This window comes from Sarcophilus harrisii, chromosome 1, assembly GCF_902635505.1.
Source record: "Sarcophilus harrisii chromosome 1, mSarHar1.11, whole genome shotgun sequence".
Taxonomy (NCBI): Eukaryota; Metazoa; Chordata; class Mammalia; order Dasyuromorphia; family Dasyuridae; genus Sarcophilus; species Sarcophilus harrisii.
This window is the reverse complement of record NC_045426.1, coordinates 93,714,338-93,786,426: the sequence shown is the minus strand read 5'-3', so window position 1 is coordinate 93,786,426 and position 72,089 is coordinate 93,714,338. Positions and strand designations below refer to the sequence as shown.

Here is a 72,089-nt window from a genome sequence, read left to right as displayed (position 1 = left end):
CAAGAATCGGACTTTGAAATAATGTACAATTAACCTGTGAAGGAAATAAAAAATGCAGGCAGACAAAAATAGACGGATTGGAAATGCTATGTAGTGGTTCACACTCATTTCCCAGAGTTCTTTCGCTGGATGTAGCTGGTTCTATTCATTATTGAACAAATGGAACTGATTTGGTTCATCTCATTGTTGAAGAGAGAATGACAGCTATTCTCAGCAGTACAGTGATACAAGACAAACCCAAGGACTCATGATCAAACATGTTATCTGCTTCCATAGAAAGAATTGATGTTGTCTGAATACAGATTAAAGAATACTATTTTCTCTTTTTCTTCCTTCTCCCTCCCTTCCTCCCTTCCTCCTTTCTTCCCTCCCTTTTTCTTCCTCTCTCCCTCCCTACAATCCTTCCTTTTTTTCCCTCTCTTTTTTTTAAAAAATTCAAGTCTTGTACAAAATGACTTCTATGGAAATGTTTTACATGATTTCACGCTGTATAATCTATATAGATTGCTTACTGTCTCAGGGAAGGGAATAAAAAAATGGAATGGGGGAAAAATAAAATATTTTTTTAAGAGTAGAAGCAGATGTATTTATTGTTTTTTTTTTCTTTTTTAAGGCCAAAATTTTTCCTTCTCATTTTGCTTTCATTTTAAAAAATTGTTTTGTGGTGGTAGTTCTTTTTACATTACTGTAGTCACTGTTTCCTTGGTTTTAATTATTTCACTTTGTATCATTTCATATAAGAGTTTCCATGGCTCCCTGCTTTCATCATATATTTCATTTTTTACAACACAGTAATGTTTTCATTACATGAATGTACCAAAATTTAGCTACTCCCCAACTGAGAAGTAGCTACATTGTTTATGGTTCTGTACTATCACAGAAAAGGTGCTGCCATAAATATTTTATTGAGCATGACTTGCCCTCTCGTATAATCAATGGCCTCTTTATACCTGACAGTTGAATCTCTGGTTTTAAGGGTGTGGATATTTTAGCCAATTTACTTGTGTAACTAATTACAAAATGCTTTCCAGAATGGTTCTATTAATGCACAAAAGAGCTTACATTCTAAGAGGGGAGCTAATGTGTATGTGTAAGGCAGCCTACTTCCAGAAAAGCATGATGACATATAGTGGAAGTATCCTGTTCCCATTTTAGGAGAATGCTCAGATGTTTTAATGCCAGAGAGCTTCTCAGGCATTGTGAACCTAAGAAGACTGTAGGAAAGGGCTAGAATTTTAAAGGTAAAGAGAGTTTAGATTTGATCCCACAGGTAATAGGGATTCAATATTTACTGAATAGGGAGTGACATGGTGACTCTTTGGACAATAGATTAGAATGAAAAAAAGGTAGAGAAGTAGAGAGATCAATTAGGAAATTATAGTAATGGGCCATCATCAGGGAGGTGATATAGAACCTGGTCCAGGGTGGCAAGGAATTTGGCTGAAAAAGGAAGAGAGATCTAAGAGGAGAGAGTTATGTTTCATCGATCTTCTGAAATCAAGAATGGTCATTAAATATATGTGTTTTTGAGATGTTTCCTTTTAGGTTAGGTTCCTGTGATGACTATGTATAATAAATGGTCTCTTGGATCTGTTCTGTATGAATTATTGTAAGTCTTTCCAAGTTTCTTTGAATTTTTTATTTTTCACTTTCTGTGATACAATAATATTCCATTACTTTCATAAGTAACAATTGATTGAATCATCTGTCCATGTCATGGCCATATTCATGTCAACCTAGGTATGTATCCATGGCCTCAGGACTTTAGGCCTTTAGGTTCAGGACTTTAACCTCAGTTTCCTCTGTAGAATGAACAAGTTAAATGAGATCATCTCTAAGGTTCCTCAGAACTGAAGGATAGCCAGGTGGCTCAGTGGATAGGCTACTCTCTGAGTTCAAATCTAGTCTTAGACAATTATCACCTGTGTGGGTAAGTCTCTTAACTATGTTTGCCTCGGTTTCCTCATCTGTAAAATGGACTGGAGAAGAAAATGGCAAATCACTGCAGTATCTCTGCCAAGAAAACCCCAAATGGGCTCTCAAAGTGTTAGACACAACTCAAAAACAACAAAAAGATCCCTTTCAGCTCTAAACAAATGATATATATATATATATATATATATATATATATATATGAAAATCTTAAAGTTCTAAATAAGCTACACCGATCTTGGGAATAACCTTACTGATTTCATTATTATTATTATTAATATAATGATAATAATGATGTCAATAGTAATATTCATAATAATAAACAGATCTAGAAGAAAAGAGTGAGCTAATGCCCATCCTTCCTGGCAAATAGAAAAGCAATCAGAAAGAGAAACAGCAGAACCCAGAAACATGCCCCATGAGCTTGGTTAGTGTGGTGTTCTGGAAAAACATCTGTTTCTTATCTGTGATCACTCATTGTGCATGCCTACTGTTAGTGCCTCAATGACCTAAAGTCTAATTTCTTTTGGGCTCCCAGCCACAGAGATGAATCACTCCTCACATCTTGTCCATGTCTCCATCTGGGTGAGAACAGAATCTTTTCTAATATGACTCAAAGTCAGTTATGGCACAGGGCACTTGTATACTCAAAGGCAAATAGGAAATCATTCACTGGGAATAAACATGGCTCAGAGAGAGGGGGCCAAACTCCCCTGTAAGCCCTGCATTCTGCTCAGACTTTTATTTTTTCATCCCCTCATTCCTCTTTTTTATTCCCTCATACACTCCTCAACATAACTATTTAAAACTCTATCTTCCTCAGGAGCCCAGTCTTCTGTATTTCATTCTGACCTATTTAAATCTCGGCAAATGACCTCTATAAACTACATAACTGTGAAAATCTGGGCCACCACTTGTAAGCTCCCTCTTTTTACCTCTTTTCTTCCTCAACATCTTCATGTCAGCTTTCATCCTTTTGTTCTTTTTTCCAGTCTCAGAGGAGGAAGTACCCTTCCAACTTTCTGAGGAGGTCTTTTTCCCTTTGCATTTATATCTTTTTCCCTGGTGACCCTGTCCTATTCCTTGGTTATTCCCTGCCGAACTTTGGATGATTCAATATAGACTACTGGGTTCAAATGTGGCCTCAGATACTTAGTAGCTGTATGATTCTAGACAAGTCACTTAATCCTTGTTTTGCTAAGTGATGGAGTACCTGGCCTGGAGTGAGGAAGGTTCATTTTCCTAAATTTAAATCCAGCTTCAGACACTCACTAGCTTTGTGACCCCTTCATAAGTCACTTAACTCTTTTTTTTTTTTTTTTTTTTTAGTAGCCTTTTATTTACAGGATATATGCATGGGTAACTTTACAGCATTAACAATTGCCAAACCTCTTGTTCCAATTTTTCACCTCTTACCCCCCATCCCCTCCCCCAGATGGCATGATGACCAGTAGATGTTAAGTACATTAAAATATAAATTAGATACACAATAAGTATACATGACCAAAACGTTATTTTGCTGTATAAAAAGAATCAGACTTTGAAATATTATACAATTAGCTTGTGAAGGAAATCAAAAATGCAGGTGGGCATAAATATAGGGTTTGGGAATTCAATGTAATGGTTTTTAGTCATCTCCCAGAGTTCTTTCTCTGGGCGTAGCTGGTTCAGTTCATTACTGCTCCACTGGAAATGATTTGGTTGATCTCGTTGCTGAGGATGGCCTGGTCCATCAGAACTGGTCATCATATAGTATTGTTGTTGAAGTATATAATGATCTCCTGGTCCTGCTCATTTCACTCAGCATCAGTTCGTGTAAGTCTCTCCAGGCCTTTCTGAAATCATCCTGTTGGTCATTTCTTACAGAACAGTAATATTCCATAATTTTCATATACCACAATTTATTCAGCCATTCTCCAACTGATGGGCATCCATTCAGTTTCCAGTTTCTAGCCACTACAAAAAGGGCTGCCACAAACATTCGGGCACATGCAGGTCCCTTTCCCTTCTTTATAATCTCTTTGGGATATAAGCCCAGTAGTAACACTGCTGGATCAAAGGGTATGCACAGTTTGATAACTTTTTGAGCATAGTTCCAAACTACTCTCCAAAATGGTTGGATTCGTTCACAACTCCACCAACAATGCATCAATGTCCCAGTTTTCCCACATCCCCTCCAACAATCATCATTATTTTTTCCTGACATCTTAGCCAATCTGACAGGTGTGTAGTGGTATCTTAGAGTTGTCTTAATTTGCATTTCTCTGATTAATAATGACTTGGAGTATCTTTTCATATGACTAGAAATAGTTTCAATTTCTTCATCTGAGAATTGTCTGTTCATATCCTTTGGCCATTTTTCAATTGGAGAATGGCTTGATTTTTTATAAATTAGAGTTAATTCTCTATATATTTTGGAAATGAGGCTTTTATCAGAACCTTTGACTGTAAAAATATTTTCCCAGTTTATTGCTTCCCTTCTAATCTTGTCTGCATTAGTTTTATTTGTACAAAAACTTTTGAGTTTGGTATAATCGAAATTTTCTATTTTGTGATCAGTAATGATCTCTAGTTCTGCTTTGGTCATAAAGTCCTTCCCCTTCCACAAGTCTGAGAGGTAAACTATCCTGTGTTCCTCTAATTTATTAATAATTTTATTCTTTATGCCTAGGTCATGAACCCATTTATCTTGGTGTACGGTGTCACTTAACTCTTTTTATCTCAATTTTCCCATATGTAAATTGAGCTGGAGAAGAAAATGACAAACCACTCCAGTATTTTTTGCCAAGAAAATCCTTAAAAAAAGGTCACAAAGAGTCAAACATGACTGAAAATACGACTCAATATCAACAAAATGATCTGGAGAAGGAAATAGCAAACCAGTCCTGCCAAGAAAACCCCAAATACAGTCACAAAAAAATAGGACACAACTGAAAATGAGTGGACAATAAAGCGGTCCTCTGCATCTTTCTTTCTGCTTCTCTCCTTGCTTTTAGTGCTAAATTTCTAGAATGAATGCTCAAGACCTCCTGCTATTTCATTCTGCCTGCTCACCTTAATGACTTGTAATCTGGCCTCTCCCCTCCCCCGAGCTATTGAGTTGGATTGTGAGAGATTGCTAGTAGTCTCCTAAATGTCAAATCGAATCCATTGGCTTTTGCATCCATTGTTCTCATCTTCCTTGACCATTTACAACATATGACTAATATTCCTTTCTTCTGGACAGTCCCCTCTTCCTCATTTTCAGAAGCACCCCATTCTCTTGCTCCTCTTCTTTGGGCTGTCTTAGACAAGACAGGGATATGGTACATAGTTGTTTGATAGTAGCAAGTGGAGTCAAACATGGAGCAGTGGTCTTTTGCAAGTATACTGGTATAATCCTGTCCAGAAAGTGCAGACCAGGAATAGGTCAAACATCCAAGGTCAGACTGGCTGGAGCAATGTTGCTGAAACACTAAAAAAGGGTATTCTGCCAGCCAACTGTGAAAACTGAGATGTTTTATTCCTATTCTGTCCCCAGAGGGAGCCTTCTCTCCTTACAGACAGTCAGAGGTGGTAGAGGAAAAAAAGCCTCTGCTTCAGATGATTTGGGTACAAAGTCCTAGAACTGACACTTTTTTTTTTAAGCTTTGTGACCCTTGTCAAATAATTCAACTTCTTTGAATCTCCTTTTACTTATATGAAAATGGAGATAATTCATTCAGCAGGTATTTTCTCTGGATTACACAAATGTAAGTTAACATTATTAATCATAGTATTTCTGGTAACACAAGACCAGAATAAATTCTGATCGTCTAAATCAGGAGTGGGAAGCATCCAACCTGCAGGCCTTATAAGGCCCGTAAAATCATTTTGTCTGACCCTGCCAAGGCAATTGAAGGTGATGATGAACTGAAAGCTAAGTACAACAACCTCCCACTGCTTGAGTTCTGTAAATTGATAATGTATGGCAAGTGAATGATGTTATAAATCTCTAAATGGAACTTAGCAGAAAAAGATTCCCTAATCCGACTCTAGATTCTAGAAGAACACAGGATCATAGACCTAGAACTAAAAGGTACCTCAAAAGTCATTTGTGCTGTTAATGCCATCCCTCTCCAAGATTATCTTCTAGCTCCTCTATTTATCTTATATGTATTTATTTGCATATGTTGTCTCCTGCCTTAAAATGTAAGCTCCTTGAGGACAGAGAGTTGTCAGAGGTTGCTAGTAGCCTCCTAAGTGTAATATTTTTATTTGAATGTTTTATTTTTTAAATAATTTTCCACCTAGTATTTTATCTTTTCCAATTATATGTAAAGATAGTTTTTAACATTCATTTTTATAAGATTTTGAGTACCAAATTTCCCCCCATTCTTCCTTCTCCTCTAAGACAGCGAACATTCTGACATAGGCTATACATGTACAATTATATTAAACATATTTCCACACTAGTCATGTTGTAAAAGAAGAATCAGAACAAAAGGGAAAAACCATAAGAAAAAAAAAAGTGATGGTGGTTTGCATTCAGAATCCATAGTTTTTGTTTTGTTTTGTTTTGTTTTCTGGATGTGGATAGCATTTTTCATTATGAATCTTTTGGAATTCTCTTAAATCATTGTGTTGCTAAGAAGGGCTAAGTCTATCAAAGTTGATCAGCACATAGTGTTGTTACTGTGTACAACATTCTCCTAGTTCTGCTCACTTCACTCAGCATCAGTTCATATAAGTATTTCCAGGTTTTTCTGAAAAGTTAGGGGCTGTTTTTGCTTCCTTTTTTTTTTTTTCTGTGCATCCTCAGTTCTCTGGCACATAGGAAGCACTTGATAAAAACCTGTACATTGACCAAGTTAATCTGGCCAAGCTTCCTGGTGGCTTCAGATCAGCCTCAGTCTCACTGCTTAAAGATGGGCTATTTCTATAGAGAATAATATGTGGATGGGGTAGCATTAGGAGCTCTAGTTGTAACCCTGCAGAAACTGGAGTGCTGCAAATTGACCAAACTGTATGAAATTCAGACTTCTATAGCAATTGAACTCTGCAAGGTAACCCTGTACCATTATTTTTTTCACCTCATCTCGGAAGCTGTCTCTGTTTTTCTTCTAGACACTGCTTTCTTTCTCTGAACCTCCAGATCAACTTTTTAATCTAGTTACTAACTTATAGCATATTTCTGACACTTCCTTATGTAAGAAGTCCTCAGTAATGGCTTTCCTCTTACTTACTCCACATACACACATTCTCCAGCCAAGGAGGTTTCAACTGGACCCATGGAATATACTCAACTCTAACCCTTTGCTGGAGAAGGTGGAATAAGGGAGAGGGGGATCTTGTCCTTAAGAAAAAGAGATGTGACCTTGGATAAGTCTAGGCTTTAGTTTCCAGTCTATAAAATGAGAAGTCTAGACTTCTAAGGTTCCTCTTAGTTCTCAATCTGTGATCCTATGATATTGAATATCCTGAGGTTAGAGGCTTCAAAGGTCAATCTATTTTACCTGGCATTTGGTCTGGAAATCTTTTATGACTAAGAAACTAAATTATCTTTCTTAGACATGATAATTTGTAAAATCTCTTAAGTCCTCAGCCATTTCTTGTTGTCATTTAGTTGCTTTCAATTTTTTGTGATTTCATTTTGGGGTTTTCTTGACAAAGATAATGTAGTCATTAGTCATTTCCTTCTCCAGCCCAATTTATAGATGAGGAACTAAGACCATAAGTTGAGTGACTCCTCAGGGTCAAACTGCTAGTAAGTATCTGAAATCAGACTTAAACTCAGGAAGATGAGTCTTCCTGACTTTAGGCCTGGCACTCTATCCACTGGGCCATCTTACTGCTCTCCCTCAGTCAGCAGCCCATTCCAAATTCTGTAAGGAAGTTCTGTGATTATTTGCATTGTGGACCTTAAATTCCTTATGTTTGAGATTAAACTCATTTCCTCTGGCTTGAGGGGACTGATTGGTGAAATCTTTGCTCCTTGAGGACAGGACCTATTTTCATCTTAATCTCAAAGTTAGAAGGGAGAATTGACCTCACATCATTCAATCCATTTCATTTTATAGGTGAAGAAACTGAGGCAGAGGGATGAATTGCTTTGTCCAAAGTCAGAAAAGTTGGATTACAAATTTAGGTCTTCTGCTCTAAATCTAATGCTCATTCTAATAATGTCTATAAAACAATATATGTATTGTTTGTTAGGTGAATATCCAGTTACTCATAATCTGCCCTTAATAAATGCTTGCTGAAATAATATAACTACATGAGACTAACTTTACAGAGCTATTTTGCCTACATTAACTCATGTGATTCTTATACTAGCCCTAAGATGGTAGTGACTTATTCTCAATTGACAGATAAGGAAACTGAGTCATGAAGCTAATAAAATTGGTGTTGATAATCAGAACCTAGGGTCTCTTCCCATTAAAGGGCCTTTTCCATTAGACCAGTTATCTTTCTAACATGGTGTACAATCAATTGACCTAAAATAAGAAGGAGAGAGTAAAATTGCAAAAAGAAACGTCAGGATGGGGTCATAAATGACATTAGTAAATAACAACCTTGATTAGATAGTGAGGGAAATGCTGGACTTTGAGATTATTGAGCAAAAGGCAAAGAGAGAATACACTGACAAGGCAGTAAACAAGCAGACAGGAGGAGAATTTAAAAAGTGGATGGTTGGCTCAGAGAAATAACAGCTCTCTTCAGACTGCCCTTTAATCCTTTTCTGTCATATCCACGCTCTATTTATCCTTGAGTCTTGGGATGGACATGCATAATCACAGACCATAGCACTCCTGCATTTGAGGTCTTATATGCACATACATAGGTTGTAGTCCTTAGGATTCTGGGTCTGAAATGCTTTAACAGACAGATGCACTAAAATATTCAGCAATGTTATGCACACACCAAAGGCAAAGGGTTCATATGTATATCTGGCATGCATAAACTCCTGAGCTACACTTCTTTGGGAATATTGTCATCCACTCCTGGCCACAATGCATCTTGCCATTTCTCTTTGACTGACCTTGGAGTTGCTTTTTTCAGAAGGTGGAATTCCATAATTCATTTATATAGCATGCCTGGAAACATATTAAATGTATTAAAATGATGGGCCAGCATTTTTTCTATTATTTTTACTCATTCTGGACAATAACAATGACCTTGTGTTTATGTATTCCCTATCTTACAAAAGATTTTAAATTATTTAAAAGTGTGTTTTTCTTTTTGAAAAGTGTATGGACTAGGTGAGGGCTGATTTTCCTTTACAGGAAAGAGGGTATAACATGATTCAAACCTGGAAATATTGTAATTTTATGGTCTTCATAAATAATTTTGTTCAAATATCCTTTTTATTAGAATATTTTTCTTGGCTTCTCAACTGGGATTCATTTTGTAAGTACTGTCTTCCCATTTCTACCCACTCCTCAGTTTGCATACTGAAAGCCCCCCCAAAAGATAATGTGTTTAAGGTCAAGACTATCGGAGTTAGGAGTGACCTGGTCAGTTCAATCCATACCAATACAAGAATCTTTATATCATCTCTGAAGAATGTTCATGCAAACTCTTCTTTTTTATTTTTTATTAAAGCTTTTTATTTTCTAAACATATGCATAGATAATTTTCAATATTCATACCTGCAAAACTTTGTGTTCCAAATTTTTTCCCTCCCTTCCCCTCATTCCTTCCCCTAGATGGCAAGTAATCCAATATATGTTAAACATGTGTAATTCTTCTATACATATTTTTACAATTATCATGCTACATAAGAAAAATCAGATCAAAAAAGGAAAAAAATGAAAAAGAAAACAAAATGCAAGCAAAAAACAATAAAAAGATTGAAAATACTATGTTGTAATTCACACTCAGTCTCCACATCTCTGGATGTAGAAGGCTCTCTTCATCACAAGATCATTGTAACTGGCATCAATCATCTCATTGTTGAAAAGAGCCACATCCATCAGAATCAATCATTGTATAATCTTGCTGTTAGTGTGTACAATGATCTCCTGATTCTGCTCATTTCATGTCTCTCCAGGCCTCTCTGAAATCATTCTACTTGTTGTTTCTCATAGAACAATAATATTCCATAATATTCATATACCATAACTTATTCAGCCATTCTTCAATTGATGGGCATCCATTCAGTTTCCAGTTTCTCGTTACTACAAAAAGGGCTGTCACAAACATTTTTGCACATGTAGGTTCCTTTCCCTCCTTCAAGATCTCTTTAGGACACAAGCTCAGTAGAGACACTGCTGGATCTAAGGGTATGTACATTTTGATAGTCCTTTGGATATAGTTCCAAATTGCTCTCCATAGTTGGATCAGTTCATAGTTCCACCAATAATGTATTAGTGTCCTAGTTTTTCCACATCCCCTCCAACATTCATCATTATCTTTTCCTGTCATCTTAACCAATCTGAGAGGTGTGTAGTGGTACTTCAGAGTTGTCTTAATTGATGCAACCTCTTCTTAAAGCAATCACTCATCCTGTGAAAAGGGAACCAATTGTTTGCCAAGAATTCGATTCCCTTTTTGGACATAACATAGAACTAGCAAAAGCACTTAAGAGAGGCAGAAAATGGGGGAAAACAAACATACAAAATCATAGAAATACTCTTAGCAACCATTCTCCATCTTCCCCAAGATAGGATAGGAAGGAAGTTTGCTCAATATCTTCTCCAATTTCCTATTAGGAAAGTGAAGAAGAGGGCAAACTCTTTGCAGCTTTGGACATCTGCTGCTCATATATCTCATTTGTCATTTCAATTCTATTTACAGCTTTCTGCAACTGGCAATTTCCTCTACGTTATTGGCTTACTAATTGAAAAACTATGTGGCAACCTGATAATTTAACATATCCATGATGCCCTGACCAAGTGACACCTCCATTATATGACCTGACTTATTTTCTCTGCCCACCTTTGCTATTCATTTAAAGTCAGATTAATGACTTGAGAATTTAAACTCTTGGCTTCCTGCCAGCAAGTCTGAGAAATGTGGGCTAAAAATAATATGATCAATTGAATTTGGAACTCATTGAATGGCAAGACTCAAAGGATCATTAATATTTTGATAGTAATTGGAAGAGAAGTTTCCAATAGAGTAGCCCAGGGATAAATACTTGATGTTAAAGTTAACATTTTTATTAATGGTTTCAGCAAAGACATTATTCTTATTGAATTTTCAGATGACAAAAGACTGAGAGGGATAACTCACATAAGGTGGAGACAAGGTAAGGATCTAAAAATGTCTTGATGGGCTAGAATTTTGGGCTGAATCTAGTAAGATAAATTTTAATAGAGGCAAAAGTCTTACTTTGGAGCTTAAGAAAACAGCTTACCTAACAGGTTTTTAGTAGATGACATACGCAATATAAAATTCTATAACCTTGTATCCAAAAAACTAATTTAATATTGGACTGTAATGAGAGAGACATTGCTTCCAAGAATGAGGAGATGATAGTCCCACTGAACTCTGTCTTTGTCAGTCCATTCCAGGGACATTGTGTTTAGTCACAGTTAAAGAGAAATGGTAATAAGCTGGAGAATGTCCAGAGGCTGGCAAGTAAAAAGGAAAAGGGTCTTGACTCCATGTTATATGTTAGTTGAAGGAATTGGAGATGTTGAGGAGAAGAGGAGACTCAGAGGAAACAAGATAAATGTCTTCAAGGACTTGGAGGGTAATGCTGTGAAAGAATAATTAGTTCAGTTATGTTTGGTCCCAGAGGGCAGAACCAGGAGCAATGGTTAGAAGCAGCAAAGAGGCAAGTTTAGGTTGGATGTCAGGAAAAACTTCAGAATGATTAGCTCTCTCTAAAAATAGAATGGATTGACTCAGGAGGCAGTGGGCTCCCCTTCACTGAAGATCTATAAGAGAAGGTTGAATAGCCATTGTTTGGACATGATGTAGTAGGGATTTTTTTGAGGATACAGGATGGATCAGATGGCCAGTTCCAACTCTGATAGTCTGTGATCTTTGGGATCTAAGACCTTAAAAAAAAATTAATTCCTAATGGGGTTGGTGCATTTGGTGCATAGCACACTGGAATGCATAAGCTTTCTCTCCTTTTTCTCCTGTGCCATCCCTCAGTAGTATAATGTAGATCTTCAGAATTTCGTTTTTCAGAGTTTCTGATTCTTCTTAATCTGGCTTCTAAGGAATGGTTGTTAGATAGTATATAGAGATAGTATAAAAATGCAATGTAATCTTCTTGTGTATGTATTAGTAAATTAAAACTAAAAGGAAAACCGGAAAACATTAGATTTATATAAATTAAATGAAAAGTGAAATTAACAGAAATCAGAGAATAATATAAATTAAAAGATCACTATAAGGAAATCAATTGCTGAATAACTGAAAAATTAGTGAACTTCCCAACAAAAAGCAATAGAACTATCTTTCCACTGAAGACAAAAGGCAGCAGACTATTAGGTCAGAATATAGTACATATTGTCAGATGTGGTCATTTTATGGGAGAGTGGGATATTTTATGGGATTTGGGGGATTTATGAGATAATTATCTTTGTCATAAACATGGATGCAATGTGAAATCTACCATTGAAAATTTTATTTTAAGATATGTTAAAACTCAAATGCATCATCATCCTTATTATTTGATACAATAGAAATCTTTTAACAAAAGTTTTATAAAAAACATCATCACAGTTCTTAGGCTCTTTTAGGACATTTAATATTACAGAGTTACCAGAAATATCTAGAAAGAGTCTTCCATTAAAGTTGTGCTTTAGATCTTTATTATGAATGGAAGATAACCTCGGTGTGCCAGTGGAATGCAAACACTCTGCTTAAACTAAATTGGAAAGCTACTTGAGTGTAGGTAGGTCCATCATGTTGGCTGATATCTTGCTAAATAGGGAAAGGGTAATCAATAAGAAGTTGGCCATTAGATTTATATACATATGCATATGTATATATGTGATGAACATATGCATTGTATCTATATGCATGTACATATGCATACATACATATATTTTCAAATATATTTAATTTTCAAATTATAGTAAAAAGAAACAACAGAGGATTGAATGCATTGATCTCCAAGATATCTTTCAGTTCTAATAACTTATAAAATACGAATAGGCAAAGCAACAGCAGCAACAATAACGACACAGAACAAAATAGAAAAACTCCTTTGTCTAGCAAATGTGAATTGTTTTCACTTTTCAGTCTTTTCCTGCCAATCAACCCTCTTGTTTCCATCTATATCCCCTTCCCAATTTGACTTCTCTTCCCCCATTACAATCCTAAACATAGTTTCCCTCCAAGTTCACACTTTGTTCCCATCAAGACCTCTATCTCTGCTCTAGTCATTCTACTTTATATTCTGCCTTTTAAAGTCACATCTCTGTCAGAATGATCAAATGAAAGACTTTATGTGAAATGCTATAAAAACAAAAAACTTCTATAGAAATAGTTTTTAGAACTGAAAACTGAGAGCTTAGTGTTAACTCTGCTTCCCTACCTCTTCCATTTTACAGCTAAGAAAACTGAGGCTCAGAGAATAGAAGTGGCCATTCTATGGTCACATAACCCATTTTATGACAGAGCTCAAAAGAGAACGTACATCCCTTGACTTCCAATCCAGGTCCCTTTCTACTCCTTCCCTAAAATTTAATATGCTATTTTTCTCATGACCTGTATTGATACAACCACTGGATCTTTCTAACCATATCTATGTGACCCAAGGTAGAGAATATCGTGTGATGATTTTCACCACTCCAATGAAGAACTCATGGATGGAGGGATGTTATACTCAAATGTTCTGATAAATGTTTAACACAGCCAGCTTGTCCTGGGAAAAATTTTTAAATTTAATCTGCATTATTAACATCTCTAAAATTTTCTAAGTCTATATAATCAATAAAATAATAAATCATGTCCTGATTGTGTTATGAATTTCCAAAATATAAATGTTAGCAGTGAAAATTTAATAATTGCCTCTCCCAAGAGTCAGTATGAGCTGGTTCTTGGAGCACCTCTGGCTAAAGCTCCTTTCAAGTACTTGAAGAGCTGGCTACCATACGAAAATGAGATTAGTGTTGTTCTGTTTAGTACAGTGGAATGGAACTAGAAGCAATGGATAGAATTTACAAAGAGACAAACTTATGCTTGATAAAATGAAAATTTTCCTAACAATTTGAGCTATCTCAATATGGAATGAGATGCTCAATTAGTGGGGTCCCTTCCCTGAAGGCTTTCAAGCAAAGATGAGATGATCACTTGTCACCTCTTGAGACACAAAGTGTCTTGTAAAGGGGATTCATTTTCAAGTATGGGTTGGACTAAAGTATTTTCTGAGAAGTATTTTCTAACTTTGAGGTTTTATGATCAAATTCAGGCAAAACAAGCAAGCTTTCCTTAAATTCCAACTATGTGCCAGGCACTAGGCTAACTGCTTTGTCGTATGATTGATTCTGACAATTTCTACCCAGTTGATAATGGATTGGAAAACACCATTTTAATTGTCACAGCTGAATCCATCACTGAAAAATGGAATCAGCATTGAAAGTCATTGTAGTGACAACCTCTTTTTACATAATAGTTCCAGTCTCATTACTTGTCCATCGCTTGTGCTCAAAAAGACTCATGTATTGAGATATGGGGGCCGGACCCAATAGAGGTTATTTAAAAATATAGATCTTGTCTTCTTAGTTGATGTACACAATAATTAGAACCAGGAAGTTTGGCTTTCTAGGATACAGTGTGAGTTGAAGATAGGGATTTTAGCAAAAAGACTAGAGAAATAATAATTTGGAAATTTGGATATTAATATATAATAATTTGGAAATTAAAAGTTCTAGAGCAGAAGTTCTCAACTTGGACCCATGAATCAATTCTCTCCTCTCCCCATCTAAGGGAGAAGGATCTGTTAGTAGAGTTGTCCCTGATTTTAGATGAGGAAATAATCTATAATCTTTATTTTCATTAACTTCTAATTGAAATTTAGCATATCCATAAATCATGAATGTAGATAACAAAATGGTATTTTGAGGTGTCCTTGAGTCTTACCAAATTGCCAAAGTCAATTGATTTTGAAACAAAAAGGTTAAGTAAGAATCTCTGGATTAAGACTGAATTTTGAATTCATAATTGCTCATTTTTAAATTTTCTTTGTCTGTTAGGAAATTCTCTCTTTCTCCTTCCTTCTTTTTTTAAAAACAAACTTTTATTGATGTCTTCCTTTTCTTACATCATTATAGTTATCCCAAATATCCCTCTCTCTTCCAGAAAGCCATCCCATATAACAAATTGTGTTGTTTCTAGAAAGGAAAAAATGTCACATTGAATAATATGCAGAAAAAGTCTAAGAACATATACAGTATGTAACACCTATGGATCTCTCATTTCTATATGGGACTGGGTTGGGAAATGTCTTCTCATATCTCTTCAGTCGAATTTTTATAATGCTGTTATATTTACTTTTGTTTTTTTGGCATGTGGTTGTTTTTTCTGTGTACATTTTATTCATTTTGTATGTTGTGTTTTTTGCTCTGCTCATTTCACTCTGCCTCAGTTTATGTAGCTCTTTCCATACTTCTGGGCATTCATTGCACCCATTTTTTTCTTAGAACACAGTAATATTCCATTACATTCACATGCTCTCCCTTTCCATATAAGCATGCTGGGTGTACCCTATAAGGTCCAGTGAGTAGATGGCACCATTTTCCTGACCTTTGAGTTCTAGTTACATATCAAACCCTGGGCACCTCTTCAAGTGCTGATGCTACCAAATCCTTCTTGAACTGGAGGGGACAGGCTTGGAACTGGCCACGGTTGGAGCAGGAAGTCTCACATTCTTCTGACATGCCTGGCAAGGCTGCTGTTCACGTGAAACAGTAACTCCCCCGGGGAAAGAAGGAAGAAGATCAGTCTGTGCGGTAATAGAGGTTTTTCCTCATTAATCCAGTCCAAGGTTATAAACTGTTGGGGGATGACAGTTGCTGGGTTGGTCTTAAGGCATCTAATAAAGCTTAATAAGGAACAGCTACATTTGCCTGGTATCTTCTTGCAAAGCATTGTCTTGTGAGGTTATTGGGCTCTAGATAAAGTTTCCCAGCATCAGTCCCACCCCTAGCATTGAGCACAGTGCCTGGCACACAGGAGCATTTAATAATTGCTTCCCGACTCACTGACTCTCCAATTGTTGAGGGCTAGATTTGGGGTACCTAAATGGGATTAGGGTTAAGTTGAGGTCTAGTGGCAGGTTTGGGGTACAGGGAGTCAAATGGAGCTCCCCTGCAACCCCTGGATTCGGCACAAGGATATGGTGGTAAATGAGGTCTAGTAGCGACACATTTATTGGCCCAAGAGCTAGACTGATAAAAGAGGTTTATTATTGGGTTCGGAAGTAAGGAGATAAGTGAAGGTAGAGATAAGAAGGGCACCGGACAGAGGGTCCAGTGGACAGAGGGTCCTCACATGGCTAGCATGTTTGGGATCTCAGCAAAAGAGGGAGATTTAGCTCGAGGGGCTTTTGGGTGTAGCCCCAAAGTTGACTCAGATCCGGGTGAGGCTGGGACAGGCCCGGATCTTCTATTGGAATACAAAGGGACCAGGATTTGTGTGTGAGTTAAAGGGTAATTCCATTAACTAAGGGGTTTGGGAATCAAAGATAGGAATCTTTCCCACATCACAATCATCAGCATTCATCAACTTCTAATTCCTGCCCAGGACTTCTCCTTTAATCAAAGGAATTCATGTGATTGAAAGCTGAAAAGGGAACATAGAAACTATTTGGTCTCATTCTCTCATTTAACAGATGAGGAAACTGAGGCACAGAAAAGCAAAATGACTCGCCCACATGGGTAGTAAATGGCAGAGCTAAAAACAGGTTCTCTGAACCCCAATCCTATTGGGGTTTTCTTTCCACTATGTGATCTCTCAAACCAACTAAATAATTTCACAGTTCTTTTGTCCACCAGGCCATCCTAAACAGGCCACCTACTCAGCAAATATTTGTTGAATTTTGAGGATCATCTGCAGAAGAAAAGGAGGCTAAGATTTACCTAAGTGGCTGATAGGATACATAAAAGAAACTTTGGGAGACCTTCAAAAGTCAGCTCTTAGTTCTCCCCTCACTTTCAAGTGATTCCATACTTAAATTGTCCCATACAACTTAGAATCAATATGAGACCTCCAGAGAATAAGATTCTATTAACTCTTAAAGAAACAATTTCAGACTCTAACTACGAAAATTCTCTTCAAATTTTGCTATAAATTTCTTTTTTTTCTTTTGTTAATATGAATAGCTTCAAATAATTGGAGAAATATTATGGAATTAATATGAAGAATTACAGGAAAAATTGGAGAAAAGAAATTGGAGAATAATTTCCAAAGTTATAGCCTATCATGTCCATTTCCCCCCTTTCTCTTAGAGAGATAGCCTTCGGTTTCAAAGAAACAATTTTAAATGAAACTTCCTGGGGAATCTGTAAGTTCTTTTGTTTAGTGCCTGATTACAAATTCAGTGCTTTTTCTTAATTAAATTCAATTAAATATATTTCAGTGAAAATTTATGTGCTGACTACTATATACTTTGTATTCCCCATACACTGGTGATTCCAAAGACAAAAATAACTGACTTCACAGTTTACATTCTATTAGGGAGGGGACATTATGATAACACATATACATTTAATTGCATACTACACACACACACACATATATGTATATATATATACATATATATGCACATAAAGACACACATAGAGTAAATACAAAATCATCCAGGAAATGAGAACACCTTGCATAGAAGACAGAATTGTACCCCTCTTTTTCCTCTTGTCCCAGGAAAGATGAAAGATTCTAACAAAATATTTAAATTTTCTCCCTTCTAATTTTGGCTTCCTTCATAGGCAAAGCTAATAGAAAGAGGCACTATACAGGATCTGGGCAAGTAGCACCATTGAAGAGGCACAGAGGATTAGACTATAATTTTGAATTTCTGGTTTTAAGTTTTGGGGTTTGTTGGTGGTTCAGGAGACAAACTACAATGCAGAAGAAATAAGGAATAAGGTATACATAACTAGCGACGTTTTGGGGTAAGTAGCTAACTGTCTGCGGATCTCAGTTTCCTCTGCTGCAAAAGGAGGATTGTGAATTAGATGACCTCTGAGATGCAAATCAAACACCTGAGCATTCTGAGTGGCGTTCCTGTTAATGTGACTGGCAAGATTGGTGGTTGATGAGCCAATTGGAGATGTTGAGTAAGATACCTCCCTCCCCACTTTGTCTAGAGGGGAAGGGCAAAAGTTAAAAAAAAAAAAAAAAAAACACTACAAAAGTCACCTTGCCCCGAGGACTATAAAAAGTTTACCCACTCCCAGGTTCGTCCTCTTTGGCAGTTGCCTCCTCATTAGGAACTACTAGTCACCAAAAGACTCTCTCCACCAAACAGTAAGTACAAGTTCCTGTAGAGTACTGAATTCCAAATGGTGGGAAGAGGGGTGCATTAGAGATCATTAATACAGAGGAGTGGGACTGGATATTGCTTCTAGCAAAGATATTTTGAGTCATTTTGCTGACTATTACTGGGATGACCAGCCAGGCTAAAATGACTTTATCTTAACAGAACCAGAGAGTCACACACCCATTCACTTTATTCTCTCTGCCCTATATTAAGTCCTATAAAAATGTGTGCTTTGTGAGGGCTTACTAAAAGCAAAAGGTTAATTAATGTAAAAGATACACATAATAAGTCAGCAATGTGAGGAAGTTTCAGAATCTCAGACTGGAGAGATCCACCAGAAAGAAAGGTCGAAGTAGTTAAGAGGAGATCGGCGACCCTCTTCCCACATGCATTTGGAGGTGACCGCTTGACTGGGGAAATGAAGAGGGGATTCCCGAACTTGGAAAATCCTTGAAGGAGAAATCTTCAATTCTTCCTCAATAAGAGACTTTTTTTCTTAAATGAATTTAAGTTTCAACTGCTTGAGGGCGGAATGCTGCAGGTATGGTCCCTTTAAGATTCCTTTCTTTCAGATTCCCAACCCCTCCGAGTTGGTGTAATTACCTTTTGATTCACAAACCTCGTCCCTTTGAATTCCAACAGAAGATTCAGACCTGTTCCAGCCCCATCCAGATCTGAGCTAATTTGGGACTACACCCACAGGCCCCTCTAGCTAAATCTCCCTTTGTAAAAGTGTCACGCTGAGACCCCCTCCGAGGTCTCAAACATGCCAACCTTACACCTGGCATGTCAGGACTTTCTGTTAACTGGACCTTCTGTCCGGTGCCCTTCTTATCTCTACCTTCGCCTATTTCCTTAACTATACTTTAACCTTATTTCCAAACCCCATAATAAACCTCTTTTATCAATCTTTTAAAAAAAAAAGTCCCTTGTTTTTGTGCATTTTTGCCTCCTGATAAATCTAGTTTTCCCTTAGCTTCTCTACTATAACATCTTTGCCAATTATAGACATCTTTGTGGTAGCCCTGTGAGGAAGGGACTTGAGATGAATGAACAATTTTTTTCCATCCCACAAGTATCCATTCCATGGATGAGTAATTGAAATATAAAAAGAAGTGGGTTTTTTTTTTTTTGTTTTTGTTTTTTTGTTTTTAATGGGACATAGGTAGATAAGAAAAAAGGAACTTAGTTTATCTAGTCTAGAATGAGGTGTCCGGTATAGGTGAAAAAGCATTTGACTGTCACATAAAGAGCCCTGGATTCTAATCCCAGACCTGTTACTTGCTGAATAGCTTTGTGATCTTGGATGAATCACTTTGACTGCCTGGGTCTCAGTTTTCTCATTTATAAAAGAAGAGCAGTGAACAAGGTGATGCTAATTAGTCATCCGACTCTTCCGTGACTCCTTTCTTGGAGAGATACTGGAGTGGTTTTGCCATTTCCTTTTCAGGATCATTTTATACATGAGGAAACTGAAGCAAACAAGATGAAGTGATTTGTCCAGGGTCCCAGAACTAGTCAGTGTCTGAGGCAGATTTGACAAGTCTTTTTGACTCCAATGCTTAGTGCTCTATCCACTGCAATATTGGGTCATATTTCTGAAGCATTTTACAAACTGTCTTACCAGTAGGAATTCTGTGAAGTAAGTATTCTAATTTAGTATTTAAATCTTAAAAGAGTGCTGAAATTCTATTATTCAATTTTTTGCCAAAGCAATCTTCCAAGGTAGATTTCTTTTAATAGTATCAATAATGTGAAATAATACAATATAAAGTTAATTGCAAAAACTAGCCTGAGAACTACAAGTTTATGAGTTGTGGCTTCTTATAACTTGAAACTGGGATTTTCTTTAAATACTCCTCCTTTCCCCACCACATTTCCATTGAAGCTTCGAACAAATGAGTATATTTTTTTTTATCATAAAAAGCAACAGTCTGCACTGACCTCCCTTTTATTTGTCCTGAACATCTCTAAAGTGAATGGAATAACAGAAGTTGGAACAACTCCTGAAAAGCATAAGGCTTTCTCACTTTTAGTGTCTTAATTTTTACTTATAAGTCACACAGATCACTCATTTCAAAAGCTTTCAGGTGGTTTCTTTCACTCATACTTATAATGTATGGAATACATACATACATACATACATATGTAATAATGATAATAATAGCCTCAATTTATATGGCACTTTTAGATTTTACAAAGCCTTTTCCTCACAACACCCTGGTCACATATGGAATGAAAGTATTCTTATTCCCATTTTACAGATGAGAAAGAAAGACATCATAGAACAGTGAAGAGACAACTAGGCAGAGCAGTGGATCAAGTACCAGCCTAGAGCCAGTGAGACTTGAGTTCAAATTTGCCCTTACTTATTAACTATGTGACCCTGGGCAAATCACTGCCTCAGTTTTTTAATCTGTAAAATGGGGGTTATATAGCATATATCTCCTAGGGTTATTGTGAGGATAAAATGGATAACTGTAAAGGACTTAGCATACTACGTGGCACCTAGTAAATGCTATGACATTAGATTATTAGCAAGAAAGTCTTGGACACAGGTTCCAGTCTTGCCTCTGAGACAGCCTAGCCAAGTAGGTCCTTTCACCATGCTGTGTCCTGGCAGCTAGAACTCAATATTACTTTACGTAGGAGTAACATAGCAGTGGAGGGAGTTTTTCTGCACTGACAGACGCACAAATCGTAAACAGTGCTAAATGGATGAATAGGCCCAAGGACATGAAATTCTTTGAGCAATGTCATACATTGACACAGGTTGATGGCGCCTAAGCCCAGGGCACTTTTCCACTACATTCTAATACTTCTACCCAAAATCACCCACCAGTGTGTTCCAAGGCTCTGTCTTGGGTCTTCTTTTTCTATGCTATTTTGGTTGGTGATCTTATCAGCTCCAGTGGATTCAATGATCATCTCTATGATGATGATTCTCATATTTTCCCAGCCCTAACTTCTCTCCTAAATTCCATCTTGCATCTCCAACAACTTAATAGAAATCTGGAACTTGAGGTCATGTAGACAGACATCTTAAATCCCAAGCTCATTCATTATCTTTTCCTCCCAAGTCCTTATGTGTCATCTTTGACTTTGCATTCTCTTTTTCTCTTTTCCCCTCCCTGCTAGGATGACTTCCTAACTCTGACCAAATCCTCTACTCTCCATTCATATTGCTACCATCATGAAGCAGACCTCCATTATCCTACATCTTCTAGTCTCCCTGCTATACAACTAAATCCCTATTTCAGCTCAAAGTTGTTTGTATATTGTCTCCCCCTATATCCCCACCATGAGCTCTTGGAGAGTAGAGGATTTTTTCCCTTTTTTCGTTTTATTCCCAATACTTAGGACAGAATCTGGCCCAAAATAGATATAAATGTAAACATTGACTAACTCATACAAACCTCATACATATTTAGTTTCAAAGAAATCTTTCTTTGGAAATCTCACCCCTCTTTAGGGGGCCACTTCTGTCCCAAGGTTGGCCTTTGACTTGCATCTCTGTTGTATGATTAACAGAAAATATTTGTGCTGAAATTGGTGTAGACCTTTAGACTCTTTATCTTCCTTTGGACTGTATTAATTTTTTGCTTTTAGTTCTTTGTTCTTAGTAGAGCTACGAAGTCATCAGGAGGAAAAACAAAAAACCACAAAACAATTTGTGGAAATAATCCATGATCACCAGAAAATTATGTTTTCTTTAGAGGTACTCAGTTTTTATCTTAGATTCCGTCAATATTTTTTTCTGTGGTTAAAAAATACATAGTACATATCTTCATAACTCTGGTTTTAAGCTTGATTAGTAAGTAGCAGGCAACTTCTAACCAGAATATTGCTAAATATAAACATCACTAAATTCAGTGTACCCTGGGGTTGATCTTCTGCCCATTCTCCACCTTTACACAAATGATGTCAGCCATACAAGATGTGACTGTCCATCTTCCTCAAGTTCTCTAGGAATAGAGATTATGTCATTTCTTTAGAACTTATCCTTCCCCTGCTCTCTGCTTTTTTTTCTCACTGTAATTGTGTTACTCTTCTCTCTACAGGTCAGTCATATTGTTCCACGTTCTGTCTTCTTGCTGTTCCATGTTCTCTCCATCTCCATGTTTTTACACTGGCTACCCTTCATGCCTATACTCAATCAATCAATATTTGCTTAATGTCTACCATGTGATATATGCTTTCTTTACCTCTACCTCTTAGAAACCAGTTTCCTTCAAAGCTCAATTCAATCACCATCTTTTATATGAGGCCTTTCCTGATCTTCCAGTTGCTACATCCTTCCTCCAATATTCTTGAATTTGTTTTGAATATTTTCTATATACTTTTATATGCATGCATGTGTATGTATGTGTGTCTTATATCCCTCAACAGAATGCAAGTTCACTGAAAGTAGGAATTGTATCACTTTTATCTTTGTATTAGCACGTAATGCTTCTCAATTGATCTTCCTTGTGGCCAACCAAAATCTCTCCTCCTTTAAAGTTTCTGAAGTAGATTTTTATAAAATCCATAAAAATTAGATGAGTTGGGTAATTAAGGAGAGGAATTATTATTTTTTTTTTGTCTTTTTATCCCCAGGATTCAGTATGGTACCTGACACATAGACACTTGATAAATGCTTATTGAATTGAATGTCCTGACCACTTTATTCTCTGACATTTTCAAGCTGTCATAGCACTTCCATACCTAATTTCCAAATCAAAAACTGGGACATGTGATCCAAAAAATATATACCTTTTGAAAATGATATTAAAATGTACTTTCTTTCCTCTAAATTGAAGTTGTCTTGGAAATTGTGAGAAAAAATGGCCACAATGTCTCCATGATAGTAATTTCCAAAGAGTCTTTGGAAGGATGCAGTCTGCAAATCATTCAATGATAAATGGGTGCTGAAGATAGAGAAATTAATTTACCAACCTAGTCCACAAATAATTATTTTAGAAGCGAGAAGGATCTAAAAATTCATCAAATACAGTTCCATTCACTTGGGGCACCTTTGCTGTACCAGATTGTGCAATAGACATCTGTTCTCTTTAAGAGTCCTCTAGAGAGTCATAAAACTGAAGTGAAGGTCTTGTGACTCTGTCTTCTGGCTCCAAATCCGGCAGTTTTTGTACAATTTTATTCATTAAGCCTGACAGAAGGTAGCTCTGGTAATCCTAAGGGTGCAGCCTCTGAGAGGGCAAAACAACAACTGCTCATAATGAAGACTCTTCTAGGCAACTGACACTTGAGCTGCAGAAATACAAAGCCAAGTTGTGAGGAGGTACAGAATACATGAATTTCTATGTCTCACTTAAAACTTCAATCTCTTCTTCAGCACCGGATATACACTTTTGTATAGTGTTCACCTTAATAAACATCTGTTGTTGATGATAATGATGAAGATGATGAGTACGTGTGTATATATGTCTGTGTAACTTCCATTATGAGTTGGAATAGATGGTCTTTAATGGTGGAATTCTGAGACTCTGAGAGCCAAATTCCCAGCTATTAGCATTTCATTTTTTTCTTTCTTTTTCTCTTTCAGACCTACCACCATGGCTTATCGTTTTCCAGCTCTTACTGCAGAGCAAAGGAAAGAGCTCTCAGACATTGCCAAACGCATTGTTGCCGATGGCAAGGGGATCCTGGCTGCAGATGAGTCTGTAGGTAAGTACAAAGGACATTGTGCTATATTCCATCACAAACTTTGGAAGAACCATTATTATCAAAAGAAATCTTAACTTTTTTCATCTTGATTAACAAATAGGGTAGACCCTCAGAGTAAAATTGCTCACTTAAAGCCTTATGGGAACTTAAAGCTGAAGGAGCCTAGACTCCATTATCTTACCACATTACAGGGCTTGTAAGGTGGCTGGTCTCCATCAGATTCCTTGACCTTCCCATAGTACCTCTCAGGCTCCTAGACTTTCTTAAGCATGCCCCTTGTTGGAAGGAGTGATCTCAGAGGACCACCACTTGATCACAGATTATTTTTCTTCAGATAGCTCAGCCACGCACACAAAATGCATTTCCTTGACAGTAGGAAACTCATGGGACAAATAAAACTCAAATCAGCAGCAGAAGACATCCAGGAATACTCATCTTTCCAATTTCTCCATAGTCTTGTAACTTTGCTGTGATGAAACCCTATCCATGTATTTCCATTCTCACCAATCTTCTAAGCATTGTATATAGTTTTGTGAATTTTTTTTTATCCTTCATTTTCTCCTCTCTCCTCAAATATCATATCTCTTTGAACAAAATACTATGAAGGATGTGTTCTTTCCACTGCTCCCTCCACCCTCTATCCCTCATTCTTTTTTTTTTTTTTTTTAATAGCCTTTTATTTACAGGATATATACTCTATCCCTCATTCTACTGAATTCATATTAATACCACTTTCTCTACTGGACTGACAATTTTCTTAAAATTTCTTTACTTCCTTCCTGGGTGCAGTTCATTGGCAAATAATTAAGCAAAATGAGCAATCTGGAGTAAGGATCAGATCATCAAGCTAGGATAAGAAGTAACCGAAATATGAAATTTCCATTTGTTCTCAGACACCATTCCTCTCCCCATCTTCCATATTTGGCTGCTTGTTTTAGGTACCATGGGCAGTCGCCTGCAGAGAATCAAGGTAGAGAACACAGAAGAAAACCGCCGTCAATTCCGAGAAATGCTCTTCTCCGTCGACAAATCCATCAACCAGAGCATTGGGGGTGTGATCCTTTTCCATGAAACTCTCTATCAGAAAGACAACCAAGGAAAGTGGTTCAGAGATATCCTCAAGGAAAAGGGGATTGTGGTGGGAATCAAGGTTAGTAAACATACCGCTTATATTGGAAATTTCTTCTATCCTACATCCTCTTCCAGTCCCACCAAATCTGTTCCAGCCCTTACAGGTCTTTTCTCTAAAGCTCTCCTAAACCTTTTCAGTTTCTCCATACTCACAAGCTTGCTAATTGGCTACTATCTAAGATGGAATACTTTCTCTAGCACACTGTACTTAAAATTCTCATATTCTTCCTTCTTATACAAATACTATCTCACAGTGCAGTGCTTTTCCTTAAGAAGAGTCTTGCAATCAAAGTAGCTCTGAATTTAGAGCCAGAATCTGTTTTCTTCACTCTTTGGCATTTACTGAGTTTCAATGGTCATAATCTCTTTTTCACAGCTGGACCAAGGTGCTGTTCCCCTGGCAGGAACAAATGGAGAAACCAGCATTCAAGGTGAGAATACTGCTTTCTGTGACAGCATTTCTGACAGTGCAACAGGAACAATGAGAGTAAAGGGTAAAAAGGCAAGCAGCTAAATTTTAGGAAGCACTCAGGAGTTCAGATACCAGCAAAAATCCAAACAACAAACATTTATTGAATATACCCACTAGAGACAAAGCCCTGGGCTAAGTTTTGTGGGGATAACAAGATGAGTAACATATAATTGTCCATTAAAAAAAATCAAATAGAGGAAACAAGATATAAGACCACAATAAGTTAAGTAACAGAATCAAAATAACATTTATATAGCATTTTAAAGTTTATGAAATTATATTATATATGTATTGTACATGCATACATATATAAATTTACATATATATAAACAATACATAATTCTGTAAACTTTATGCATATGTATATACAACATACAGACATGTGTAAAATATAATAGGAATTAGTTTGTTTTTACTTAACTTTTGAGTTATTATACATACAGTTATATGTATATATGTGAAAATATACATTTATTATCTATATCTATAGATGTGGATATAGATAGATACACATGGGTCTAAATATGTGTCTACATGTCCATACTGATGTGTATGTATGTATGTGTACAAAATCTCCTTTGAACCTGCAAGCAAGCCTCGTTCTATTAATGAATCTTGACTCTTCCATTCACAACCCATGTGGGCTTTGGAAAGGCACTTCACTTTTCTGGGCCTCAGGCTTCTCATCTTTTAAAGTGATGTGAAGGCTCTATTTGATCCTGAAAGTCATCCTGTGACTTAGAAGAACAGTATTATGATTTTTTGATTTTTTTTTTTCAAATAAAGTTACAGAGAAAGCAAAGTGTCTAATATGAGATAGGGCTTGAACTTGACCCCAGGCAGATTGCTTTGATGCACAGATTTCCTGAATAACCTGGTTTGTTTCTGCATTCCTGAACCATTCCAAAACACAAATTCCCCAGCAACTGGAGTCAAGAAGGCATTTCTTCTTTTTGCAGAATAAGAAACTCAAAATGACTTTAATTTTGGTATTTACTCTTAAAGTTCTTTAAGGTTTAGCTAAAGGCTTATTGAGAGCGTGGACAGCATCACATGTATCACATGCAACTTAAAGTTAAGGCATTTCAGCACATAAGCCACAGAGTATGAGGACAGGGGAATGTATCCCGAGTTCAGATACTAGACAGTATAGGAGAATAAGATACCAAATGGCCACTTCTAGCCAATTAGGTGCTCCATGTACTAGAGCAAGTTCTTAGAGAAGCCTTCTGTCCCACTCTTGTGCTATGCAGGCTTGGATGGACTGTCTCAGCGCTGTGCCCAGTACAAGAAGGACGGTGCTGACTTTGGGAAGTGGCGGGCTGTGCTGAAGATCACTGACCAGTGTCCCTCCAACCTGGCCATTCAAGAAAATGCCAATGTGCTGGCCCGCTATGCCAGTATCTGCCAGCAGGTATTGCTCTGGACCTCCCAGGGACACTCTGGTGTCCTAGGATAGTTTCCCCAGATTTTTTGTACCTCATTTGGAAGAAATCTGAAGACTTAAAGGTAGAATGAGAATGTCATTGTTACTGGGTAACTCATGATAAATCATAATGACAGATGAACTAGAGAGGTCTTTCGCTCATGGGTGTGACAACTGAGACTCTGGATTTAGGAGAAAGAGTCTTCTACAGAGAATGTTAGTGCCTTTCAGTTTGAATGATGGATTTTACAAGGCCCCTCTTCCTCTGTTTTCAAGATACTTTTCTTACATTTAAAAAACATTTTTTCTTTCTCTCATTTGTCTTCATTGCCCCCATTACTGAAAAATAACAACTGTGAAAAAGCTCTTATAACAAATATGAATACTTAAGGAAAACAAATGCCTTTATTGGCCAGCCATCTCCAAATATACACACACATAGACACATACATATGTGTCATCCTGCACCATGAGTCTATTACCTGCTTTTCAGTGAGTGGGTATTGTGCTTTCTCTTCGGTCCTCTGGAATCATGGTTGGCCATGGAATAGTCTGTCAATATTGTTTATCTTTATACCATGGTTATTCTATAAATTGATTTGGTTCTTCTCACTTCACAGAAATCTTTCTAAGTTTCTATGAAATTATGCCTTTCATTTCTTATGGCACAATAGTATTCTATCACCTTTATATTTCATATCTAGGAATCATGATAGTTTATACTTTGTCACTCCAAAAAAGAAAGGAAAAAATTGCTATAAATGTTCTTGTACTGAAGATCCTTTCCCTCAACATTCTGTTCAAGAAATTTAAGTAGATTTTTTTTCATTCTGTCAGTCTAAGAAACTCACTTAAAAATTCCCTTCTTTCTTTTGAGATTGTGTCTCCTATCTAGCCTAGGCTGGAAATACAGGGGCTACTCACAGGCCTGATCCCAATACTGATTAGCATATAAGCTTTGGCCTGCTCTGGTGGCCCTCTGGTAAACTTTGGTTATACTGCAGCTCGAAAATCTTTAACCCAAGTGATCTGTCTACCTCACCTTCCCCAGCAGCAGGGACTACTGCTGTGCACCAAATGCCTAACTCCTTTTTAATTCTGAATACCATTTCTCTACACTTGGGCACTCTTTTCCCAATACCACAACCCGTTATTCAATTGCTTTTCTGATTTCACTATGATGTTTGCACCAGCCAAGAGTGATAGGAAGCTGGTTGAGACCTGCAGTCTAGCTGTGAGGGGCCCTCCCTTCCACCTTAGAGTATTAACCTGTGCAAAAGCCTTCTCAGCTCCTGATGTGTACTTTAAATCCAGAATAACTTACATATAACTCAAAAAAATTTCAACACAAACATGTATTAAGTACCAATTATGTACAAGATGCAGTGTGTAGAATATGGACTTGGAATAAAAATGTCCTGAGTTCAAATCTACTAGTTATGACTTTGGGCAAGTCATTTAATCTCTGTTCACCTCAGTTTCCTCATCTGTAAAATGGAAGTAATAATTGCACATACCCCAAAGTGAAATATTTGTAAAGTGCTTTCCAACCTTAGTTTATTATTATTTTTGTTTGTTTTGTGTTTTTGCTGAGGCAATTGGGGTTAAGTGACTTACCCACAGTCACACAGCCAGGAAGTGCTAAGTGTCTGAGACCAGATTTGAAATCAGGGCCTCCTGACTACAGGGCTGGTGCTCTATCCACTGCACCACCTAGCTGCCCCTACATTTTATTATTTTTAAGACACTTTGTTAGGCACTAAAATATAGCTTACAATCATAGGAGGGGAGATAGGATGTCAGTGTGTGTCACCAGGGAGTAGGTTAGTGTCAAAATCGTTCTGGAAACTGCTGGTGTGGATGAGAGCTGTTTGGAGTCCTACTTCAGTTCTCTTTGCTTCTGGACACTGTCCAGAATAGAGATCAAGACTAACGCCTCGTTCTTCTAAGGTCCTCTCCCGCCAGGCTCACAAACACTCAATGAAAACTGTTATTTTCCCCCATCCAACTTATAGGGCATCCCCAAAAGTTGTCAGAGATTGTGGCAAGCAGGCAGGCACAAAAATCTAGGGCTTAGCAGCCGTTTCATTTTCTCCTTACTCATTTTAAGGGGAGATCATTTTGTTGAGTTTTTCCTTCATTTTCTGTTCCACCAACACCCAGCTCTTTTATTTCCACAAAAGGGTTTCATTTTATAAAATTGGTTTCACTGCTTCTCCACTCACTAGAAGGGCTGCAGGGAAGGGCAACCTAATGTCCATCTCTTCTGTTCCCTCTGCAGAATGGGCTGGTGCCCATTGTGGAGCCTGAAGTCATCCCCGATGGAGATCACGATATTGAACATTGCCAGTATGTCTCTGAAAAGGTAATATTTGGCTGTGAGGGAAGAGCTTTTACTGCTGTCAAAACAAATGTATAAGAACTGATCCAGGATCATTTTAAATAATTTACGTAGCCTAGAAAAGGACTTTTATTTTTAGAACAGTCAGCAAAAACTAAAGCTGCCCTCACCAAATTTGTCCTACTTGGCAAATATATAATTTTCCAGCTTTCTTAAGCTAAAGGCACAAGCTATCCTAAACCCACATACAAGAAATGAGTGTGTTTGAGACAGCTTTAAAGAAATGTTTGAAAACTAATGAAAAGAGAGAAAACAAGGGAGAGCAAAAGAGGCAGGGAAAAAATAAAGACAGAGGTTTGGAATAGGCCCCATCCCTTCTCCAAGCTATTGTTTCTCAAACTGTAAAATGAAGGGGGTAAACCAAACTATCTCCTCCTCAACTGTTATAGGAAGTAGGGCTAGAATTCAAAAAGGCAGTAAGACATGAGTCAGGAGCTGGGAGTCAAATCCTGCCTCCAACTCCAGCTTTGTGACCCTGCATTTCATTTCTGCTTTAGTTTTCTTAATCTGTAAAATGAGTATAACAATGTTGCCTACTTCCCAGGATTATTGTAAGGATGAAGTACGATAACAAATATCAATGTAAACAATTTAGCACAGGGCCTGATACACAGTATATGCTATATAAATGTTAGCTCTCGTTATCGCTGAGCTGATTGGGACTAAAAATTATTGGAGTATTCATGTCCCAATTGTCATGGGATATGTTAGCTGTAGAGTGGAAAGAACTACAATTAGAATAATGCAAGGAGAATGCCCAAGACAAACCAAAATACTGTTTCATCTTTCCCTTCATTAGGTACTGGCCGCTGTCTATAAGGCCCTGAATGACCACCATGTCTACTTGGAGGGAACACTCCTGAAGCCCAACATGGTGACAGCTGGACATGCCTGCACCAAGAAGTACACCCCTGAACAGGTGGCTATGGCTACTGTCACAACTCTCTGCCGAACAGTCCCTGCTGCTGTTCCAGGTAAATGTTCTGTTTCTACCCCAAGTCATCATGTACCCCAGGCCCCAGTAGTTCTGACTTCTTCTTAGCCTCTTTGTTCTTGTTTCTCAAGAGTCTTAGGGTTCTTCTTTCAAAGTTGTTTCTCAAATTGGCAATGATATCTCAAACCATATAACCCACAAATGGAAAACAAAACAAAACAAATATGCATAGCCAAGCAATTACCCACATTCATTGGTCATGTCCCAAAATGAATGTCTCATTCTGACCTTGACACAAAAGGTAGGCAGCATGCCTTATTCTCAGGTCTCTGGAATCATGGTTGGTCAGTTCATTGATTACAATTCTTAAGTCTTTCAAAATTGTTTTTCTTTATAATATTGATATTAAATAAATTGTTCTCTGGGCTCTACTCATTTTCCTTTCCACCAGTTCATACAGGTTCTCTCAGGTTTCTCTGAAACCATTCCTTTTGCCATTTCTTGCCACCATGATTTTTCATAATAGTTTATTCTATTCAAATATTTTTCAATTGAATTAGCATTTACTGTATCTATTGTGTTCACAGCACTTTATTAGGTAGTGTGGGAAATACAGAGTTGAGTCTATCTCTCTCCCAATTCTCAAATTCTGCAGTTCCTCATAGTCCAGATTAACAATAGAATACATATATTTTCCTCCAGCAAATATCATAGTTTCGCACATAAATCAATGAAAAGGTACCGACAATATGCAATTACTTTTGTGTGTTGTGACACTGCCCAACTTCCATCAAACCTTAGGGAGATAGCTATTTGCGCTCAGCTCTCATTTTATAGGTCTTTTCTTCCAGGCATCTGCTTTCTATCTGGAGGCATGAGTGAGGAAGATGCCACTCTTAATTTAAATGCCATCAACCTTTGCCCACTGCCCAAGCCCTGGAAGCTGAGTTTCTCCTATGGGCGGGCCCTGCAGGCCAGTGCACTTGATGCCTGGAGAGGCAAAGCTGAAAACAAGAAGGCTACGCAGGAGGCATTTGTGAAGCGAGCTCAGGTGAGGAAACCAGATCTCTTTTCTTCCTGGCCAGACTATTCTTCTGCCTTCCAAGTGTGATTTACAGCTTTATTTGTAGCAAGTCAGAATGACATCCTTGGCAGTGCCTTCCATTGCAAAGCAAAGTGCACAGTCGGATGATTTGGTGGAATGGCACAACAGATGGTGGAAGGTTCAGAAGAGCAAGGGAGTCTAGCTTGTTAGTGAAGACTTCACTGAGGTGGTGGATCACTACATTCTATCCTAGATAGGTAGTGGAGTGGAGGCAGAAGGAAGTCTGGAATATACCATTTAGGGCGGGTAAGGGCGTTTCCAGAGAGGTAGCAAATAATAAGGAAGTGACTAGGCGGAGTCAGGAAGATCTGGGTAACAATCCTGCCTCTGATTTTGTGTGAATGCCAGTTTCCCCTACTTGTAAATTGGAGATAATAATGGCCCCTATCTCAGAGGCTGGTTGTTGAGGATTAAGTGAGATAGCCTATGTCAGGGGCTTTGCAAATATTAAGGTGATATGTAAAAGCTAGTTAATATGATGATGATGAGTTGCAGTAGCAGTAGTATTCAGTACAGACCAAAGTTATCAATCCTACAAGAGGTGAAAAAAGAGACAATATCACATTGCTTATTGAGATCAGGCATTCGTAAACATGCACAAATATCTGGGAAATGTGTTTGTTTGATTAACCAAAGTCCCCTTTCTTTTTGTGTTTCAGGCAAACTGCCAGGCAGCCAAAGGGAAGTACGTTCATTCAGGCACATCTAGTTCTGCCTCCAGCCAATCCCTTTTCACTCCCAGCTACACTTACTAGTGTCCTAGCAATCTCTCCCCTACCAATGGCTCAGATCCTTTTTGCTTGTCGTTAGGAGACTACTGAGAAGTAAATAAATCAACCCATCCTGGAAATTGTGTGACAATTCTTACTGGATTTACCAGCAACACAATGCACTTTAAACTCTTACATTTAGAGTGACCATTTGTGTTTTCTACACTCAACTCTCACATACACTCTTATCCACTCTTCCCTAATCCTCCTCCCACTCCATATTAAGAATCTGAAATCAATTTTTGGGAAGTTGTTCCTTGCAGGTGGAGAAGCTGGATAAGTGTTAATCCTATCTTAGTGATGGTCCCCTTTGTAGCTTAAGAGTAATTAGGTGTTGGGTTTTTTAAATACCTTTTTTGGCTGGGGGTGGGGCATGAAAAGCAGTCATCCAATGAAACTTCTCAAAAGCCATGGACTAATAAGTGCTTCTTACCAAATAATCCTGGGTGTCTGCAAACCAATATTTGCATTATAAACAATTAACATCTCTATCATGTTGTCTTTTGGCATTTTTGAAATGGCTCATTGTATCTGTTTATGGTCAATGTGGATTCAGTGTTACACATTATCCTTGACTATACTTTTATTTGTTTTGTTAGCTTCTTTTTCAATTAAAGTAATTTGACTCAAGGCAATGTGGTATAGGGGAAAGAGTGCCAGCAGGTTTCAGATCCTAGCTCTGGTCTTGGACAAGTCACTCATCTCCTTATGCCTGTTTCTTTATCCTTAAAATAAGGTAGTTGTATGAGATGACCTCTAAGGTCCCCTCCAGATCTAAATCTGTGGTCCTATGATGTGTCCATCTCATGGGACAGATGAAAAAAACTCAAAAAGGTAGGGAATCCTGTAAACTTTTGGATGGGGAATAATATCCATTCATAATATGAAATGTCCTCCCTCAGTATGTTTGCTTTCATCCTAAGGCTAAAGTTTTTACTTCAGTCCCTTTAAATAGCTTACCTGCCTTCCTACAAAATTAGGTATACATGCTAGTGACTATATTCTGAACCCTGTCTGCTATTTTAGAATAAGATCATGGACATTCTGTTGAAGGTCCTAGAAATTCTGTGACCTGACCTCCTTTCATCTGCTGATTGAAAAATAATCTGTGCATCCATATTGATTTTGTCCAAATAAATGCCATTTTTCTTTTTTCTTGGAATTGTTTCCCTCCCTTTTTTGGTCTTTAAAATTTAATTCTTAAGTATTCTCCCATTGCTCCTGGCCTGACTTGCCTTCAGTTCTATAGTCTATTTGAGCTAACCTTACTCAGGGAAGAGTAGCATCTCTAGTGAGAGGGCTTCCCTAGCCCTTTGTAGGGCTCATCTGTCACCCAACCCTTGTCTGGCTCCAAGACGCTGCAGAGTGCTCAGTGGCCACACCCTGATAAGCTGCCTAGGCACATGGGCTAAATCAGGTTGAAAGCAATCAGCAGGCCTCAAATCAGCTAGTGAGCTAAAAAGATGATTACCTCAGGTATGGGAAGACTTGCCCTGGTGGAATGGGTGGATGAGGACATCCATGAAGGCAGCTAAAGGAGGCCCTGACCAACATCATATCAAAGATACTGGTCATCCCCTGTATCCTGGGCCACTGCCAGTCATTTTGATTTGTCTTGGCACTGGACTTCAGTAACACCTTTGTGCAACTCTGCCTGACCTAAACCATCACTCCACGATATCATCAGTTCTCTTTGAAAACAACAGGGTTACAAGAGAAAATGAGGGCACAATTGGATCAGCGATCACTTGTTTCTAGTGGGGAGAAGGAATTAAACACTCACCTACCCTATCATCTCCTCAGAAAGGAAATGAACTTGGGAGTTACAGGTGAAGGATCAGGTGATTAAGGAGAACTGGCCAGAATCTTGCTAGACTGAGAGGCCTGTGATTATCACAAGCCAATCTATTTCCTTTTCCTTTATAAGAGATGGACAATGGAGGCATCCTTGATGTCCTGGGGATAACCTCTTGTCATATAACTTGAAAGATTTCAGCCAGCCAGTGGACTCCCTGCCTTGTAAATCCCAGCTGTAATAGGATCAGCACTAAGTGTTTTGCCACATGAGAAGAACCTAATGGCATTCAAAATCTCTTCAGTTAGAATTCATCTAGAGGGGGGATTGACTTCAACCTGAGGTACAGTCAATGGCTTCAGTATTGATTGATGAGGACTTCTAGTCTGTTAGAAACACCCATCTTTCCAGAATTAGGTCCATAATATTGATAAGGGTAGTTCCATTACCCTGGGTAGCTGAAATGTACTATTAAGTCTTTGGTCCTTAAATAGTTCTAAGGGAATCATGGAAGTGCTTCTCAACACAACTGAATTTCATCTACCTTCTTACTGAACCAAGAATACTGCATCTCTACACTTACTTTACTTTTTATGGAAGTTAAAATGTTACCTCCTGGGGAAGCTAGATGGTGCACATTTAGGGTTAGAGTCGGGAGGCAGGAGGCACTGGCACTGAAGTCAAGAGGACCCAAGTTCTAATTCAGCCCATGTGACCCTGGGCAAGTCATTTAACCTCAGCCTTGCAGAAAAAAGAAGACAATGTTTCCTTCTTTAGAGACAGATGAACTGCTGGTAAATTTTATGGAGTTCTTGTTTTCTCCTTAGCAAATTTTCAATTTTCCCATTATTTTCATCAAATTAATCTTGAGGTCTGGTCCAGATAAGTATCGTACGGCATACCAAATCTCGGAAAGCTGCCCACTCTTTCTGCTCCACTATTGCCAATTGGTTGTTGATGATAAGGAGGTCATAAGATAACTCAAGTCTTCTGTAGAAAATGACTGTTGCTGTTTCTGAGACCATTCCTCCAAGGACTCCCTCTCATGTCTGATAGTCTGTGCCTATTCTAGGTAGTTGATGCATTAGTGTGCCAATCTTTCCACAACTCTTCTAACATTCCCATCTTTTGCCATCTTTGCTAATTTGCTGAGTATTAAGTGAAACCTGCATTTCTCTCTTTAAAGATTTGAAGCATTCTTTCATGTGCTTGTTAATAGTTCATTTTTAGTTAATAGTTAACAGAAGGTTAGTTAATAGTCTTCCTTTTGAAAATTGTTCTTATCCTTTGCTACTAATTTATTCACCAAGATTCTGCATAAGTAGAGTTTCACTTTGTAGGATTCAGAATTCCCCAATCAAAAGAACTCTCGAGCTTCCTCACTCTCACTCCCAATCAAGGAGCAAGCTAATTGTACCAAAGAAAGAAGCAGGAAACTCCATTATGCTTACATAAGTGGTTTAATGATCATAAAGAGTTACTTACATAGGAGCTGTCTGGGGACAGCTGCCAGACAATTCATTGGGGCAATGGGCAAACTATTTAGTGGATCCCTTCAAAGACCCCCCAAAATTCCATGGTAATTACAGAAATCCAAACAAAGGGAAGAGGAGCTCCAAAATGTCATTGCATATATCATTAAAGATTTGCATTATGCTTAGCAAGCAGTTCTAGTTTTGAGCCTGGGTGCCTAGGCTAGGGTATCACACCAGCACTTTTGGGTGGATGTCTAGACACCCACCTTATGTGGTGGACACAGTGAATTATGTTATGCTCACTGTTTCCTTGTTATGTCTTACTATAGCTTGTACCTGGTTACTACCTTGTTATGACTTTTAACTCACTAGGGACTTCACAAGGCTAGGTGCTGGTTAGTTTAAGTTCCCAGACATAAGATTTTTTTTTTAAGGCACTGTCTTTATAATAGCTTTCTCCCCTCTTTTAAAATGGCTTTTGCCTCAGTAGTATGGCTTTCACCAACTGGGACCACATATACTTATTAACCATATAACCTTAGTGAATCATTTAAGGTCACTTAGACCTTAGGCAAATCACTTACATCTCTGAGCTGTTTCTTCAACTCCAAAATAGTTACCTGCCCAGCTTATTTCTCAGGGATATTATGAGAACCCACAGAATCTTAGAGGAAGTAATGACCTTTGAAATAATCTAATACTGAAAATAGGACCAGAACACCTGTACTGAATCCCAGCTCTGACACATAAGAGCTGTAAGACATTGGGAAAATCACTTAATCCTGCTAGACTTCAATTTCTTCATTTATAAAACAAGGATAGGACCACTGAAACTACTTACTTCATTAGGTTGTTGTCAACAAAATGCTTTCTTATCAGAAAAGATACATATAACTTCCAAAGAGATTGAGTTAAGAAGGGCATGAAGCTAATTATGGTGGAATCAGATTGGAATATTACACTATCTATCATGTATGTATGTGTTTTACTGAGGAGAATACAACTATAAACTTTAAAAGATTATATGAGTTATTAGAATCATGATATTTCAAATTTTAGTCCAGTGATTTTTCCAGTCTGTTATAATGAATGTAAACAATAAAGCTATAAAATGCAGATATTATTATTAAAAGTTACACAAAAATTTCCATTAGATGCAATTACACATACATGCAATGCTGTTCAGTAGTGACATACTTGTTTGATTCAAAGCTTAATTACTCTTTGAGGAAATGAAGCACAAAGATGAAATGATTCATTTTTAGTGTCATTATTAAGCACTAACAGCATGATATTGGGAATTTGGTAATTGGGAATAATTGGTAAATTGAGAAACAAAAGCTAAGCCAGAAAGTCAAAAAAGTTTAAGAGAGGGAAAAAGTAATAAAAGACAAAGCGTTTGGTTTGAATAAATGATGAAACTTTATTTGTACATAACTCTGTGGAGAAAGAATTTTGTGGCAAGTTTCAATACTATTTACACATCTACATGGTACATGGCCTTTTACTTACACATAACCAAAGTACTTACATATAAAGACACATAGAGAGGTGTTAAATAATTAAAGCAATCTAGAAGATAAAGAATGGGATTGATTTTTTTCCTTCCTTTGTTTAGAATTTTGGAGTTTCCCTTTCTATCCTCTTGGATGCTTATCTCCTATACCTGACTGTAACCAGGAGAACACTCTCCCTGTGCCTCATTCCTATTTCCAAACTATTGTAAAACTTGCCACCATCATTACTCAGCAACCTCTCATTTGCCATATGAACTTTCTTGAGTTATGCTATGTATATATATACATTTATGTGTAACATATAAAATGTGTTGTGTTTATATCTACACATGTGTTATGTGCCCATATATGGTGTGGATGTGTATATAGAGACATATGCACCAGGTATATGCATTTACACACACGTTTCTCTGTAATTATTAAGAACTGTTGTAGAGGAAAAGCAAGCAAAATCTAAATAGCACTAGAGATATAATGAAGACCTGGTGCATGCTTAGACTACTGAAGACGGTGACAGACTTAGATCAGATGCTGGGGATCTGTTTCCAGGAACTGGACTTCTATGTTGGCTTATCACATCATTGAGAACAACTTTTTTCCTTGCTACACAGCCTGAATGATCTGCATTTTAAAAAAAATACTCAAATAGCTTTTGCTCCCTTTTCATTTGAGGGTGAAGGACTGTGCTAACATCTAAAGTAAATGGGGAGGGTGTGAGAGATGACTCCTGTTCTCGTGAGATCTTCTTAGTCATACATATGGCCTCAAGAAATAGGCCTTGGTTTTGGGCCTTCTTTGTTTATTCTTTTCCATTCTAGAGGTAGGAGGCAGAGTCTCTGATCTGGCCTAGGAGAGAATCCAAGAGTCCACTTTAGCCAACTCAGCAGCAAACCCTGGGGGAGCAATGTCCAGGGACTCTGGCCCAGTTGAGGTCTGCACTTGAACTTGGTGGGACTAATACCACGTAAGAATCGAGTTATATTGTGAGTCAAATCCTCCCCTCACAGCAACCAAGGTGGTATATGTGGGAGGGATTATTAAAAATCAATTGACAACTCTGAGATACTACTATACACCTGTCAGATTGGCCAGAATGACAGGGAAAGATAATGCAGAATGTTGGAAGGGATGTGGGAAAACAGGGACACTGATACATTGTTGGTGGAATTGTGAATACTTCCAGCCATTCTGGAGAGCAATTTGGAACTATGCTCAAAAAGTTATCAAACTGTGCATACCCTTTGATCCAGCAGTGTTACTACTGGGCTTATACCCCAAAGAGATACTAAAAAAGGGAAAGGAACCTGTATGTACCACAATGTTTGTGGCAGCCCTCTTTGTAGTGGCCAGAAGCTGGAAAATGAATGGATGCCCATCAATTGGAGAATGGTGGAGTAAATTGTGGTATATGAATGTTATGGAATATTATTGTTCTGTAAGAAATGACCAGCAGGATGAATACAGAAAGGATTGGCAAGAATTACATGAAGTGATGCTGAGCAAAATGAGCAGAACCAGGAGATCATTATATACCTCAGCAATGATACTGTATGAGGATGTATTCTGATGGAAGTGGATTTCTTCGACAAAGAGAAGATCTAACTTAGTTTCAATTGATCAAGGATGGACAGAAGCAGCTACACCCAAAGAAAGAACACTAGGAAATGAATGTAAACTGTTTGCATTTTTGTTCTTCTTCCCGGGTTATTTATACCTTCTAAATCCTATTCTCCCTGAGCAACAAGAAAACTGTTTGGTTCTGCACACATATATTGTATCCAAGATCTACTGTAACCTATTTAACATGTATAGGACTGCTTGCCATCTGGGGGAGAGGGTGGAGGGAGGGAGGGGAAAAAATCGGAACAGAAGTGAGTGCAAGGGATAATGTTGTAAAAAATTACCCTGGCATAGGTTCTGTCAATAAAAAGTTATTTAATAAAAAAAAAAAATCAATTGACAAACATTTATTAAGCTCCTACTATGTGTCAGGTACTGTGTTAAGCACTGGGTTATACCCTGAAAAAAAAAAAAGTTTTGTAAAAGTTACTCTGATGTTAAATAATTAAGTGGAATTAGTGCTAGTGACTGGGACCCCTAAGATAGGGAAAACATAGTCTGCTGCTTAAGCCAATGGCAGAAAAAAAGAGATCTCTTTAACCCCTTTCACGGTACAAAGGAAGCCTAAGGTAGATAAAATGTAATGGGCCTGACTAGAGCAATACATGTTTCATGCAAAATGACCACAATACTGTAAATAAAAAGATTGCTAAAAGGAAGCCCAACTCTGAAGAATTGCAAAATTCAAAAGTGGTCCTGGAAAACAGCAGAGAGGCAAGGGCCTCTGAGAACAGAACACTGTCTATATTTTTAGACCTTGTCATTGTAATGAGAATTTTGCTTAATTGCTTTTCTTCATTACAATCAAGTATTTTGTTAAGAGACTGGAAGAGAGAGAGTCCAGAAACAACTGAAAAAGCAAGTGGCTTCAATAAAGTCATGTAAGATTATGAGAATGTGAGCTAATCTGTGAGATCTGTTATTTCTTGGCTTTAAAGTTCATAACTGTTGAAATTCATAGTTCAGTTTAGGTTGGGGACTTAAGGATATCAGTTCATTTGGGATTTTCTTGGGGGGGAAAGAAAACCCCAAAAGGGATCAAGAAGAGTTGGATATGACTGAAAAGACAGAATAACAAATCTCTTTCAGGTCCCAGAGAAAGGTATTTCTATATTATTTTTCAAAGACCTTATCTTGGAGTAAAAACCCTGGCAATATCCTCAAATTTCAATAACCTCTGAAACCACTTTTTCCTTAGTTGTTCAGCTTCTTTTATTCTTGAGCTAGAGCCAAAGTTGAGTAATGGAATATTCTAAGGAATATGCTAATCACTTCACAAGTTCCTCTTTCCTATTAAGCTCTCAGTGTACAAAAGGCACCAGCTGTAAGGAAAGAACTTTTAAAAAGGATTAATTAAGAAAGACTGGGAGAAGCTGACTAGATAAATGACCTGCCTTGTCTGATTGAATAAAGTTCAAAACAAGTTGTTATCATTTTAAAAAATTCTTCAGCTCTGTATAAAGAATGAAAAAAATAGAATAAAATGTGAAACACCAATAAGAAAAATAAAGATCTGGACAACAGATGAAGAGGAAATATAAAAATAATAGGAGTACCTGAAAGCTGTGACCAAAAAAAGAACCTTGACACAATAATGCAAGAAATAATCAAGGAAAATTGTCCTGGAGTGCGAGAACTTGAGGGGAAAGTAGAAATACAAAAAAAATCCACTGATGACTACCTCAGAGAGATCCTACATGGAAAATAACTAGGAAGACTACTGCTAAATTTTGAATCCTCCAGATCAAGGAGAAAATTCTACAAGAAACAAACAAGACAATTCAAATATGCTGGAGCAAGAATTAGAATTGTACAAGATTTATCAGCAGTTATAAGAGAATTCAGGTCCTGGAATGCCATATATAGACAATCAAAGGAACTATGCCTGCAGCACACCAGCAAAACTAACCATAATACCAAACAAAAAACCAGACATTCAATGAACTTGCAGATTTCCAGAACTTTGTTTCAATCAAACCTGAATCAATAGAAAATTATACATATAACATCTTATATGTTAATTCATCAAAGATTAATTTCAAGGGACTCAATAGGGACAAATGGTTTGTTTTCTACATGGAAATATATGCCATATATTTAAGATTGACATCAGTAATTGGGTAGTTCAAAAGAAAGATTGGGGCAGAGCTGAGTATGATCTGATGCTAAAAAGCAAAACTGTCTAGGAAAAGTCTAGGGAAAACTACCACTAAAAATAATAATTATGCTATATGAATGAGGTACAGAAGAAGAAATGACAGACATTAGATGGGGGAAGAGGTCTGGTAGTTCAAAAAACTTACATTGGGAATGGGTTAAATAGAGACCACTACACACATACATACAGATACACACATTTATACCATGAAGGGTTTAACACCCTCCTATCTCTCTCTCCCAAAGTCTATGAAAAAATAAGGGAAGAGAGAATAAGATAAGGTGAAGTAAAAAAGGATGTGTAGATTTACAGCAGTAAGACAAGGTGTGTAGACTAAAGAGAATGGGATGAAAAGGAAGGTAAAAGGTGGGAGGAGAAGATAAGAGAAGGATCCATAAGTGAGTGGAGGTTAAATAATAGTGAGATAAGTTATGGAGTAGAATTAAAGTAGAAGAGTTAGCAGAGATAGGAAACAAGATACACAAACACTATAACAAGGATCAGGAGAAATCATTAGGAAAAAAAAGTAGAGCTAGTAATCATTGATGTCAGACAAAGTTAAACTTTTAAGATTCAATCATGCGAGAAATCTATTATATGTCAGCCATATTAATAGTTTCAGATGCATCTCTACATATGTGTAAATGCATATGTCTGTGTGTGCACATGTGTATGTGTGTGCATGCATGTAGGTATATGTATGTGTGTATATAAATGTTTGTGTGCGCGCTTGCACATAAATATACTGGTGTTTAACTGTAGCCTGCTTGGAGGAAGTGAAGGACAGGGAAATGAAAGGGGAATAAAAGAATAAAGTAAAAACTGCACAGCAGAGAACAAAATAACCTATAAGGTAGCAAAGAAAGGATAGACAATCCTGAATACATAATCTTTTTTCTTTTCTTTTCTTTCTTTGTCTATTTTATTTTTTTTCATTTGATATTTGAATATATAATTTCTTCTATTACATATGCATTTTTGAAATGGAAATTTATTGTTACATATTTTGAATCCTTCCTGATGTTCTGCTGAGCACGACAATGTTTTGTTTTGTTTTTTCTGTCTTTCTTTGTCTATTTTGTTTTGTTTTTTTATTTTGTATTTAGTTTTAAATTTTAAAAAATCAGCTCTGTAAATCACTCTTGGTCTCTAATATCTGAGTTAAATAACTTGATCTGATATGCAAATATTAGCTTTACAAATTAAATCATAGATAGCTCTAACTAACTTGCAGATTTCCAGAACTTTGTTTCAATCAAACCTGAATCAATAGAAAATTATACATATAACATCTTATATGTTAATTCGTCAAAGATTAATTCCAAGGGACTCAATGGGGTCCCTTGACCCCATTTCCTTTTTATTTCAAAGAATTAATTTTAATAGTCATCACACTATAGTTCTACTGCTTGAACGTTGCAGAAACTGTACATAAGGGCAGACTATAAAACAAACAAACACAAAGGAATCTTTGAGTAGGTAGAAAAATAACAGCTGCAGCTTGGTGTTCTCAAGACAGCAACGGACTTCAAATTAGGAAATCTGGGTTCGAATAATCTGGCACTTGTTATATGAGTAATCTCTCTGAGCCCAATTTCTCACACAAAAGGAAAGAGCTTTTTGAACTTTACAGATCTGTAGATGAAATAAAATCTATCACTAGTCATGAGAAAAGATTGGCACATTAGTCTGTGTTGTTCAATTGTTTTCTACCCTTGGTGACCCCATCTGGGATTTTCTTGGTAGAGATAAGAAAAGCTTGCCATTTCCTTTTCCAGCTCATTTTACAAATAAGGAAACTGAGCAGAGTTAAAGAACTTTCCCATAGTTATACAGCTAGTGTCAAACCAGATTTGACTCAGAAAGATGAGAGTTCTTGCCTTTAGGCCTCTGGCACTCCATGCACCAAGGCACCTAGCTGCCCTGATTAGTCTACAGTACAAGTTATTTTGGGCACTTGGGACCTGGAAATATGATTTTGTTAGCCCAGTTTCCTGACAAAGCTCTAAAAGGAGAGGATGAAGTAGGGCTAACATCATATAATGACATTCCAATCTCAGTGAGTCAATATGGCTTACCTGAGATCCTGCCTTGAAACCCAGTGCTGTCATCACCTAATATATATATTTTTTTAATAGCCTTTTATTTACAGGATATATGCATGGGTAACTTTACAGCATTAACAATTGCCAAACCTCTTGTTCCAATTTTTCACCTCTTACCCCCCCACCCCCTCCCCTAGATGGCAGGATGACCAGTAGATGTTAAATATATTAAAATATAAATTAGATACACAATAAGTATACATGACCAAAACGTTATTTTGCTGTAGAAAAAGAATCAGACTCTGAAATATTGTACAATTAGCTTGTGAAGGAAATCAAAAATGCAGGTGTGCATAAATATAGGGATTGGGAATTCAATGTAATGGTTTTTAGTCATCTCCCAGAGTTCTTTCTCTGGGCGTAGCTGGTTCAGTTCATTACTGCTCCATTGGAAATGATTTGGTTGATCTCGTTGCTGAGGATGGCCAGGTCCATCAGAACTGGTCATCATATAGTATTGTTGTTGAAGTATATAATGATCTCCTGGTCCTGCTCATTTCACTCAGCATCAGTTCGTGTAAGTCTCTCCAGGCCTTTCTGAAATCATCCTGTTGGTCATTTCTTACAGAACAGTAATATTCCATAATATTCATATACCATAATTTATTCAGCCATTCTCCAACTGATGGACATCCATTCAGTTTCCAGTTTTTAGCCACTACAAAAAGGGCTGCCACAAACATTCGTGGACATACAGGTCCCTTTCCCTTCTTTATAATCTCTTTGGGATATAAGCCCAGTAGTAACACTGCTGGATCAAAGGGTATGCACAGTTTGATAACTTTTTGAGCATAGTTCCAAACTACTCTCCAATGGTTGGATTCGTTCACAACTCCACCAACAATGCATCAATGTCCCAGTTTTCCCGCATCCCCTCCAACAATCATCATTATTTTTTCCTGTCATCTTAGCCAATCTGACAGGCATCACCTAATATTTTTAAGATTCTGCTTTGAGAAGGTATCTACAGGGAGAAAAGAACAAGCAGAGTTAAAAAGGCAATCAATCCAGTAAAATCTGGCCCCTGATCAATCTCTGACCTGTGAGGCTGCAGGAAAGGACTTCTTAACATATGCTACAATGGGAAAAATCTTTATCATGAGTTTTTATGATACATATCTCATTTATAAGTTACACTTACATATATGTTATATATATGTGTGTGTGCACATATGTATAACATATATAAGCTATACTATAGGGAAGATTTAAATTTGCAAAAATAAGAATCATTCCCCCCGTTGATAGTCAAAAGATAATGCAAGGCAGTTTCAGAGAAAGAAATCCAAGCTATCAATAGTCATATAAAAATGTTTTAAACCACTAATAAAGAAATGCAAATTTTTTAAAAAAAACACTGAGGTTCCATTTCACACCCAACAAATTGGGAAAGTTAACAGAAAAGGAAATGACAGAATTGTGGAAAACAGGTAATTAATACATTATTGATGGAACTGTAAATTAGTCCAGTCATTCTAGAAAACAAGTTGGACTTATGCTCTTAAATCTATTGCATTTCAACCCAGTGATACCAATATTAGATCTCTATTCAAAAGATATAAAAGATAGAAGAAAAGGACTGTATCTACAAAAATATCAGGAGTTGCTCTTTTTTGGGGAGTGGTAAAGAATTATAAATAGAGAATCCATCAACTGGGGAATGAATAAGTTATAATATATGAAGTGGTAGGATAATACTGTGTATACACAGACACACATTATTATAAATACAAACAACTTTGAGATGTAGAGATATATGGGAGTACGCTATATCGTTTTGCCCATGTAGGTTACATGTCTACTCAGCTGCCTAGATGAGTGAAATAATTTAGCTCAACTAAAAGAGTCTCAAATTTAACCCAAAAGGTCTCTAGTAATCTGAGGATACAGATATAGAAGTTTCTGTCAGTTTTTTCCTGCATTCATCTCCCTTCTGAGACCCAAAGGGTGTCTGAAATCACACCTCCTTTCTGAAAGCTTGAAACCAGAAAACCAGACTCTCACTTTACTTCTCAACAACTTTGCCCCCTCACTAAACACTAATGAATCTTCACCATGAGGATAGTCCCATACAGATGAACCTTAGAGTCAGCACTTAAAGATTTTAGAATCAGTGAAATGACCACAATCCCAGAGGATTCATGATAAAATGCGCCATCAGTAGATGGACTCTGAGTGTAGATTAACACGTATTTTTTGTACACGGCCGAAAAGAGAATTTATTTTCTTTTTCTTAATAAATTGGAGGTGGGAAGAGGAGAGAGAAAATTTTTGTTGGATTAACAATTTTTTCCCCTAAATTTGAGTTTATTAAACATTTAAAAGTGGGGATGCTGGGGAAGATCTGCAACATTTCAGTCATTCAATTTGTGCGAGTCCCACAGGAAACGATAAAAGGCCTTCCCTCCCTCCTAGAAAGCTTTAGGTGGGCCTGTGTTTTCCCGATTAATTGATACGAATAAAACAATTAGTAATATTTACATAAGCAATTACTTCGAGACTACTCCGGGGTAAGCATCAGAGATAGCATCTGAATTCAGGTTTTCCTGCCTCTAGGTTCTGCACTCTGATATGCCTCTGACACAACTATTATTAAGTAAAAATGCTTGTTTTTGTTTGTTCTCTAAAAGGGTAAATTTAAGCCCCGCCCCTTTCTTTTAAAATCAGAATTCTCACGCTTCCGGGCTTCTCCTAAGGTTCTGCCCATCCCCCAATCGCCTTCCTTTTCTAACGGCCCCGCCTTCTTCCTCTCTCCGCCCCCCCCCGTACCCCTCCCCCCGTCTCCTTCCCCTCCCCCTCTACTTTTTTCCAATATTCCCGCGGTACATCGAAAGCTGGATCAGGCGGCTTGGCCCCGCGGCTTACTCTCTGGTGACGTAAGCCCCGCGCTAAACCTCAGCTCATTACTTCCCCTTCTGTTTACTCGCGAAAAAGGTCTCTACACCTAGCTTCTACCCCTCCCACTCGGAATGCTCATCCTGACTCCTCCTCCTAGTTACGTCTCTCCAGAAAAAAGGGAGAAATCTAATAGTCCCATTAGAGAACCTCTATCCCATCCCTCCCGGGACTGTGCGCCCCGGACGCGGGAACGCTGATTGGCCACAGCGCATCACGTGCTTGTGACGTGTTTAGTCCTGGACTACAACTCCCGCCATGCCCTGACATTCCCACGATTACACTTTCCGTCATACAGTCGGGCTCTGGGGAGGTGCGTGAGGGGGCGGGGCTTGCTCTTCCACTTCACGCGCCTTGGCTGTCATGGCGGCCACCATAGGGTCCCGTTCGTCTTGCAGGCGACTCGCGGGGACAGTCCTGAGGACCCCATCCCGGGCCCTGTGGGGCCTGATGAGGTAAAAGCCAACAGCCGGCCGGAGTGGACCCCCCTTCTGGAGGGTTCTGGAAGCTCGGCCCGACGTCGAAGGGAGAGATGCGAAATTGGTGCTGTGTGACCTTCGGTCCAAATCGTTTCCTTTCCCTGTGAAATGAGGGTTTGGGGGGAGGTGATCCCCAAGGGCCTGACATTTTGTAATACTTGGGTTACTTTTCTTACTCGGCCTGTTTCGTTTCCTTAGCTGTGTTGGACTCGGATTTCTAGGGACCCTGAATTCTTTTAGCGCTAAATCCATAATCTGTCACCTTTTGGAGTTGTAAGGGAGCTATAACAGGCCGGAGAGATTTTTAAAGCATTTTGATATATCAGCCCTGAAGAATCTTTGCCCCGGAGAACTTTGATGGTCTAAGACATCCCCACGTGTCGGTGTGATAGGAAGAGGAGAGAACCAGATTAAAAGCTTTTCGGAGGCTTCCAGCCGAGAGCCCCTGGAATTTTTTTTTTTTTAATTTAATAGTCTTTTATTTTTTTATTTTTTATTTTTTTTTAGGATTGGAGTACAATTTATTATGATTCAGCTGATGCAAAAAAAAAGAAGTCAGGGATAGCAATTATGAGGTCAGACAAAGTTATGGTCAAAAAAGATATAAATAAAGGTGATGAATAAGATAAATATAATTGGTTTTTTTTCTTTTTTTTTATTTAAATAAATATTTATTTATTTAATATTTAAATATTAAATAAATAAATATTAATAGCCTTTTATTTACAGGTTATATATGTATGGGTAACTTTACAGCGTTAACAATTGCCAAACCTCTTGTTCCAATTTTTCACCTCTTACCCCCCACCCCCTCCCCCAGATGGCAGGATGACCAATAGATGTTAAATACATTAAAATATAGATTAGATACACAATAAGTATACATGACCAAACCGTTATTTTGCTGTACAAAAAGAATCAGACTCTGAAATATTGTACAATTAGCTTGTGAAGGAAATCAAAAATGCAGGTGGGCATAAATATAGGGATTGGGAATCCAATGTAATGGTTTTTAGTCATCTCCCAGAGTTCTTTTTCTGGGCGTAGCTGGTTCAGTTCATTACTGCTCCATTGGAAATGATTTGGTTGATCTTGTTGCTGAGGATGGCCTGGTCATCATATAGTATTGTTGTTGAAGTATATAATGATCTCTTGGTCCTGCTCATTTCACTCAGCATCAGTTCGTGTAAGTCTCTCCAGGCCTTTCTGAAATCATCCTGTTGGTCATTTCTTACAGAGCAGTAATATTTTATAATATTCATATACCACAATTTATTCAGCCATTCTCCAACTGATGAGCATCCACTCAGTTTCCAGTTTCTGGCCACTACAAAGAGGGCGAGCAGCTGGAATCTTAATGGAAGGGACGGCACCAGAGTAGGGCTTGAAGGAAGAAAAGAATTCTAACGGGTGATCATGAGGAGAGAATGTATTTCAGGCAAGGGGGATGACCTGTGTAAATGTGCACAACAGGAAGGAGCAGGATTAAGTTCTGAGGAAAGCTGGTAGTTCGGTTTCTCTGGGATACAAAGTGAAAGATGGGAGCAGTGGAATAGAGGCTGGAAAGTAGATTGGAGAAGGCTATTAACTGTCAGGCTGAGGAGGTGACGTTTTATCCTTTAGGCATTAGGGAACTACTGAGGATATTAACAAGGGAAGGATGTGATTAGTAATAGATGAATGGTTGTCCTTTTGAGCTGTTTTTTTTTTTTTTTTCTCCATTTCAGTTGCTACCCCTTAGTTTGAGGCCTTCCTTCACCTTCCTGCCTCCATACCATCCTTCTGATTGTTACCAGAGTGACCTTTTTAATAAATAATTCTGACTTTCTCTCTCCTGCTTAAATTTTGGTGACTCCCCCTTTGTCATAAGCTTAGTGCCTCCCCCCCTGCCCCCGCTGTCTGGCTCTATCCTTCTTTTATGCTCTTTCATTCCTTCCCTTTGCACACTCTAACCCTCAGTTAACTGGACAATTCTTTGTCCCTTCCCTCCTCTAGCTCTCCCTTTCTTAGTGTATCTTCACACACTCACCTTTCCTGGAATGGATCCCTCCACATCTCCGCCTTTGAAAGCATCTCTTTCTTCAAGGCTCAGCTCAGGTGCCATCTCTTCTGTAAATTCTTCCTTTTATCATTGCTGCTTAATTGTCACCACTTCTTTCTTACTACTCTGATTTCATACACTTAATCATACGCAGACTCATAGTTGTATGCATGTGTCTCCTTCCCCTTGTTGGGATTTGGGGGACTCCCAAAATTTTGGGGTTCCGTTGGAAACTGAATGGATGCTCACTGGTTGGGGAATGGTTGAATAAGTTATGGTATATGAGGGTTCTATAAGAAATGATCAGCAGGATGATTTCAGAGAGGCCTGAAGAGACATACATAAACTGATGCTAAGTGAAATGAGCAGAATCGGGATCATTGTGCACAGCAACAGCAAGATTATGGGATGATCAACTGTAATGGACTTGGCTGTTTTTAACAATGAGGTGATTCAGGTCAATTCCAATAGACAGGATGGAGAGAGACATCTATATCCAGAAAGAGGATTATGGGGACTAAGGGTGGATTACAACATAGTATTTTCACATTTCTTGTTTGCTTGCTTTTTTTCCCCCTTTTTGTTTTGATTTTTCTTGTGCAGCATGATAAATGTCGAAATATGTATAGAAGAATTGTACATGTTTAACATACACTGGATTACTTGGGAGGGAGATGAGGGGAAGGAAGAGAGAGAAAAATTTGGAACACAAGGTTTTCAAGTGTAAATGTTGAAAGCTCTTTGCATGTATTTTGAAAATAAAAGGCTAGTATTTAAAAAAAAAAGTTAGGATTCCAGACTTGTTGTAAGGTATCAAAAAAATTTGCAGGCTCAGATCCATCTCCAAATCAAGGGACAAAGTTTATTATAATTGTAATGCCAATTAAAGGGGGCTAAGTTCTAAAAGAAGTTAGCAAAGAACTAGGGGCAGGAAGATAAATTTATAGGGAAAGGTTAGAGAGACCAGATGCTTCATATCACTAATATACTAATTTTATGGCTTAAAGGTTGAATTGAGTGTTCTGATTCTGATTTTGTGTAGAGGTACAGTACCCATGGTTCTCTGGGTAGAGCTGGGATGGGGGACAAGGAGGGGAGCTGTTAAGGTGGGAGAGACCTTCCTGAGATGTGTTTTTAGGCCTGAAACTTCACTAGGTCAAGTGGCAAACACCCAGTTTTGTTCTTTATCTCTATCAACTTTAAGCACCTCATTATTGTTACTCATTAGTTTCAGAAACTTATTGATCCAAAGGCTGTTTTTCTGACAGCCAGCAATACTTGTGGCCTTAGCATCCTGGTCTTACCGAGTAAACTGGGGCAGGATAGCCTAGGGGGAGAAGTATATCATTTGTAACTACATCACTCCCAAGGCCAGGTGATTTTAAGATTATTGCTGTGGCCTTTCCTAAGAGTTGTACCACATCATCCTACTAGAATCCAAACTTCTTGAAGATAATTTTAATTTCCAGTACCAGTCACAATGAATTTATACAATTAGCTGCTTGACATTTTTTATTTGTTGTTGAATTGTGTTTCTGTATTTTCGAAAATCAGTTTTCTCTATATGAAGTTAGAAGAATACCATGTTCAACTTAGCTATTGAGACAACATAGTGACTGAAACATTTTGAAGATTGCAAATTAGGCAGCTGAGAATCTGGGGACTCATTTTTAGGCATTCACTTATATGTAAAATGAATGACTGGAGAAATTACCTCTCTCTACTTTGTACTTCCTCAGAGTATCATATTCTTATGCATAAGTCATTTTACCATATCTAAACTTCAGCTTCTTCCTGAATAAATGGAGTTAGGTTTAAAAAAATCATTTATGTCTTAGTAATTTCAGTAATACCATATTCTAGGTATTAAAATTGCTTTTTAATCATGAAACTATTACTAATAGGAATGATGATGATTAATATCATTGTTTCTTATTTCTTCTTGTAGAAAGAATAAAGAAGAAGTAAAGGTTCCTGAGGAGACAGTAGAGATTAAAGAAGAGCCTATTCTGGAATGTCCACCACCACGCAGTCGAAAGTACATTCCTCCTGAGGATCTCCAGAGTCGTGTAGAATCTCATGTCAGAGGAGTTTTTAATACACATGTTAATAATGACTGGCAAGAAACCAGCCTGGAAAAGAATCAGCTGAAGTTTATGCTTTTGGCACAGCTGGCCGAAGAATTTGGCCATGCTGTACCCAACTCTAGGCTTCATAAAATGCGCATTGTCAAGGATGTTGTTCATTTCTATAGCATACCCGTGCAGGATGGAACTAAATTTGATGAGATTAGCTCCAGACAGCTGCCTTCTAATTTGAAAATCACCTGGGATTACTGAGGCAAATTGATCTTGAATTTTATTTTTGTCCTAAAGGAGAGAGATTTTTCATCAACTTTTAAAAAACTTACCATTACGTAGAATTGTTCTGCTAGAACTTTTGTTCCCAGGAAGACTATATTTTTGATTCACCAGTGACCTCGTGTGTTAAGAAAAGGGAAAGACAGGGATTTGTGTTTTCTTTTCTGCTAGAGTTTTTTCTCCTGTTGATCCAAATGAGACAATTTATGCTCTCACCAGAGTATGTTTCTATAATAAATATTTGTTGAATTGAACTAATTTGAATTATGTCTTTCTATTCTCAGAGAGATGGGAATTACTAGAAATTTGCCTGCTTTGAGACAATTTTAGTTAGAATTTTTCTCTCTAGATTTTCTTAAAATTAGAATTCCACTTATCTCTGTGGTGCAAGAAAATATTTATTGGGCAATCTAAATTAGTGTTCAATTTAGAGCAAAATCAGCCCCTCAGCTCTGAAACATAATTCTGTGCTTGGAGTCACGAATACTTGAGTTCAAATCTGGGCATACTCACAAGCTGTGTGACCATGATCAAGTCATTTAATCTCTGTTCATTTAAGTTTTCTCAACTGTAAAAATGGGGTTGATTGTAAAGCATTTAACAGTGTCTGGCATAAAGCAAGAGCTATATAAAGATAATTAAAAACACAAAAAACAAAAAACACACCTCTGACTTCAGACACAAACTAGTTGTTTTGACCCTGAGCAAATCATCTAACTTTTATCTACCTCAGTATTGTATTTTACTGAACCTGTTATCTCATCAATGTATTAGCTCCACTGATTCAGATTAAAACACATGTGTATAAGTAACTCTTATCCATACTCTTCCAAAAATCATCTAACAGGGATCTATGCAAGTCACCACTGGAAAGTTGCTATAATTTACTTGTACATATCATGTGTATCTCTATTCCAACTTGGATTATTTACAGAGTATGGTATTTTGAGATTGCTGGCCAATTGGTGTCACTGAGAGAACACTAGTATTAAAATGGCACTGTTTATAATGTGAAATAGCTTGGAATTATAGAAGGTACTAAAAATTTCTCAGGACATTTTAGTACTCTTTTTTTAATTTTTTTTTTTTTTTTTTTAGTTCTAGAGCCATTTTTTTGTGTGTATACCCCAATATACTAATTTATTGGACTAACCTTTTAATTTTATGTTCTTGTCTCCATAATTGACATTTCTCAACCACTGGATTTTTCTTATATGGATCATTAAACCAATCTCTTGGGAGTAATTAAATATATATCAGTGAAGTTGCCATGTAGTGATCTGGGACTTGATAACATAAATATCATCCTTAATAGGAGCATTTGGGATACTCCACCATTTAGATGAAATCTCATTTGAACTGTGTGTGGGACATTCTCCAAGTATCATTAAAACAGTTTTCTTCTTGTACTTTTCAAGGAATTTTGTTCATGAACTTAACTAGTACACAAAGAAGTATCTATGAAGAACAATGCTGTCTGCTTCTGGAGAAAAAATTGACATACAAGTATATGTAGTATGACTTTACATATATACATATCAGTTTAATGATAGCCTTCTCTAGGGCAGGGTGGGGAGAGTAAAAGAAAAAAGTACACAGCACAGAACAAAAGAAAACTTGAACAGAAAAGCCGAATAATTTTGAAAACTAGTTCTTAGCTACATAGGTTTGTTTTTTTTTTAAGTATGCAGTATGAAATGGAAATTCTTGGTTTTATATTAAATATGTTGTGCTGTACACATCAAAATGCTCTTTAAAAATCTTCAAAGTGAATATAAAATTTTTAAAAACTATACACAAAGAGATTATTTATGGTAGGAGAGTAAAGCCTTTAATTTGGCTTTTGAGGCAGAAAGGTGGCAGACTGGATAAATGCAGGGCCTGTATTCAGAAGACCTGAGTTCAGATCCAACCTTAGATACTTGTTAGTTGTATAATCATGGGCAAATCACTTAACTTGTTTGCCTCATTTCCTCAACGAAAAGAGGTATAAATATCCCCTATTTAACAGGATTGCTGGGAGGATCAAATGAAATAATATTTGCAAAACTCTTAACACAGAACCTGGCATATATTAGGTGCCTTATTATTATTTTCTCTTATCCCTTTTACTATACCAAGTTAGATGCGATTTTTGTAATCAAAATAAACACTACATTTAACTTTCAAACAATTGTAATCCAGTAAAATAATTTGTGAATCATAACATAGTATTTTCACTCTTGTTATTTGTTTGCATTTTGTTGTCTTTCTCATTTTTTTCCTTTTTAATCTGATTTTTCTTGTGCAGCATAATTGTGGAACTATGTATAAAAAGAATTGCATGTTTAACATATTGGATTGCTAACTAGAGAAGGTGGTGAAGGAAGGGAAGGAAAAAATTTATAATACAGAGTTTTGCAAGGCTGAATGTTGTAAACTATCTTTGCGTATGTTTTGATAATAAAAAGCTGTTATTTAAAATAAAATTAAAAAGAAAACTTGACCATGTATTAGGGCATAAAAACCTCACAATCAGAACTATAAAGAAATATTAACTGCATTCTTTTTGGATCATAATGCAATAAAAGTTACATTCAACAAGGATCAGTTAAATGATAGATTAAAAATTAATGGGAAACTAATCTTAAACAGTAAGTGGGTCAAAGAACAAATCACATTCAGGCCATTTCCTTTTTTTTTTTTTTTTTTAATTTAATAGCCTTTTATTTACAGGATATATACATGGGTAACTTTACAGCATTAACAATTGCCAAACCTCTTGTTCCAATTTTTCACCTCTTACCCCCCCACCCCCTCCCCTATGGCAGGATGACCAGTAGATGTTAAATATATTAAAATATAAATTAGATACACAATAAGTATACATGACCAAAACGTTATTTTGCTGTACAAAAAGAATCAGACTCTGAAATATTGTACAATTAGCTTGTGAAGGAAATCAAAAATGCAGGTGTGCATAAATATAGGGATTGGGAATTCAATGTAATGGTTTTTAGTCATCTCCCAGAGTTCTTTTTCTGGGCATAGCTGGTTCAGTTCATTACTGCTCCATTGGAAATGATTTGGTTGATCTCGTTGCTGAGGATGGACATTCAGGCCATTTCCAATGATCTTGTGATGAAGAGAGCCATCTGTACCCAAAGAGAGGACTATGGGGACTGAATGTGGATCACAACATACTAATTTTCACTTTTGTTGTTGGCTTGCTTGCATCTTGTTTTCTTTCTCATTTTCCTTTTATAATCTGATTTTTTTTAAGTTTTTTTTTTATTAAAGTTTTTTATTTACAAAACATATGCATGGGTAATTTTTGAACATTGACCCTTGCAAAACCTTTTGTTCCAAATGTTCCCCTCCTTGCCCCACCCCCTTCCTTAGATGGCAGGTAGTCCAATACATGTTAAATATGTTAAATCCAATATATGTGTACATATTTATAGTTATCTTGCTGCACAAGGAGAATCAGATTAAGAAGGAAGAAAAGAAACTGAAAAAAAACAAAATGCAAGCAAATAACAGAGTGAGAATGCTATGTTGTGGTTACACTCACTTCCCATGGTTCTCATGCTGGGTGTATTTGGCTTTCCTTATCATTGAACATTGTAATATACTTTGAATCATCTCATTGTTGAAGAGAGCCATGTCCATCAGAATTGATTGTCATATAGTCTTGTTGCCATGTATTATTATTATTTATTATTATCTCCTGGTTCTGCTCATTTCACTCAGCATCAGTTCATGTAAGTCTCTCCAGGCTTCTTTGAAATCATCCTCCTGATCATTTGTTACAGAACAATAATATTCCATAACATTCATATACCATAACTTATTCAGCCATTCTCCAACTGATGGGCATCCATTCAGTTTCCAGTATGTTGCCACTACAAAGAGGGCTGCCACAAACGTTTTTGCACATGTTTCCCTCCTTTAAGATCTTTTTGGGATATAATTCCAGTAGAAACACTGCTGGATCAAAAAGTATGCACAGTTTGATAACTCTTTGAGCAAAGCTCCAAATTGCTCTCCAGAATGGTTGGATCCATTCACAGTTCCACCAACAATGTATAATCTGACTTTTCTTGTGCAGCATAATTGGGGGGGGGGAGGAGAATATATGTGTGTGTGTGTATACATATATATATATAAGAATAGCACTTGTTTAACATATATTGGATTACTTGTCATCTATGGTAAGGGGTGGGAGGAAGGGAAGGAAAAAATTGGAACACAAAGTTTTGCAAAGGTGAATGTTGAAAATTATCTATCCATATGTTTTAGAAATAAAAAACTTTAATAAAAAAAACAAATCATAACAACATAATTTCATTAAAGTAAATGACAACAATGAGACAACATACCAAAATTTATGGAATGCAGCCAAAGAAGTACTTAGGGGAAAACTTATGTCTTTAAATTCTTATATCAAAAAAATAAAAAAAGAAATCAGTGAATTAAGCATATAACTAAAAAACAAACAAACTAGACAAAGTACAAATTAAAAATCCCCATTTGAGCACTGAGGTGAGATTACTTGAAAGTAAAAACAAAAAGAAAAATTATTGAGCTAATAAGCAATCTAGGAGCTGATTTTATGAGGAGAGATACAACAATAAGATAAGAAATTGGTTAATTTGATTAAAAAAGAAGCAAACTAACTATCCAGTACCAAAAATGAAAACAGCAAAATCACCACCAATGAAGAAGAATTTAAGAAATTAGGAAATATTTTGCCCAATTATATGCCCATAAATCTGATAATCCGAGTTAAATTGAATATTTATGAAAATACAAATTACCCTAATTAACAGATCAGGAAAAAGAATGCCTCAATAACCTCATCTTAAGAAAAAAATAATGAACAAGCCATTAATGAACTTTTTAAGAAAAAAATCTCCAGGGCCAGATGGGTTCATAAGTGAATTCTATCAAACATTTAAAGGACAATTGATTCCAATACTATATAAAATATTTGGAAAAATGGGTGAAGAAAGAATCCTGCTCCTTTTATGATACAACTATAGTGTTGATATCTAAACCAGAAAAAACTAAAACAGAAAAAAAATTATAGACCAACACTATTTCTTTTTTTTTCTTTCTTTCTTTTTTTTTATTATAATAACTTTTTATTGACAGAACCCATGCCAGGGTAATTTTTTACAACATTATCCCTTGCACTCCTGTTCCGATTTTTCCCTCCCATCCTCCACCCCCTCCCCTAGATGGCAAGCAGTCCTATATATCTTGAATATGTTGTAGTATATCCTATATACAATCAATATATGTGTGCAGAACCAAATAGTTTTCTTGTTGCACAGGGAGAATTGGATTCAGGAGGTAAAAATAACCCAGGAAGAAAAACAAAAATGGAAACAGTTTACATTCATTTCCCAGTGTTCTTTCTTTGGGCATAGCTGCTTCTGTCCATCATTGATCAATTGAAACTGAATTAGGTCTCTCCAAGCCTCTCTGTATTCATCCTGCTGGTCATTTCTTACAGAACAATAATATTCCATAACATTCATATACCACAATTTATTCAGCCATTCTCCAATTGATGGGCATCCATTCATTTTCCAGTTTCTAGCCACTACAAACAGGGCTGCCACAAACATTTTGGCACATATAGATCCCTTTCCCTTCTTTAGTATCTCCTTGGGATATAAGCCCAGTAGTAACACTGCTGGGTCAAAGGGTATGCACACCAAAGAGATTATAAAGAAGGGAAAGGGACCTATGTACCGAATTTGTGCAGTCCCATATGTGGCTAAAATGAAACTAAATGGATGTCCATCGATGGAAATAGCTAAATAAATGTATATAAATTATGGAATATTAGCTTTCTGTAAATGACCAACAGACATTTCAAAGAGCCTGGAGGACTTACACAGAGACTGATGCTGAGTGAAATGAGCAGGACCAGGAGATCATTATATACTTCAACAACAATACTAGATGATGACCAGTTCTGATGGATCAGGCCATCCTCAGCAACAAGATCAACCAAATCATTTCTAATGGAGCAGTAATAGAACTGAACCAGCTATACCCAGAAAAAGAACTCTGGGGATGACTAAAAACCATTACATTGAATTCCCAATCCCTATATTTATGCACACCTGCATTTTGATTTCCTTCACAAGCTAATTGTACAATAATTCAGAGTCTGATTCTTTTGTACAGCAAAATAATATTTTGGTCATGTATACTTATTATGTATCTAAGTTATATTTTAATATATTTAACATCTACTGGTCATCCTGCCATTTAGGGGAGGGGGTGGGGGGGTAAGAGGTGAAAAATTGGAACAAGAGGTTTGGCAATTGTTAATGCTGTAAAGTTACCCATGTATATATCCTGTAAATAAAAGGCTATTAAATTAAAAAAAAAACAAAAACAAAAAAAAAAAAAAACAAAAAAAAAAAAAAAAAAAAAAGGGTATGCACAGTTTGATAACTTTTGGGCATAATTCCAGATTGCTCTCCAGAATGGTTAGATTCGTTCACAACTCCACCAACAATGTATCAGTGTCCCAGTTTTCCCACATCCCCTCCAACAATCATCATTATTTTTTCCTGTCATCTTTTTTTTTTTTTTTTAGTGCTTGCTAAAGGGGTGTTCCCCTTTTCTTTTCTTTTCTTTTTTTTTTTATTTAATAGCCTTTTATTTACAGGTTATATGCATGGGTAACTTTACAGCATTAGCAATTGCCAAACCTCTTGTTCCAATTTTTCACCTCTTACCCCCCCCTCCCCCAGATGGCAGGATGACCAGTAGATGTTAAATACATTAAAATATAATTTAATACACAATAAGTATTCATGACCAAACCGTTATTTTGCTGTACAAAAAGAATCAGACTCTGAAATATTGTACAATTAGCTTGTGAAGAAATCAAAATACGGTGGGCATAAATATAGGGATTGAGAATTCAATGTAATGGTTTTAGTCATCTCCCAGAATTCTTTCTCTGGGCGTAGCTAGTTCAGTTCATTACTGCTCCATTGGAAATGATTTGGTTGATCTGTTAGCTGAGGATGGCCAGTCCATCAGAACTGGTCATCATATAGTATTGTTGTTGAAGTATATAATGATCTCCTGGTCCTGCTCGTTTCACTCAGCATCAGTTCGTGTAAGTCTCTCCAGGCCTTTCTGAAATCATCCTGTTGGTCATTTCTTACAGAACAGTAATATTCCATAATATTCAGATATCACAATTTATTCAGCCATTCTCCAACTGATGGACATCCATTCAGTTTCCAGTTTCTAGCCACTATAAAAAGGGCTGCCACAAACATTCGTGCACATACAGGTCCCTTTCCCTTCTTTATAATCTCTTTAGGATCTAAGGCAGTAGTAACACTGCTGGATCAAAGGGTATGCACAGTTTGATAACTTTTTGAGCATAGTTCCAAACTACTCTCCAGAATGGTTGGATTCGTTCACAACTCCACCAACAAGCATAGTAGATTTTGCTCCAACCTTTTACCTTTACTCTGTATGTATCTCCCTGCTTCAGGTGTGTTTTCTGTAAACAATATATTGTAGGATTCTGGCTTTTAATCCATTCTGCTAACCGCTTCTTCTTTATGGGGGAGTTTACCCTGTTCACATTTATGGTTAAAATTACCAATTCTGTATTACTTGCCATCTTGTTAACCCCTGTTTATGCTTTTCTCCCTTCTTTCCCCTTCCCCCCTTCTCAGTATTAAACTCATGAACACCACTTGCTTCTCACAGCCCTCCCTTTTTAATATCCCTCCTCCCCACCTTAGAGTTCCTCCCCCTATCTTACTCCTTTCCCTCACAGTTTCTGTATTCCCTTCTGCTTAGCTTATTCCTTCCCTTTTAACTTTTCCCTTCTCACTTTTCAATGAGATGGGAGAAGTTTCACCATAAATTGAATATGTCTAAAATTTTTCTCTTAAAGCCAATTCTGATGGCAGTAAAATACCCACTATATTCATCCCCCTCCATTCTTTCTCTCAGATATAATAGGTTTCCTTTGCCTCTTCATGAGATGTAATCCCCCACTTTACCCTTTTTCTGGTACAATGTCATTTCCACCTCTAATTTCTAGAACAAGGTATACATGTATTCTTTATACATCTTTACAGCAGAAATATAGTTCCCAAGATTTTTTTTTTACCTTTTTAAGTTTCTCTTGAGTTCTATATTTGTAGATCAAACTTCTTGTTAAGTTCTGTTTTTTTCCAAAAATAAGTGAAATTCACTTATTTTGTTGAATGACCATCTTCTTCCCTGGAAAAAGATGCTCATTCTGGCTGGGTAAGTTATTTTTGGTTGCATACCGAGTTCTTTAGTCTTTCAGAATATCATATTCCAGGCCCTTCGATCTTTTAATGCGGATACTGCTAGATCCCGGGTGATCCTTATTGTGACTCCTCTATATTTAAATTGGGTTTTTCTAGCTGCTTGGAGTATTTTTTCCTTCGTTTGAGGGTTCCAGCATTTGGCCACTATATTTCTTGGTGTTTTGATTTTAGGATCCCTTTCAGTAGGTGATCGATGAATCTTTTCAATGTCTATTTTACCCTCTGTTTCTATGCCTTCTGGGCAGTTCTCTGATAATTTCCTGGAAAATAGTGTCCAGGCTCTTTTTTTTCATCATATTTTTCTGGGAGTCCAATAATTCTCAGATTGTCTCGCCTAGACCTATTTTCCAGGTCTGTTGTTTTCCCAAGAAGGTATTTCACATTTTTCTCCATTGTTTGATTTTTTTTTTTTGGTTTTGCTTGACTGATTCTTGTTGTCTCCTTGAGTCATGCAATTCCATTTGCTTGATTCTGATTTTCAATGAAGTATTTTCTTCATTCACTTTTTTTAATATCTTTTTTTTTAATTGTCCAATTGTGTTGTTTTGTTCTATGGAATGTTTTTCCATTTCACCAATTTTATTTTTTAAAGAGCTATTTTCTGTTTCCAGTTCACTAATCCTATTTTTCAAGGGTTTGATTTCTTTATCCACTCTGTCTTTAAGTGAGTGGGATGACTCTCCAGACTCTCTTGCCAAGTCTCCCTCTCCTTTTCCCATTTTACTTCTAGCTCTCTCGTGAGAGCCTTTTTGATTTCTTCTATGAGATTCATCTGTGCTGAGGAACAGATGATCTCCTCCTGTGGGGATTCACCTGGAGACAGTCTGTTTTCAATCTCCTCAGGGTTTAGAGTCTGCTCTCTGTCTGTATAAAAGCTGTCAATGGTTAAAGTCCTTTTCAATTTTTTGCTCATTTTGTCAGAGAAGAATCAGAGACAAACTAGCAAAGAAAAAAAAAAACCAAATGGAATCTGCTTTTTTGAGGGGAGGAGATGGGTGATGTTACCGAGCTTCCTCTACAGACTATGGGGGCAGCAGCGAGGCACCAGCAGGACTGTGCTGCGCCTGTGCTCTGAGACTCTGACAGTGTGCTGAGATGCTGTGGGGGAGAGGTGGCCAGGTCCCGAGAAACTCCAGCTGTTCTGGGTTGTATTCTTCACCCCCTACGTCTTTAGCTTCTCTGCTGGGCTACTGACTTGCTGCCAGGGCAAAGTATCCAATCCTGTAGCAAAGCTCTCCCTGCAGAGCCGGCTGAGATTACACCCCAACCCCCTCCAGTCTGCTCAGCTGTGAGCTGCCTGCCGAGGTCTCGCTGCTGCTGCCTGCCCTCAGCCTGTGCCTGATCTAGAACCATCCTGCCCTCAAGCAAAAACAGACCTTTCCTGGTGAATCTTAAGGATGTCTTCTCTTGGTAACTATTTGTGGGTTTTTTTCAGTCAAGCATTAATCCAGAGGCTTGTAATGAGATGGATTCTGAGAGAAAATGTAGAACTTACACAGCTGTGTGCCTCCTTGCTGCCATCTTCCAACCTCTCTATTTCTTATCCAATTGTTTTGTAATATACTTTGAAATCAGATATTGCTAGACCCTGTTCTTTCACATTTTAAAAATTATTATTGTTTCCCTTTAGAATCTTGACCTTTTGTTTCTCCGGATGAATTTTATTATTTTTTTCTAGTTCTATGATGTAATTTTTTGACAGTTTGGAAAGTTGTTGAGTAAGTAAATTAATTTAGGTAGCATTACAATTTTTATTATTTTGATTCTGCCTACCCACAATCAATCTTTTTCTATTTGTTTATATTTGTCTTTATTTGTATGAAGGTTTTTTTGTAATTGTCCATACAGTTTCTGTGTATCTTGATAAATAAGCTCTTAAATATTTAATACTCTGTGGTTATTTTAAATGGAATTTTTTTTCTCTTTTTATTGTTTTTTTCCCTTTTGATAATATATAGCAAAGCTGATGATTTGTGTGAGTTTGTTTTATATCTTGCAACTCGACTAAAGTTTTCATTGTTTGAACTAATTTTTTAGTTGTCTCTACAATTCTCTAAATATTCCTTCACTGCCATCTGCAAAATGTGAGTTTGTTTCCTCATTGCTTATTCTGATCTCTTCAATTTCTTTTTCTTCTCTTTTTGCCATAGCTAGCATTTCTAGTACAATACTGAAGAATAATGGTGATAATGGAAATCCTTGCTTCACTCCTAATCTTATTAGAAAGCCTCCTAATTTATTTTGATTACAGATAATACTCTTGGTTTTGGGTATATACTCTATATCTGTGTGGGACAATGACCCTTCCCCAAATTGAAACCAAAGACTCTCAAGGTAGGAGACAAAAAGGACTCCTGAGGAAGGGCAGCTCCCTATCAGATCCCTATAGAAGTGTGATGTGTAGAAAGTGGCTTATGTAGTCCTAGTGCAGAATTCCCCCACCCCCTTCTGTCTTTTCTCCCATTGGCTGGGAGTTCAGGCTGACAATCTAAACAGGGACATCTACCTAGAGACAAAGAATAAGGAAGCTATGATACTAGCCAAGGACATAATATCGTTTTTGGCTATAGCACAACTTGTTATTGCAATTCTTCAAGTTATAAGTAGAGCATAGATCTGGGCCACATTCTTATGAAAAAGTCTAACTCAATTCATCCCACTCATATCATTTTGAGAAAAGCTTCATTTATTCCTATGCTTTTTAGTGTTCTTTTTAATAGAATGGACATTGTATTTAAAAAAAAAATTTCCACATATAATGATACAATCACATAATTTTTGTTTTTCTTATTGATGTAGTCATTTTTGTTTATAGTTTTCCTAAAATTGAAGCAGACCTCCACTCCTGGCATAAATTCATTGTGGTTATATTTCTATGATCTTTGGTATTTAGGTACATTATTTTTTAAAATAATTTTTTAAAATTGCTATTATTTTTTAAAATAATTTTTACATCAATATTTATGAGGAAAATTGGTCTATAATCCTCTTTCTCTTTTTCTCTCCCTGGTTTAGGCTTTAAAACCATATTTGTATCATGGAAGGAATTTGGTATGTTTTTTTTTCAAAGTTTATATAATATTGGAATTAATTTTTTTTTTCTTTATTTAATAGCCTTTTATTTACAGGATATATGGAATTAATTTTTTTTCAATATTTGGTGGCACACACCTCAGCTTCTTGGTCCTTCCTAATTTGTCACTAAATGGAGGCAATAGTTGAACAATGACTGAGGAGCTCATGAAGAGGGCCGATCCAGATACAAGGCACCTATTGGATTTGGATTCCAGCGTTCCAAGAGCCCCACAGGTAGGAATAGATACCCCGGGGCCACTCTCCTTGCATCTTCTGAGTATTTCAGAAACCCTACCATCACTATTCGCTCCACCATCCCACCCAGGTACCCATCAGCCACGCACATGGGCAAGAATTTGATGGTAAATCCAACTGGTCCCGGAAGGGGGTTTTTTTTTTGTTTGTTTGTTTTTAGGGAGCTCATTTGTGGCTTGTTTAAATTCTTTTTCTAAGATATGGATATTTAAATAATTAATTTCCTTTTCTTGTTAATCTGGGCAATTAGTGTTTTTGTAAATATTCATTTCATGTAGTTTGTTTAATTGGGATGTAGTCAGGAAAAATAACAATTGCTTTAATTTCATCTTCATAAATATGAATTTACACTTCATTTTTAATATTGGTAATTTTGTTTTTTACTTTCTTTTTGAAGTAAAATTAACCAATGGTTTAATTTATTGTTTTTTTTTTCTATAAATAGATATGTTTTACTTATTAATCCATTTATTTTACTTTGAATTTTATTAAGCTTTCCTTTCATTTTAAGGATTTCCATTTTGGTGTTTAATTGGGGAAAGGAGTTAATTTGTTCTTTTTCTAAATTTTTCTTTTTGGTTGCTTGCCCAGATAATTGATCTTTCCTTTTTCTCTTTTATTGATATATTTCAAATATCAATTTCTTCCTAAGTACATAGAAATTTTGGTATGTTGTCTCATTGTTGTCATTATCTTTAATGAAATTATTGAAGTTATCTATGATTTGTTCTTTGACCTACTCATTCTTTAGAATTAAATGATTTAGTTTTCAGTTAATTTCTAATCTACACTTCAAAGGTCCTTGGTTGAATGTAATGTTTATTGCATCATGGGTTCCAAAAAGATTGCATTTAATATTTCTGCATTTCTGTTTGTGAGGTTTTTGTACCTTAATACATAATCAATTTTTGAAGGTGTCATGCATAGTTGAGCATAAGTATATTCCTTTGTGTTTCCATTCTGTTCTTCTCCAGAGGTCTGTAATATCTAACTTTTTAAAAATTCTATTCATCTCCTTAAGTTTTTGCATATTTATTTTATTATTAGACTTATCTAGATCTCAGAGGATTTGATCATACTAGTATAATTTTGCCAGCTATTTTCTTCTGTAACTCATTTAACTTTTCCTTCAAGAATGTGGATCTTATTTATGTTTGATATATATGTATTCAGTATTGATATTAATTTATTATCTATGGTATCTTTTAGCAAAATGTTTTAATTTGGTCTGTTTTTACTTTTGCTTTGTCTCAAATCATCATTGCTACCTCTGCCTATTTTATTTCAACTGAAGTACCTAGATTCTGCTCCAGCTATGTTTTTCTGTTTTAAATGTGCCTTTTGTAATCAATATTTTGTAAGATTTTGGTTTCTAATACACTCTGCTATCATCTTCTGTTTTATGAATGAGTCATGTTACTCATATTCACAGTTATGATTGCTATATATTTCCCTCCATCCTCTTTTTATCCTTTTTTTAAAAATTCTTTCTCTTCCTTAAAAGTCAGTTTTGCTTCTGATCACTGCCTCCCTTAATCAACCCTCTCTCTTATCACCTCCTCCTCTCCTTTTCCTTCCTCTTCTGCAGCAAGGTCTTCCACTGCATCCTGGGGTATTGCTACCTGTCCTGATTTTTGTTTCACCATTGGACTTTGATGACTCTGGAAGAGTGAGGCTGATGACTTTGTGAAAATTCTGCCTCACAGTCCTCTTTGTAGTGGCCAGAAACTGAAAACTAAGTGGATGCCCATCAATTGGAGAATGACTGAATAAATTGTGGTATATGAATATTATGGAATATTATTGTTCGGTAACAAATGACCAGCAGGAGGATTTCAGAAAGGCCTGGAGAGACTTACATGAACTGATGCTGAGTGAAATGAGCAGGACCAGGAGATCATTATACACTTCAACAACAATACTATATGATGATTAATTCTGATGGACGTGGCCATCTCCAACAATGAGATGAACCAAATCAGTTCCAATAGAGCAGTAATGAACTGAACCAGCTACACCCAGCAAAAGAACTCTGGGAAATAAGTATAAACCTTATTTTAATATAAATATAAATAAGTATAAACTACATAGAATTCGCAATCCCTCTACCTTTGTCTGCCTGCATTTTTGGTTTCCTTCACAGACTAATTGTACACTATTTCAAAGTCAAATTCTTTTTGTACAGCAAAATAACTATTTGGACATATATGCATATATTGTATTTAATTTATACTTCAACATATTTAACATGTATTGGTCAACCTGCCATCTGGGGAAAGGGGTGGGGGGAAGGAGGGGAAAAGTTGGAACAAAAGGTTTGGCAATTGTCAATGCTGTAAAATTACCCATGCATATATCTTGTAAATAAATCTATAATTTAAAAAAGAAAAGAAAAGAAAATTCTGCCTTACTTAAAACCATTTCATTGGCAAGTGAAGACATCATCCTATGACATCATTTGTCCTCATTGAAAATAATGATATGTGACCATGGGCAAGTATTATGCATGTGATCAAGGGTCCAAGACTCCTCCAAAACAACAAAAGTCTCCAGAGTGAGTGAAGGGGCATTTATTACGCTCCTGCAAGAGGTGGGCATATACTTATAGTGGAGGAGCCTTCTGGAACAGAAATTAGAGCATGCTTATATTAATCAAATCCTCCCATATGCCACCCAATCTCTTCCCAGTCATTCCTGATTAATCAGTATTCTCTCTCCACTTTCTTCACACCCTCTTAGATATCTCTCTCTCCATGTCATGTTTCCCATGTTCAAAGATGGTAAAAGACTCCTATGCGCTGTATTGGTTAATATGTAATTAGCTATTAAGCATGTTCATTTTCCATTTGCCTTTGCCAGGTCATTGACCCTGACTAATTTGAACCAGATCAAGATATGTGGTAAGACCGGTTTAAAAGGATATGGAGACTTATTTCTGATTGGTTGGATCCATCTGTTAAGCAATATTGTTCATTATTAACAGAATACTTAGAATTCTAGCTCTCTGTGGAAAACAAATAGTTTTGTTACCCTAGCCTGAAACCCCATCGACTACAACAAGTCTTCTAAGTTCTCAGCTGCTGTTTTTTATATATCAAAAAGAATGGGTATAATACCCATTTCTTTATAGGGTTGTTGTGTGAACTAAATGAAATCATTTATGTAAGAATTTTGAAGACTTAAAGCACTGTACAAATGCTAGCTAGATATTATTATCATTTCATTTTCAGCTGTAGGAGTAACTAAGATTATCAAGAACAGTGTCTTGCTAAGAGAGAAGAGGACCAAGACACCTTGAGAAATACCTATATAAAAAGATATTTAAAGAGAATGAGAAGTAGGGGAGGTGATTGAGACTGAGTTAGAATTTCAGAAAGAGTGAAGTGCTTCAGAAGCTGATAGTGTAGGAAGAGGTGATTAATGGTGTCTCTGGTGACCTTATAGAGGAAATGTAAAATGATAGAAACCAGCCTGATTAGAAGACAAAGACAGGAGAAATAGTACAGTATTAGTTATGAATCATTAAAGAGGAAAAGGGAAAGGAGGAAAGAAGGGTCAAACCGGAACAATTGAAGTCTAGATAAAAAGGAAAACTTGGATAAGTACATCAGAGTCAAGAGACTAAAGGTTGTTCTAACAGCAAAGGTTTCATTTATTTTGATCAGAAAAATGGAGAGGTAGGTAGAAAGCTATAGTTGGTGAGTTGAATTTCAAAGTTCCAGAACTGACTTGGAAGTGGTATATTTCAGAAAATAGTGAGATCTAAGATAGTATTAGTGGAAGTGGTTTGGATAAAGAATTTGAGGAAAGGGGACATTTTTATGGTAAGGGAGTTAATATGAGTATTGAATTACCTAAAGATGACTAAGGCAAAGGATGTCATGCTAAAAAATCTATGATGAAGAGAAACTGAGGCACAAAATTCTGGGCATTATTTATTAGCAAGACTAGCAGTTGCCAATAATGGAGGTGAATCAGTGGTCCCTCAGTGACTAAAGATACACCCTACAATCAAGAGTTAGTTACATGATGTCCAGGGACCCAAACTAAACTAAGACAGTAATTGGTCTATAAGAAAAATGAAAAGTATGTTATATAGTACAGACTGGCAAGAGGGATCTCTAGAGTTCATAGCAACAGGGAAAACATAGAGTTGAAAATACTGGAAAATCTTTTGACAGATACTACTTAACACCAGAGAGACCCAGTGCTCAACATATCATTTGACCATGTTGACACATCCATCACTTATCTTCCCTCTCTCAGAGATGCAACCTTTTGGATACATAAGCTCTTATACATTCTGCTGCTAAGGCCTGCAGTATTTAATGCTAATATAATTCATAAATATTAATGACAATGATTAAAATTTTTAGCTATTAATCAATGATTAATAGTCTAAATATTATAGGGATAGGGTGGAAAGGGAGATAGTAAATCAGTTTAAAACCTTATACCTAAGCTAATTGAAGAATTTAGAAAAAATAACCTGGAGTTTAGTAGATGACAACTAAAATATGGAAAGGTGTCAATACGAGTAGCTTATGCACATTTCATAATAGGAAAAAGTTAAGAGAAGGAATATCCAGGATAGAAAATCAGATAAGATAAGATATACTTGAATTCAAACCTTGCTGCTAACATACTGGCCAGTAATCCTATAGAAGCCCTTAATTTCTCAATGTTCCAGATAACATCCTAAGCCTATGTCAACATCTAATAGAGACACTGGGTTAAGTAAACACCCTCTTATCCTGAAGATATAATTATGCAATGGTGGGAATTTTGAGAAAAAAACTTTATTGCATTGTTTAAACCTAGACCTATGTGGCTGGGAAACCAGATCATCTGAAGAAAGTCTCTATTCCTGAGAGAACACCAGTGCCCTCCAGGGACTAGACTCAAAGTTTGTCTAGTATGAAGTCAGAAGCAACTGACATACAAATGAGACAGCTGTCCCAAGATTCCATTTGAAGACTGAGTGTACTGTCTTAGTATTTCTATTTCCTTTTGTTAATACCTGATTCAAGTATGTATTGATATTTTCTCCCTCTACATCCCCTCCCCTTTTTTCTGGCTAGCAATGACGCCTAGGACAAAACTCCCCAACAAAGATTCTGGAATGGTTTTACCATTTCCTTCTCCAGCTCATTTTACAGATGAGAAAGTCAAGGAAAAGAGAGTTAAGTAACTTGTCCAGGGTCACACAGATAGTATCTGAGGTCAGATTTGAATTCAGAAAGATGAGTCTTCCTGATGTCTGGCCAGGCATTTTATATTATGCCATCTAGTTATGATTTTTTTCAAATCTCAGCTGAAATACCATCATCTATGAAAAGTCTTTCTTGATCCCTCTTAGTGCTAATTTCTTCCCTCTGCTGATTATCTTAAATTTATTTCATAAATATATAATATATATGTGTGTGTGTGTGTGTGTGTATGTATTTGTACATAGTTGTTTTCGTGTTATCTCCCCCATTAAATTGGGAGCTTCTTGAGAATAAGAACTCTTTTTATTTAATCTTTCCTTTCATCTCTAGTACTTGGTACAATGCCTGGATCATAATGGATACTTAACAAAGACCTATTGACTGTTTCTCTGCATTGGTGAAAAGCGCGTCCTTGCCTGGGAAATACTATACCATGAAAACTCTACTCCAAAAGAGGAAAATTCTTCATGAGATGGTATAAGGAATGGGCTGAAAGTAATATTAGGGAATAAAAAATGTACTAACCCTCTTCTTAACACTCTGAATAGTAGAGAATGGGAAGAGTAGCTACCAGTGCAGAGAAGTATAAAGGATAAGATACCTTCAGGAGAAAGTCAGATTTCTATTAATGAAGAATCTTCCAAATTTTGATATGCAACCTATTGGATGAATATTGAGGCAAGTGAAAGATGAAATTATTGAGGAAAACAAAGATTTGCTCTTCCGAGCACAACTATTTTTTAAATAGAACTATAACTTTTAATTTTCCAAAATACATGCAAAGATAGTTTTCAACATGCACCCTTGCAAAACCATGTGTCCCAAATTCTCCTACCTCCCTCTTCTTCTCTTCCCTCCTCTAGATAGCAAGTAATCCAATATAGGTTGAACATGTGCAGTTTTTCTAAACATATTTATAATTATTAAGCATATGAATTTATTAAGCATTGCTTGCCAATTGCCTAACAAAGCAGAACCAGACCTCCTCAGCTTAAGCCTAGACCTCACATATATAGGAAGACAGACTTTTATACACTAAAAACAATCAAATTAAATTAATTAAAAGGAAACAATACAACATTTTAAAATAGCTTTTTATTTATAAGTTATATGTATGGGTAATTTTACAGCACTGACAATTGCCAAACCTTTAGTTCCAGTTTTTCCCCTCCTTCCCTCCCCCTCCTCCCCCAGATGGCAGGATGACCAGTAGATGTTAAATATATTAAAGTATAAATTAGATACACAATAAGTATACGTTACCAAACCATTATTTTGCTGTACAAAAAGAATCGGACTCTGAAATATTGTACAATTTTAGCCTGTGAAGGAAATCCAAAATGCAGGCAGGCAAAAATACAGGGATTGGGAATTCAATGTAATGTTTCTTAGTCATCTCCCAGAGTTCTTTTGCTGGGTGTAGCTGGTTCAGTTCATTACTGCTCCATTGGAACTGATTTGGTTCATCTCATTGCTGAAGATGGCCATGTCCATCAGAATTGATCATCATATAGTACTGTTGTTGAAGTGTATAATGATCTCCTGGTCCTGCTCATTTCACTCAGCATCAGTTCATGTAAGTCTCTCCAGGCCTTTCTGAAATCATCCTGTTGGTCATTTTTTACCGAACAATAATATTCCATAATATTCATATACCACAATTTATTCAGCCATTCTCCAATTGATGAGCATCCACTCAGTTTCCAGTTTCTGGCCACTACAAATAGGGCTGCCACAAACATTCTTGCACATACAGGTCCCTTTCCCTTCTTTATGATCTCTTTGGGATATAAGCCCAGTAGAAACGCTGCTGGATCAAAGGGTATGCACAGTTTGATAACTTCTTGAGCATAGTTCCAAATTGCTCTCCAGAATTGTTGGATGTATTCACAATTCCACCAACAATATATCAGTTGTCCCTGTTTTCCCACATCCCCATTAACTTTCCCTGTCATTCTAGCCAGTTGGACAGGGAAACAATACAACATTAAGAAATCTGCTTTCTAATTGAATGATTAAGGACTTTCCAAATTGTACCTTGAATTCAGTAAAAGAGGTGAACCACTTCCCCCTACCTCCAAGGTCTATAAACAATCATAGGAATATGGAAACAATAATTGATTGATGAGTATGGGGTAAGTTTTCAGATAATTCATATGGATTTCTTGAGATGAGTTATGAGAAAACTCCTTGCATCAATCTTTGAATCTGATCAGATTTCTGGTCAACACAACCTAGATCCTTAGTTAAGGATCTCTAAACACAGAGAGAAGTGGTCCAGTTTCCTAACCACCAACTACTAGGTTGAAACAATGCAATAAAGTTTTCTCCCAACTCCCATAATGGAATAAACTTTTCTCATCAAACAGAATTTGGATTAGACTCATAATTAAATAGAAAGGGAACTGAGCTAGCTCAGTCACAAGATGGAGTCAATGTGGTTCATTCAGTTCTCACAATTAATGACTTGCTTGTAGTATGATATAATAGCCAAAAAAGCTAATGGGATCATGGTCTGTATTAAGAAAAGCAGTTTCTAGGAACGAAAGTGACAGTTCTGCTACATTGTACCTTCATTAGACTTCATTTGGAGTGTTATATTCAGTTCTCTTTTAAGAATGTCAAGATATTTAGAGACATTCTGTTTCCCAGAGCTAAGACTAGGCAAGTAAGCTATACCCTGAGGTTGGCATAATAATAATCCATTGCATGTACTCTCTACATGATTACACCTCTGGCAAAATGTGTTAATTTGGCTAGTCAATACCAGGTGTTCTCTGAGGGAATCTATGATTTTCATATTAATAAGTAACTATTTAGATTTGTAGGACCTTTCCTATTTTTCTCAGGGGAAAAAAAAGTCAGAAGATCTGACCTATTAACTCTGAGTCTGTACCTTGATGAATCATCACAAGGCTCAACAACCCTTAAGACTTGAGAGAATCAATGTGAGAATTGCAAACTTGCTATATTCACTTTGAAATTAAACTTCTGTTTGATTCCTGATTCTCCTGTCTCTAACCTACTTTGTTTGGCTCTGGCCACCCAAAGGTTAAAGTTCTGGGCAGTTGACAAGAAGGACATTGATAAGTTGGAGAATGTCTATAGGTTAGCAATCAAGACAGTGAAAGAACTTGAGTCTATAAGGTACACTATTCTTTTGGTTCAAATGGAGCAGTTTATTGTTGAAAGGAACAAAAGAATTATGTGTTTAAAAGAAAATATCAACCGTTAAGGAGTGTGTGTGTGTGTGTGTGTGTGTGTGTGTGTGTGTGTATGCAGGTGTGTTTGTGAAGAAAGATTGCTTTTGGATAGAATTTCAGCAGTTTTGGACAGAAAATGAATTATGTTGTAAATAGACTCAAATCAACTTATCAGCTAAGAACAAGAATGCCTTACTTATGTGTGAATAATTTTATATTTTAAAAACATTGAGAAAGATCATATATTTAGTTTAAAAAATAGGTAATTATGATAATAAAAAAACAGCATCAAAACTACCAAAAGAACTAGAGCACTATGTTAGAGACTTAGAGCTTCAGAGCTTTATGGCATATTTACATTTTGATTTAAGAGTGTAAAATTGGAAAAACTAGAATTTATATAAATATTTGAAGACTGATGTGTGATTTTTAAAAGACTATCAATTTGAGAGAGGAAATTTGAGATGCTCTTTAAATGAAAAATGAGTTACTGAGAGTATGGAAGATCTCATTTAAGCCTTTGAAGTACATAGAAACCAGATATAGATTCTCAGTATAAGAGCTTGGGAGAAGAGTCAAACATAGGAACCTGAGGAGAAGAACGGAAGACACAACTGAGTAGACAAAAAGCTGCTGGAAAAAAACTGTGGAAATTAGAAGCCATTAGCAATGAGACATGTTCTAAGTGATTCTTTTTTTTTTCTTTTTACAATGCTTTTTATTTTAAAAATATATGCATGGATAATTTAACAACATTGACCCTTGCACAGCCTTATGTTTCAGATTTTCTCTTCCTTCCCCTCACTCCTGCCCCTAGATGGCAAGCGAGCCAATATATGTTAAACATGTTAAAATATATGTTAAATCCAATATGTATAAACATATTTATACAATTCTTTTGTTGCACAAGAAAAATCAGATTAAAAAAAGAAAGTAAATAAGTAAGAAAACAAAATGCAAGCAAACAACAACAAAAAGAGTGAGAATGTTATGTTGTGATCCACATTCAGTTCCTACAATCCCCTCTCTGGGTGTAGATAGCTCTCTTCATCACTAAGATCATTGGTACTGGCATCAATCTCTAATTGTTGGAAAGAGTCACATTCATCAGATTTGATTGTTATATAATTGATGCTGTGTACAATGATCTCCTGGTTCTGCTCATTTCACTTAGCATCAGTTTATTTAAGTCTCTCTAGGCCTCTTTAAAAATCATCCTGCTGATCATTTCTTATAGAACAATAATATTCTATAATATTCATAGACCATAACTTATTCAACCATTCTCCAACTGACAGGCATCCATTCAGTTTCTA

At 36.8% G+C, this 72,089-nt stretch overlaps 2 protein-coding genes across 2 annotated transcripts; both read left to right on the top strand.

Annotated features, from left to right (window-relative positions):
* Positions 1-18,229: 18,229 nt before the first annotated feature.
* On the top strand, positions 18,230-33,411 carry ALDOB (aldolase, fructose-bisphosphate B). Its single transcript, XM_031961277.1, has 9 exons — positions 18,230-18,327; positions 23,889-24,010; positions 24,949-25,160; positions 25,518-25,572; positions 26,867-27,027; positions 29,321-29,404; positions 30,240-30,414; positions 31,226-31,425; positions 32,139-33,411. Exons 2-9 carry the CDS (start codon positions 23,899-23,901, stop codon positions 32,232-32,234), a joined length of 1,095 nt encoding a protein of 364 aa, XP_031817137.1. The 5' UTR covers positions 18,230-18,327; positions 23,889-23,898; the 3' UTR covers positions 32,235-33,411.
* A 12,709-nt stretch (positions 33,412-46,120) lies between these two features.
* MRPL50 (mitochondrial ribosomal protein L50) lies at positions 46,121-50,952 on the top strand. The gene is made up of 2 exons (XM_031961272.1): positions 46,121-46,269; positions 50,283-50,952. Exons 1-2 carry the CDS (start codon positions 46,178-46,180, stop codon positions 50,671-50,673), a joined length of 483 nt encoding a protein of 160 aa, XP_031817132.1. The 5' UTR covers positions 46,121-46,177; the 3' UTR covers positions 50,674-50,952.
* Positions 50,953-72,089: the final 21,137 nt, after the last annotated feature.

What these genes read in the sequence shown, in the direction of transcription:
- ALDOB (XM_031961277.1), top strand. Translation starts at nt 23,899, where the DNA reads ATGGCTTATCGTTTTCCAGCTCTTACTGCAGAGCAAAGGAAAGAGCTC. An exon ending in GGATTGTGGTGGGAATCAAG is followed by an intron (nt 25,161 to 25,517) that starts GTTAGTAAACAT and finishes TCTTTTTCACAG; the next exon opens with CTGGACCAAGGTGCTGTTCC. An exon ending in TGGAGAAACCAGCATTCAAG is followed by an intron (nt 25,573 to 26,866) that starts GTGAGAATACTG and finishes TGTGCTATGCAG; the next exon opens with GCTTGGATGGACTGTCTCAG.
- MRPL50 (XM_031961272.1), top strand. Translation starts at nt 46,178, where the DNA reads ATGGCGGCCACCATAGGGTCCCGTTCGTCTTGCAGGCGACTCGCGGGG. An exon ending in GCCCTGTGGGGCCTGATGAG is followed by an intron (nt 46,270 to 50,282) that starts GTAAAAGCCAAC and finishes TTCTTCTTGTAG; the next exon opens with AAAGAATAAAGAAGAAGTAA.